The following is a 61,408-nucleotide window of genomic DNA, read 5'->3' as shown; positions in this document are numbered from 1 at the left end:
AAAAAAAAAATTGTTGGGAAGAAGACATTAGGGTTTGAAAAAAAAAAAAAGAAAAAAGATTATTGCTATCTTGCTGCTCCGTGACTTGTTGCATGTGAAGTCATGTTCGTGTGGTTTTGTTCATGTGCTTGTTGACGAAAAGAAGGACTAGGAGCAAGATGGAGAATTATATAAAGAACGGAAAGATGTTACTTCCCTAGATTTGATTTCCAGTGCGATGATGTTTGGCTGTTGTTAGTTCGATGGAGAATATGGAAACTGTTTTCTGTTGATGCTGTTAAGATGATATCATGAAAGCAAGGTTACTACTGTACGTGACTTGTGTTTCCCGCAAGGCCAAAGCCAGGCTTCGCAAGTTACCACAGGGTCTAATGAAAAGAAACCGCAGCCCAGATGGTTTGGGTTAGAGGTCAAGTCCCTGGAGTTTTGGGTCCAAGTTGGAACCCTAAAAAGAAAGAGAAAAGGTTTAGAGTTCGATTTACAAGCTGAAAAGAAAGAAGAAAAGGAAGTTTGGTTACTAGTTGATGGAGTTGCTGTGAAGAAACTTGAAGTTGCAGCAGTCACTGCGAAAAGAACTTGACTGTTGCTGCCATATTAAGGACGGAACTCGAGCAGATGGATAATGGAGCTGTATCTGTGTTGGCGACGTTGATTGATAGAACAAGCTGAGAAGCAGAAGAGATGAAGGAATTCTCGGTGAATGATGGACAGAATTGATAGAAAAGAATATGGAGCTGCAGATGATTTATATTGCAGCGATGGTGAATGGATGAAATAAAGAAGTTTTAGAATTTGTGCTTGACAAGGAAACTTCGTATTAGTTTCCTAACTCGAGTTTGAACATCACAGATGGATGCCGAAAGAAGTTGGAGTTTTTCAGCGTTAAAAAAAAAAATTGTGATTGCCGAGGAAACATGTCCAGGGAGGAAAAGGCAAATTCAGTTTACAGAAGAAAAGGTCGAAGGAGAGATTTGATCAATCAAACCCGGGAAGAAGGTTGATGGGTTTGAATCTGTTTTGTGAGAACACGGAGAAGAACCCTAATTAGATGATGGATAGTTGTTGTTTCCGAAGAATGATGTTGTTGAACTTTGATCGTATTGTGATTACATGTTCGGTTGCATGGACCATGAAGAGATTCATTGATGGAATTACTGTCGTCGTGGATGATCAGCGATTGAAGATGCAGTGAAGAAGGAGACTTATTTGAACTTCCAATGGCTGTATACTAAAAGTTTGCTTTGCTGTGGTCGAGAAAAATAATAAAGAAGGAACAGATACTCGGGTGTCTGTTGGTTTTTGGAGGCTAAGGTTGAAAAGGAAAGAAGGTTCAAGTTCGTGTGTAGTTTGGTTTGAGCTTGAGTGCGTGGAGATTTTCGGTTCGTGTTTTAAAAAAAAAAAAAAAAAAAAAAAAAAAAGAGAAGAGGTGTTATGAAAAGGTTTGTAACAGTGCAGAAGTGTGACAGTTTTTGTAAGAGGTGTTGCAGAAATCAGAATTGATGATGGTTGAGAACAAGAATTTGTGGCAGAAACATGGTGATTGAAGAGTTTGTGGCAGAAATTTGGAAATCCTACAAAGTGTGGCAGACTTTGTGTTAGTTATTGCTTGTGGCAGAAGAGTAACAAGAGAAAGATTGTGAGAGAATCTTTAAGAACAAAGAAGTGTGAAGGTTTCGCAACAATAGCGTGACTGGAAGAACAGAAGAAGAAACAATATTCATGTTGTGAAGAAAAAAAAACAATTACCAAGAGGTGATGAGAAAAAGAACAACAATATTAGGTTAAAATCCTATGAGTTGTCGAGAGAGTACAAAAAGTATTCTATCGAAGAAACCAAGAAACCAAGAGTACAAGAAGTATTCTATGAAGATGGAACCGAAATGTTCTAAAACTACGAAGATGGGACCGCAATGTCCTTAAACTACGAAGAGAGGACCGAAACGTCCTTAAACTACGAAGATGGAACCGAAATGTTCTAAAACTACGAAGATGGGACCGAAATGTCCTAAAACTACAAAGATGGGACCGTAATGTCCTAAAACTTCCGAAGAGGGGACCGAAATGTCCTTAAAAGAGGACCGAAATATCCTTAAACTACGAAGATGGGACCGAAATGTCCTTAAACTTCCAAAGAGGACCGAAATGTCCCTAAACTACGAAGAGGACCGAAACGTCCTTAAACTATGAAGGGGACCGAAACGTCCTTAAACTACGGTCTGAAGATTTTTTTTTCGCAAAAGCGTTGAAAAAAGAAGAAGAAAGAAGAAAACCGAAGTTAAATTTCTTTGGTCCAAGATGTGCATTCGTTATCTACATGCTCCATCTTGAGGGAGGGTATTAGGAAATAATATAGGAGACTATAATTAGAAGATATAATTTAGGTTAGTTTGAGTTATATTAGGAATTATCTTGAGAGCCAAGTCTTGTGCCTTGAGAGCCAAGTCTTGTGATTGTATAAATAGCTAGAGAATTAATGAGAAAGACATACCAAGAATTATTATCAATGTAGACGTTCAATGCTTCCGCGTTTATGCTCTCCTCTCTCTTGCTCGATCCTTAACAGCCACGCCTAAATAAAAGGACATCACGATGAAAGCAAATTCAGGAGATGGGGTCATTGCTATGCACATGATACCATACATTGTGTTATAATAAATGGCTCAAGCTAGCACAATTAATCAAGAATTGAAAATGGAAATGAAATCAAAAGATAAACAAGCACACACAACACAAGAATTTATAACGATTCGATCATAATGATCTACATCCACCTGCAAAGACGACAAATTGATTCCACTATGTTTCAAGCATATTACAACGCATACTCTCAAGATCCCTTTTTCTTGATTTTTCCTCCACTCACCATAACAGGAGGTTTCTCATACTCTCTTTACATAAAGCAAAATCTATTTTCTTATGCATCTCCTGTTGACCTAGAAACATAACAAAGTTAATGGATTTTTGGACCAGGATCTTGGGAAGCCCAACCATAATACAACAGTAGTATTCAAGGCATATATAAAATATCTCCACCTTGATCTGAATACCATCAACATTCATCATCATCGTCTTCGCTTAGCTCCTAAAGAGTTCTCAACACTTGTTGACACCGACCATATCCAAGAAATACTTGAACTTGATACTTGGAACCGGCTTCGTCAAAATGTATGCAGGGTAATCAGCTGTAGGAAACTTAAGCATATCTATGTTACCTTTTTAAAATGTATCCTTGAGAAAATGATACATTACATGGATGTGTTTCTTTATCTCATGACACATCTGGTTCTTGGACAGGTGAATGGCACTTTGACTGCCACAATGCAGAACTTCACTATCTTGCTTGAACCCTAGATCATCAACCAAACCCATCAACCATATACCCTCCTTTACTACTTTTGTGGCTGCCATGTACTCTTCCTCAGTTGTAGACAATTAATGTAACCATGCTTTGCAAAATCGACATCCAATTGATAGTACTACCACACAATCTAAAAGTATAAACCTGTCAATGACTTTCTTCTATCAAGATCACCTGCATAATCAGAATCAACATAACCCATAATATTTGCTGAATCACCAATGTGTTTGTCAAACACCAAACCAACATTTGTCTGCCCCTTAGATATCTCAAAATCCACCTTACATCTTGCCAATGAGCTTTCTCGGGACTTCCCATATATTTACTTACCACACACACATCTTGTGCGATATTCGTCCTTGTACAAACCATAACATACATGATTCTACCAACTGCACTTGATATGGAACCCCAGACATGTAGTCTTCCTCATATGGATTTTGAGGTGATTGCATCATTTTAGAAAGTTTAAAGTGATCTTCCAAAGGATTACTTACTGGTTTTTCATATTTCATACCAAATTGCTCCAACACCTTCTCAATGTAAGTTTTTTGAGACAACTACAACTTTCCTTCAGCTCGGTTTCTATGAATCTCCATGCCCAATATCTTATCTAATGCTCCTAGGTCTTTCATCTCAAACTTACTACTAAATTGTGCCTTCAACTTTTGTATTTCTGGCATGTCTTTGCAAGAAATCAATATATCATCAACATACAAGAGTAAATAGACAAATGAAACATCTTGGAGTTTCTTGTGATATACACAACTATCATACTTACTCCTATCATATCCAATGGCGAATCCATAAAAAACTTTCATGGGGGCACAATCTATTTTTTGCGAGACATGATTAATATGTAACTGAAACTGGAAATCCGTCTGTTTAAGATCATTTCCTAATTCTGAACTAATAATAATAATTTTAATTATTTAATTTTAGGATTTTTGTTAATAATCTAAATAGGTTCATATCCTCATTATTTGTCAATGGCATACTATAGAGTTTTTCCAGATGACCGGAAGCATTACATTTGTTACGCGAAATATTTCTATAATAGTTTTTTTAGAGCATAGCTCGGTTGAACCCATCAAGCGTTGGTATGTCAAGTTTGGTTGTCATATTTTAGTGAATCAAAACTCATGTTAAGAGTCGCTTGATTATGTACTAGAGTCAACTTCGTATAGGTTAGCTTGAAAATATTAGGATATGAGACATTACAAATATTGCGAAGTATTGAAAATGTGAAGAAGCAAGAAGCTACAACGACAATAATCATCCTTCCACTTGAGGTTAGTGATATTTGACTTGAACTGTTTCATTTCCTAACGTATCTTTCAAGTCGTGCATATTGAAAACATAACTGCGAAGCATATATGAACTCTAGATAGACATAGTATTAAGGAATACAATACGAGGTTTATTGCTTAACCATTAAACTTTGTAGATAAGACATCGCCATAATCATTTGAATTCTATTGTGATTATGTATGGGTATGAGGTGAAGATTTCATCCGAGGGAACAATGTTTTACATGTGTTCTGAGGAATTAAGTTCATAAACTTGTTTGTGAACCGAAAAGGAAATTGCCAGGTGTTATTGGTTCTGTTATTCATGGCATATCTTATGAACAAACAATATGTGTGATTGAGTATAACCGTTCACGACTTGTTTATGTTCTTGGTATAACTATTCACAAAGACCTGACTTATGTATTGGTATGACTTTTATTAATGAAATCGATCTTAAGTAATCACCTGAGATGGTATGATCCGGTTGTGATTTTTTGTCTGACCAAATATGGGAAAGGGTAACCGATCCTAGTAAGAGGTGCAGTACATTACAAAGGGGAACCAATCCTTGTATGAGGTGCAGCAAGGTTTATAGCAGAAAGGGGAACCGATCCTATAAACATGTGCAACACGTTTTTAGGCAAAGGGGAACCGATCATATGGACATGTGCAACACATATAAGTTAGATACCATATATATGTGGGGAACCGATCCTAGTACCTAGTCAACCGAATTTTGGAAATCTAGTGTGACTATGCACATTACTCACATGGAAGGTAGAACCGAAACTTGTTTTGGTAGAACCGTTAAACCCATGATTGTGATTGAATGTTATTTGATCAATCGCATAGTTATTGAAAGTCAGACGAACCAATTCTAAACTTGTTTGGAAGTGCGGCAAATCGGTTTCAAGGTTGTAAGTGTGAAAGAGAACTTACAACGTAAGGATGTCGACATATTTTGAACACGTGCTATGGATGTTTATTTCTTTAATTGTTCAAAGTTATTCTTTAATAGCTAAGGGAAGAGAATCCCAGGATCGAAACATAAATAAGTTAAGAATCTTTTAATTAAGGTTATTAATTTCATTTTGTAAGGAAATAAGAATTAGTAATGTGCATTTACTAATTAGAAATTTTTTCGAGAGATTTCGATCATTATTTTTGGACATAGCATTCCCAAGAATTATGAAAACCGAATTTGTGCTTTAATGAATATCTTGAGAATATTTTCGATTTTGGAAATTCCTTGGTGTCCAAACTTCCTTGTCTATAAATACTTGAAGTTTGTCTTTCTAGCAAACTAATCCTTTGTAACAACAAACTTTCTCTTTGTTGTGTTATTACTGGTGTAGCCGCCTATTCGGAGAGGAGAGTAACCTAATTAGGCGAAATATCTTACGGCCTCTCAGTTTAAAGTCTTCTTTGGGATTGAGAAGCTCTAGCGTTTATCGTTGGTGGGAAACTAGATAATTGCGATTTATCTTTTGTTTTCATTGATTTGAGGACTAATGGTGGTTGAACTTTGATTGCACCTAGTTTGTTTATGCTTGAGAATATTCTCTTCTGATATAAGATTCACTCAAACTAGTTCAGAGTTTCGACAGGGATCTTTAAACTGTTGTTAGTTCTAAAGACGATCTTGTGATAATCCATTGTTAACAGACTCCGTTCTGTGCGTGATTGATCACAAGAGATTCAAGTGATTGTGTGCAGGTTATTATTGAATATCTAAGAAGATTTGAAGATGAAGAAGATATTGAAGATTTCTGATTTGTGAGTTCGTAATCTTTGGTGTGCACAATACTTGTTTCGGTAAAAGAGGATCTAATTAATAATCGGTTTATCCTTGTGATAGATTAGATTGATTAATTGTGTAGATCGGCATCAACACAATTCTTTGGATTAATAGTGTTGTTGGCTTAATCTTAAACGATTACTTCGGTAATTGAACATAAGATAGATCTAAGGACCTGACGAAGGAGTTTATGCTAAGATAAACAGAAGAGCCTTTGTCCGACTCATATCACTTGGTTGAAGAGAGTTGACACCAAACAGATTTGTTTTTCCTTTACTGTTTGGAATACGAACCAAAGTAATTGTTCCAAGTACGTGACTTATTTATAAGTTGGAGGCGTGGGAATACAGACGAAACTAGGTAAACTATAGGTTCAGTTGCTTGGTCTCAACTATACGAAGTTAGGTGTAATTTTGTGTAGCGGCTTAATCCTGAGAGTATTCAATTCTGGACAAGGTCCCGGGGTTTTTTTGCATTTGCGGTTTCCTCGTTAAAAAAATCTTGCTGTGTCATTTACTTTACATTTCCGCATTATAATTTTTTTATTATAATTAAAGTAAATCACACAAACGTTAATTCCTATTTACTTGATAAGTGAATCCTATTGTGTTTGGTTAAGTCTGAACCTTTTATCAAGTAACATACTTTGTTGTTTTATTGCCTCGGTCTCGTATCCATAGACGATCACACGAAGTGTGAAATGATTAGTTGTATTGTCTCGACTTAGTCCATAAACAATCACTTTTGGAGAAAGGACTTATAGGTAGGAAAAGTTTTAACTTGAGGTATATTTTTGTACCCTCGCCTTTTCAAGTTTATCTTAGAAAAAAAACGTCACAATTCCATTACCGACAGAAACAGTAAATCAAAATCTTCCAAAAATTTTTTTTTTTCATTTTTGAAGCATGAATCCTCCGATTAGTTGGTGATATAAGCATTGGAAACAAAGGCATCATCATTCATCACTCATCAAACAGTTCATACAAATATATAAGTATAAATCAAATGATCCCTATCGAATCTAATTGACAAAACAATAAACCATATAGATGGTATTAAGAAATTACAGTAAAAAATAATTAAAGAAACTCAATTTTGACTAGAAGGAATTTATCTTTGTTTTCGGCATCCAGGATTCAGTTGCAGAATAAATCCTTACTTTTAGGTAGTTTTGATTTCAGTTCGTGTGTGGATAGATTGACTAAGTATCAGGGAGGGAGTTGGTTACGGATTTTATCTAGTTATGCTGGCAAATAATGTAATATTGAGGGGGCCTAGGATATAGGAGAAACATACTGATAAAAAAAATTCTTACATAAATTCTATGGGGCAGGAAACCTCAAGTACACCCCTATGGATCCTCCCCTGATCATATCCATTTTCCAACATAAACGTATAAAAACGTTTATATCGCTACCTTGGATATTGCTTCAAACCATATAAAGATTTCTTCAACAAACATACATGGTCTTCTTTATTAGGAACTTCAAACCCTTTTAGTTGTTGCATATAAATATGCTCTTCCAAATCAGCATGAAGGAAAGCTGTCTTAACATCTAGTTGTTCCAATTCTGGATCATTCAAAGCAACTATAGAAATCAATGTTCTAATAGAACTATGTTTAACAACAAGAGAAAATACATTATTGTAGTCAATATATGCCTTCTCTTTGTATAAACTCCTTTGCAACAAGCCTTGCATTGAACCTTGTTCCTTCACCATCTGAAGTACCTTGTTTTTTATTGAAGACCCATTTGTTTCCCATGATATTCTGCCCCTTAGGTCTACAACTATCTCTCAAGTCTGATTCTTTTCAAGAGACTCAATTTCTTCAATCGTAGAAGCTCCCCATTCTGATGATTCTTCACGTACCACTCATTGCTTCTTCATTGTGCACGAATCACTCCAATTTATGCTCTCACCCACCGCAAGTGCATGCGCGACCAAGTCAGCATGGCCATATCTCTGAGGTGGTCTAACTTGCACCATATCTCTATCTCTTGCAAGATTGTAATGATGATCTTGTGCTTCTTCTTCCTGGGCAGGCTCTTGCACAATATCTTGATCATCCTCGTCGGGAACAACAATCTAATTGTTCCCATGAACTTGCATCTCAGGTTCCAGATGGTCAACTATCTCCACCTTATCATCAACACTCTCCTCAACTTTTTCATTTAGTTCTCCATTCTTTGACTTCAACATCGATTGCTCGTTATATTTCACATCTCTACATAATAAGAAACTTGTTTGATCTTTCTTGTGGATACCATAACTTGTAGACTTTCACATCCTTTGCATACCCAAGAAATATACACTTTTTTCCTCTAGGCTCTAGCTTCCCCTCGTTCACATGAACATATGATGGACATCCAAAAACCTTCAAGTCTTCATAGTTAGCGTGTGAACGAACCTGTGCAAACTTCATTTTGAGTCTAACACTCAATAGCAGTCGATGGAAATCTGTTTACTAAATAAGCGGATGTGTTTGCTACTTCTGCCCAAAACTGCTTGGGTAATCCGGCATTGGACATCATACATCTTACCTTCTATATAATGGTTTTGTTCATACTTTCTACAACTCCAAGCAGATTCTGCAAGTCTTGTTGTTTAGACCTGTAACATAAAATGAATTCCATAAACAAAAAACTTAGACTCTTAGCTAATCTCCAAGTCCGCTGAAGGAGATGAAATTCTTGCGTTTTGTCTCCTTTGTCCCAAAAGATAATACCGAATAAAACACCGACGACTGTAGTTGAAAACAATCGCCTTGCATTATATTTTTGGTTCCTCCAGTATGACCAATGTTGTTCCCAGAAACACGGTCTGCATTGATTAATGAAGTCTTGAGAATACTCCATAGGAAAGTGAAGTCTTGGGAATCTTGCGTGGGCGTGCTCAGTTCTTTGATAAGCTCTTGATTTCTCCTGGAGGCATAAATAGAAAATTTGAACTTCTGCTAACGTCAAGATTTATTATGACGCAAAACTATGCTACTCCACTTACTCATAGGGTGGAGTTGGCATAAAGAACTAAGATCAAGCATCCATGTAGCAGCAATGCAGGATTGTATCCATTCCTAAAGTGATCGAGTAGTTTGGTTTGGCGACCAATGTGATTGAATTGGTCTATAAACTTGGACATCGAGTTGTATTATTTAGCTGTGAATGGTTCAACACAAATCCTAATGAAAATCTTATTATAAAGGAAAATAATTTAGTAAACATATGTGTGAGATCCAAATTAATGGTACGATAACGATCCTTTTGTTCTTGTGAATGAAGCAGTGCAAGTGATCGACGTAGATGACCAAAAGTGCAGACTGGTTCAGGGAATGCAGGATACAGATTTACCGAACCCCAAACCCATTAATAATAGCAAAAGGTACTCCCACTTTTACATTTTAAGCTTTTTTTAATTCCCTTGGGTGGCTGTTGTTGTAGAATGAATCTAACAGGAACTCTACAGCACTAGCACAAAGTCTAGAGAAAGTCTTTGATGGCAACGAGAGTATTGTCTTTAGGAAACTTTGGTATACTCAATAGTTATTTACAACATCTGATACAATTTATTTTGATAAACCAGAGAGTAAGAACTGCACAGCAGCATAGTACATCTGTTTCATGTATTGTACAACATCATCACAGAGAGAGACGAGGAAGGAGCAGCCGGATGAATTTTTTGGGCCTCTATAAACAGAGCTTGAAAGTGAACGTGCTTTGTTGTTAAGTCAGAAGGTTGTGTGTTGTGCTGAAAATCCTTTAAATAAACGAACTAGCTGTTGGGTGCAATAATCAAAAACAAAGAAAAATCAAATAAGCAAAAGTTATTGATACTTAGCTCCTTTATAATGGAAGTGATCTATTTGATGAAACGAATGAGCTCCCCATATCTCCGCTACAACAACAAGGAAAAACTTTGGAAAAATAAAGTGAGTCACGTGTTCAACACGTTGCCCTTAAGACATTAGCGCCCGGCTACACTCAAGAGTGATGATATAACCCTCACAGGACGGATATCTCCAGGATAAAACACTCGAATACACCTACTACTAGCATATGTAGTAGATGCTCAACTTGAGCTTGCCAACTCCGAAAAAACCATAAAGAAAAATCTCGAACGCTTGAGAAAACAATATAAAATATTTTTTTCCCTTGGGGGTCCTTCTAAATATAGAGTAACCCATTTCCCATAGATTTTACAAAAGTAGTGAATTTGTTAATATAATTGACAAATACAACTTAAGAAGAAAAACTCCCCGATGTGGGGCTAAAAAGTTTATATAGTTTCTTAAAACTACTAAAAATTGGAAACTCCACAATGTGGGACTAAAAAGTTTCATTCACAAAAGAAAACAATAAATTATAATTTTTTATTAAAACTTTAAAAAATTATTTTTTTATTAATCGTTTTCCAACAATCCCCCACATGAATGAAAACTCAATAAAACATGAAAACACAGATAGATCTTGGTAAATCAACATCCCAACCTCACGATCCAAACAGACTGATCGTGCAAGTATTGAAATCATACTAGTCATTTCTACGTCCTCTCCCTCACACAAAAGTGTGTTGTCCCCAGGGTCATACTATGGATTCCATAAATCATAATAGTATTGAGAGCTTTCATCTTTAGTTCTCACATGGTGAGACTGTGGGTATCTTTCACCAAAGTGAAAAATCATGAACTAGTGAACCCTTAGTGACCTTTAGGTCCTAAGTTCCAGTAATACCAAAACCATCAAAACGAAAATCACATAAAAAGCGCAGGAAATACCATTTTAGGCAGAGGTGTCCATGAGGTCTTGAACCTTTGCTTAGTGGTTATATGACCGGAATTACTTGCTAAGACAGTGAACTATATCTTGAACTGCTAGCATTTGATGTGATTCGCGATAACAACTACGGGCGATATCTCCAAGATTGCTGCCAAGCTCGTGCCGTTTTGTCCAATTTGGCCCTGGACATATCTTGTTCCTCAGAATGCTCTAGAGAATCAAAGCTCATATTCTCATAGGAAGCGGCCCACTTCCTCATTCAGATAGGTGAGTTTCCATAAAGATTGTTACTGCTACACCCCACTTCAATCTTAAATTGAAACTATAAAACTCATTAAGACTTCTTAAAAGTTATCCTTCACATGCAGTCACACTATCACGTCTACACCATAGGGAAGGGACAGAGAATAAAATTCTCTGATAATGTTTACCTTTATCCACCACAAATTAGTTGTCTCATTCGAAACCTTGATCTTGGGATCTCCAGTCAGCAAGGTTGAGTATCCTTCATGGAAAGTTTAATTTATGAGCTTAAGCCCCTTCCCCTTTGATGCATTTCTAACTATCTCTTGGGATAAACCTTTCGTCAAAGATTGCACGATATTCTCCTTGTACTTTATCCAATCAATGGAAATAACGCCGATTGAGATTAGTTATTTTCAGCTTTAGCTATTATAGATTGGCTAACACAATGTATAGATATAGCTGTCACATGCCTATGCCAGAGAGGAATGTCTTCTAAAAAGCATCTTAGGCACTCGGCCCCCTCTCGTGCTTTATCTAACTCAATACTCTCAGATTCCATAATGAATTGAGCAGTATATATGTTTGTTTGTAAATCTTCCAAAAACAAACCCTGATGCTAGAATGAAACATATCCACTCGTAGACTTAGACTCCTCTGAGTCAACTATCCAGTTTACATCACAAAGTCCCTCAAGGACAACAAGATATCTTTGATAAATCAAATAAAAGGTAATAGAGTATTTTAGGTACCATAATACTCTACTCAGTGCATCTGAATGCTATTGCTCTGGACTACAATTATATCTACTTAACTTACTCACAATATAGGCAATGTCTGGACTCTTTCAGTTCATTAAATTCATCAGACATCCTATGACTCTTGAGTATTCAAGTTAAGATACTCCATTACCCTTTTTTCTTGAGTCTACAAGAATAATCGTACGAAGTACAAGCAGGCTTACAATCACACTGATTGTATCTCTTAAGCACAAATTCAAAATAATGAGAATGACTATGACTACATATGTTAGATTATTTTCTAATCCTCATCCCTAAGATTACATCAACAGGGCCTAAGTCTTTCAAGTCAACGTTCTCATTCAGCGCATGTTTTTAGTGGAATTAATCACATCTATGTTTGTATCAAGTATAAGCATATCATCAGCATACAAGCATACAATCACACAGGCATCCTTAACAAGTTACTTGTAAATATACTTGTCAGATTCATTAACTTAAATCCACTACACATTATCACATGATCAAATTTTCCACGTCACTGTTTACATGCTTATTTTATAAACCATACAAAATTTTGTTCAACTTACAAACTTTGTCATCATAACCTTTCACTACAAAGTCCACAGGTTGGTACAAATTTCTTTATCTAATTCACGATTTTAGAAAAGCTGTCTTAATATCCATCTGATGTATCTCTAATTTGTTTATGACAGCAATAACAATTAGCATCTCAACGGAAGTAAATCTCGTCTCATGTGAATAAAAATCAAGGAAATATATACCTTCTTTTAGTTTATAGCCTTTAGCTACCAACTTAGCCTAATATTTTTCTACAGTTCCATATACCTAATGTTTCCTATTAAAGACTCATTTACATCTCATGGTCTTACTCTCTGGAGGTAAACTATAAACCTCCCAAGTCAGGTTCCGACGGACTTAGTCCATTTCACTAAATGAAGCTTCTTACCAGAATGGGGTTTCAGTAGATATCAAGGCTTCTTTACAAGTCTAGGGCTTAGACTAAGCTAGGCATGTTATGAAGTCGGCTTCATAAGAAGTCTCAAGTCTAATTGTTTTACTTATCTTAGGCTCAACCTTAACTTCATCTTCCTTTAAGATAAGTTCCGACTATTTGAAAATAAATCTAGGGGATCAACAACACATCACTAATGAGGTACACGTTTAAGATTAAACATGTTCAAAGAACTCATCATCCCTAGATTATGTAATAGTATTCACAACAAAGTCAGAAAAATCACACCAAAGTATGAAAAATCATAACGCACAACCAAAAATCAATATGTATAAGTATACTAAGCATACCTTATATGAAGACACAATCAATATTTTTGGTTTCTATCTAGTTCTTTTAGGAAGAGGAATGAAAATCTTAGTCAAACACCCCCACACTTTGACATATTCATAAGAAGTTCATCTACCTTTCCATAAATCATATGGAGTTTCATCTGATCCTTAAGGGTACTATATTCAGGATATACTAGTTAAGAGGACTGCCTCCTTCCACAAGACCGCAGGTAATCCTGAACTAATCAACATGGCAATTATTATCTCCTTAAGGATACAATTATTATGTTCAAGGCTTCTAATTGGTTTTCAACTTCAAGTTTATACATCTTAAGGCTTCTAAGGAATCATCCTTATCCCTAAGCAAGTATACAAGATGGTACCTCGTACAATCATCTACGGAAGTTATAAACCATCTTTTACCATAGTGGTTTTGGGTTGAACTCATGTAAACTAGGCCTAACTGAATTAATTCTAAGGGATTAGAATTACTATGAACATTTGTGCTAAAATATTTTATAGCATATTCATTTCACTTTTGTGTTCAAGATCCAAACTAAATTTGGGTATGAAGCCTATGCTAGGAAGTTTATGCACTGACTTATAATTTTACGGTTCCAAGTCTACCATGCAAAACATTCAAAGACACACAAAAGAAAGCACAAGAATCAACTATGTTCACTTCATCAGATTTTCCTTTAAATTTATATAGACCCTAAGTCCTATAACTGTTGCCTAAAAACTCAATACCCTTAGTTATAACAAGTTTTCCACATTTAATTAAGATCTTCAATCTTTTACCATCTTCAAGAGAACAAGATACAAGATTCTTTCATATGCTCGGAACATGAAAACTTCATTCAGTGTGAGAATATTACAGATATGAGCTTATGCTCGACCTTTCCCTTTTATGCAACCTCTGTCGCAGATGAGTTACTCATATAGAGTTTCTCGACATCCCTTATCCTCTGATAAGAGGTGGACAGGTCTCTGTTTCAACAAACATGGTTAGTGGCTCCAGAGTCCACCCACCAGTCTCTCACATTGGTTATTAAAATAACTTCCGACATCATGTCAATGAACTCGTTCTAATTTGTTTCAACTAAATTAGCATTAACTTTCTACTTATTAAGGTTTTATGTTGTTTACACTTTACTGCCGTATGGTCAGGAATTTTACAAACATAACAATCACCCTTAATTAAAGTAATGCCGGATTCAGTTTTACGAAACATACCTTTCTTATGAAGACTATGGTTAGAGTTGTGTTTGATGTTCTCTCCTTTGTCAGCTTTGGAAGACTTGTGTTCATCCACATGCGCCTGGTAGCCATGTTCCTTTTCAATTTCATGTCACAAACTTCGTTTATACTCTGACCACAGACACGGTAATTTCCCAATCACCTAATACACCATATCTTACAAACCTTAGTTCAGATAAAATATGAGTTTTGAAGATAATATCTAGATTTATAAACTTCGTTTGAACCACCATATCAAAAAACTCATGGTTACCCCATAAAAACTACTTTAGTTAACAACAAAATTCTCCCGCCAGAATTTTTCAGGAACGTTTCTCAGTTTTATAAAATATTAAAAAAATACTTTTACAACTCCAAAAATTCTGAAATTTTACGTTGGTAAATATCAGGATGCCTACTACGTTGTATCAGAAGGGTTCATCGAAATTACTTTTAGGTTAAGAGATAAACTCGAAACTCTACAGCTGACCAAAAATTCGTTTTTGTTTTTCACTCCACAATTAACATCCATGTTTCACAAACCAACCAACCATTTTTGATTATTACAAATAAGTAATGTCTTAAGATTGTTGGGTGCAATAATCAAAAATAAAGAAAAATCAAATAAGCACAAGTTATTGATACTTAGCTCCTTTATAATGGAAGTGATCGATTTGATGAAACGAATGAGCTCCCCATATCTCCGCAACAACAACAAGGCAAAACTTTGGAAAATTAGAGTGAGTCACGTGTTCAACACGTTTCCCTTAAGACATTAACGCCCGGCTACACTCAAGAGTGATGATATAGCCCTCACAAGACGGATATCTCCAAGATAAAACACTCTAATACACCTACTACTAGCATATGTAGTAGATGCTCAACTTGAGCTTGGCAACTCCGAAAAAAACCATAAAGGAAAATCTCGAACGCTTGAGAAATAATATAAAATATTTTTTTCCCTTGTGGGTCCCTCTAAATATAGAGAAACCCCTTTCCCATAGATTTTACAAAAGTAGTGAATTTGTTTATATAATTGACAAACACAACTTAAGAAGAAAAACTCCCCGATGTGGGACTAAAAAGTTTATATAGTTTCTTAAAACTACTAAAAATTGGAAACTCCATAATGTGGGACTAAAAAGTTTCATCACAAAAAAACAATAAATTATAATTTTTTATAAAAATTTTAAAAAATTATTTTTTTTATTAATCGTTTTCCAACATTAGCTATCTAAGATAATTTTATGACCGTATTAGTTAGTTTTTGTCATTCATTTATGGCAAAACAAAAAGATCACAATAAGTATGATTAGTTAATTAGTTCAATTAAACACTTATGCACTTGCTAAGTTCTACCCACCCACCCACTATATACTACTGTACCATTCTTTGTATGATTACTTGATACTAGTACGTCGTTTTGAAGATATTCGTCGAAAACTAGACAAGAGAAAATTGAGATGATGGAGTATACTAACATAGGGAGAATTTGAGGAAAAGTGAAATAGAAAAACCAAACAGTTACGTATCAGAAGACGTTTTCAGAAAACTCTTGTCTTATAGTAGGCCGAGCCACACAACCCAGCCAATTAGCTTGGGTAAAATGCGATTGCATAAATCTTTAGAAGCAAAATTAAATAATATGTATTTTACTTAAATCAAACATTACATTTTGGTTGCAAGGTGCAACCACTCTTTGCGACTTCACTGCTTCATCAAACCAACTCACTCTTAGATCCATAACGGCTCCTGGTCCAGTATTCAAATACCGGCCATAGAAATCGTGCTAGGTGGTTCAACGTTGGATACCCATGGAAGCTAACCTAGTGGTTCTCAAGCAGGTTCAGAATCTCATTAACTTTGGTCATTTATAAGGAGGTAAGGAATCCCAAATTTGGGGTCTCTCCTGGCAATACAGCAAGTTAAGCATCGGTAATCTAAAAAAAAAAATGGAACCAAAAACGAAATACATTAACGTTAAAAGCTTTCTTCATTTTACTCAAATAAGTTTTTAATAAGTAATATGAAATTATGAAGAAATCATTGGACTCAGATCTTCTGAAATTGAATAAAATAGTGAAAATCACTTTAACGCTCCTTTGCTTATTAAATGTCATCTTTATCTTTTAAGCAAATAAAGGATATGGTGTTCATGATCAACCGTATTCTTCAATCAAATGTCATGTGTGGTTCCCAAGCTATTGGACTCGGAATTGGTGCAGCTGATAAGGAAATTAACTCCTTCCCTGCCTCCTCAATTTCTCTAAAGTGGATCATTTGACACGGAAAAATAGAAGTAAAAGTTGCAAACTGTTTCAATATTGAAAATAAAATAAAAAAATTATGATAAATCGGATTATATATTACTCATCTCCCTGATATTGTGAAAAGCTAAACAAGATCAAAGTCATCGTTGCTCTTTCTGGATAAGTATTAGTCATAGGTACAGTATTTATACAACAAACCATTGGCAAATTTAAAATCAAACCCCCAGTTAACAATCAAAAATACCATCAGCAGAATCAAAAAAAAAGGATGATAATCAAAATCAAAATCAAAATATAGCTCGTGATAATCAAACCCAAGTGATAATAATCAAAATCAAAATGTAACCCAAGTTAATTATCAAAATCAAAATCCAAATGTTGCTGTGATAATATCAAAATATTGCTCTTAACATCAGGAACAAAAACAACATTACTGTTTGACCCTAATTTTCCTTCTTCTCAGTTAATTAACCATATTCCATATGTACAGTACAAAGGTGATGATGATCCAGATCGGTGGTATTTAATTTGATGAGAGTCTTAGGAGGCAAAATTGATAATTCCTATTTTTTTCTTATTTGGCCGATTAAAATACCAGAAAGAATACGCACAGAGAGAAGAAGGAAAGAAGATGGCGTTAATGGCGAGAGAGAGAGAAATGAAAGAGAGTTTCTCAGTATTTAACGCAAATTTAACAAAAAGAAAAAAAAAACAAAAACAATCCGGAAACCACATTAGAATTTTTGCACAATACATGTAGCCTCAATGTGCACCCCGGTTTTGAGTGGTGGACAAAGTTGGACTCTTTATTAACTTTTTCTATGTAAACACTTTATTAACCGTGACCGAAAAGTTATGAGTGTTACGAGTGTTTAGTATGAGAGGCTTACAAATCACACTGTTAGTGTTATGAGTGTTTTGTGTTTTCTATGTATATAGGCTTATAACCCACCTCAATATCCCATCTTGTAAGGGTTTAATAGTCCTATTTGGACGTATTTTATTTGCTGATTTTTCTTTTCTACATTTATAAATTTCTTTTAGCTCCATCCATGAATGGATCCTAGATCAACCATGGGTATGCTTCAGCAAGTGATTAGTAGCTTAATTTCCTCCAACATATCAACTTGATTTTAGTTTGAGTTGATGGTAAAATGTCAAATGGAATACTAGCATCAAAGTAGCTTGGCCAGAATATGGATTGTTTTCCCCTATATAACACTGTACATACTATTAGTACTATAACATATCATGCAACCTGTAAAATGTCCCTTAATGTATAAGAGCTAACTAAGATATATTTCGCGACTGTAATTAGCTAGTTAGTTTTACTCATCCATTTATTGCGACACAAAAATCACAATGAAAGTATGAGAGGCTTAAAAATGATGCACTCGATAAGTTCCATCCACCAGTATATATACTACTCTACCGTTCATTGTATGATTACTTGATACTAATGCGTTTTTTCGTTCTACCGAGTGGTCGTCATTGGTTAAAAATTGAGACGTTGGACTATACTAAACTTTAGGTAAACAGTATCTAGTATCTCTATGATTACTTAATAGCCGTTACACTCACCCACTGCAAATACAGATAATTTAAGTGGTAAACAAGGAGAACACATTCGGATTGCTTCACCAGATAGTATATGCCAATTTAATTTATATTAGTTCTGTTATTTTGGTTTCATGTTGAAAGTTATGCCCTTTGTAGTTTAGAGATACTAATATTTCATTAATTGGTAACGGTTATATACGCGACTTTCCTAGGTATATGAAGATATTCAAAGAATATGTGAAGAATTATGCACAACCTGAAGCTTGTGTGGCCGAGTGTTATCTTGGAATGGAGTGTGTTAGGTATTTTGATATTCATAAGGCCCAAGCAGCTGAAACAGGAGTAAAGCAAAGGCGTAACGAAAACATTCAAAATGGTTCCACATCGGCAGCACGTCCTCTTTCTAAAGGTGTCCAAGTGCGTATGGATAGTGAGAAGTTAAAGATAGCTCACAGATATGTGCTTTTTAACACACCGGAAATTGATCCATATATGACGTAAGTATGACATTCATGTTCATTAAAAATGGTATGTTAGTTAATACTTCATTTTTTAATTTTACTTTTGTCTTAGAATGTATATGGACGAGTTAAAATCTTCTGCTGGGAGGGAAATTACCAGTGAAGACCAACTCAACTCCATACAGTCTGACACATTCGCAGATTGGTTTCAACAAAAGGTACGTTTAGTCCACTCTTAGTCAGATTATGCAGCTTAGTATAGTTTAAACACTTGGACATTTTGCTGCTACAGAAAATGCAAATACGTGTGATACTGTTTCATTTTGTCACTTGGAACAATCCATGTTAGGCACAACGTCACTATAAATCTAACTTCTCATGCTTAGATAGCAAATTTAGTTATATTCTTATGTCATGAGATTATATATTTGTAGGTTAAGATGCAAATTGAACAAGGCATGTCAGTATCAAACGCGGTAGAATGGTTGTTATATGGGCCGTTAGAAAACTGCGTATCATATAAAGGCTTGCTAATCAATGGGTCTAGGTTTATTACGAAGGATGTTAAGAGAGTCACAAAAAACAGTGGAGTTTCAATTGAATCAACAACCTTAGTTGCGGGACGGTCAAAAACTAGTGGGTTATACGGTGTTTTAGAAGAAATTCTATTGTTGGACTACAATCATATGTTTCAAATTCCAATATTCAAATGTGATTGGGCTCACACCAGTTTTGGTGTGAAGGTATAAGATGGCTTTACATTAGTCAATTTAAAGCAGCATAAGAACCAATACTGTAACGATCTGTTCATTTTAGCAACACAAGTACGACAAGTTTTCTATTCTCGAGAGTTAAATACATCTAACTGGTATGTGATGGTGAAACCACCACCTAGGGGTTTCCATGAATTAGAGGAATACAATGAAAAGCATGACACAAATTTTCAACCAGTGGATACTTCAACTCTTGGTTTCCAAATGGATGACGAGAGCGAGAGCTACTTAAGAGAAGATGGTGAATATACCATAGTGGTTCCGACAAAGAAGAAGAAAAAAAAGAAGAAGAAAAGGAAGTTCACAAGTTAAGTGAGTATAGTGTATTGTTTTTACTGTATTGAATTTTTACTGTCATTGTCGCTCTTATTGTATTTCCTTTACTAACACTAGTATTGTTCTTGCAAAACAGACAGTTAACAGCTCCATTTGGGTGCTTAATTTATAAAATGCTAGCTCTGTTACCTTTATAATATTTGTTCCGAGTAAACACCCATTTTTAACTCCACCAATGTAAATGATATATCATTTCATTGCCGGTCTCAAGCCCGGATAAAGGAGGAGAGAAAAAGGAACATGTCAGTTGTTATGATTGTTATATTGGCCCACTTAAAATCTTCCTTGGTCTCACCTTGTGCGTATTTGCTCTATATCTGCTTATATTCGTATATATATGCTCCCTCCCTTCAAACTTATAAGCTGACGGTATACTTTCCATAATTCCCCAAACTTATTCACGTAGTTCATTGCAGGAATTGCTTTGCTTAAAGTTTGTGGTCTTATATGAGCAATTACGTTCTTAGAAATGAACAATTTTTCCAGTATATGATTGACAAATTCCTAAATGGCATTATTCTTTGTTTCAATTCATGAATTATGTATCTTTTCTTGTGTAACATTCATGATACTTCAGCTCTTGGCATAATCTGATTGTATCTATAGCCATACATACATGGATTGAGAGTTTTTCCTGTGTATCTGCTGGGGTCATTGAAAGGGCAGTTACAATTTGAGTTATATGGTTTTGGAAGGGCAGTTACATTTTTGAACTTAACCCTCTTTTGTGAGAAGAATGTATGTGATTGTTTACAGAGAATGCATGTATGTGATAATTACAGAGAAGGCTTCGCGTTGTTTGCGGCTCAGTCACCTGAGCATTATTTTTTGAGCATTACATTTTGTTTTACAACACTTATGAAGGGTTGTCATAAAGTTAGTGTATTAAAGAACCACAAACTTGACAGAACCTGTGATAGTGTAGGATGGTTAGTGGTGTAGACTTCCATACCTGAAACATTATATATTTTTACTATTTTTACTTCACTTATAAGTGTTGTTATAGATTGATATTAAAAAAAAAGAAAAAAACCAATACTTGTGAATTGAAAGGATGGTTGATGAGCTAGACTTTCATGCAGTAGGTTCATGTTCGAATCTCCTCTCTAACATAAGGGTTGGCAGTGATGATATACGACAACTCTTCCTTTGAAACCAGTTGTAAAACATAGGACTTTGTACGATGAATTGTAAATCTCTAGTTGTACATGTATATTTTTCCTGTAGTGACAGTAGATTGAGCCACACAACCTGGCGAATTGGTTATGTAATCTAGGTCTTTCCTGCTAATCCGGTGCTGTCATTTGTCAAAATCATAGAAGTTGTCTCAAAATAGCTTTATCAAAGTAACTCAAATGCAAGTGAATATATAGTTACATCTAAAATTAGAATTACTGAATATACCGATTTTATTTTCTCTAACCAACTGAATTGTCATAATCTCCATATAAACTGTTAGATCTACTTGATTATAGTGATGAATCAAGCATTACATTTGCTTGTTTCAGCCACTCCTAAAAAGATGGCCATCATGATGGAAGCAAATGCTACTTGGATTTCACTAGCGGATCACCGTCCTAAAAGAGAATGGAATAGCAGTGTTTCACCTGTGCAAATGGCGTAGGGAAGTGCCGAGTACATTCCCGCTGCCCTTTCAGGATAGATTGAACAGAAGATGCATTACCCTGTCCGAGGAAAAGAATAGCAGCTTACATAGCTCCAAGCAGATTCTGCAAGTCTTGTTGTTTAAACCTGCAACATAAAATGAATTCCGTAAGATACAAAACCTAGACTCTTAGCTAATCTCAAAGTCCACTGAAGGAGATGAAATTCTTACGTTTCGTCTCCTTTGTCCCAAAAGATAATACCGAACAAAACACCGACGACTGTAGTTGTAAACAATCGGCTTGCATTATATTTTGGGTTCCTCCAGAATAACCAGTGCTGTTCCCAGAGACACTACGCTCTGCATTAATTAATAAAGTTTTGAGAATACTCGGTAGGAAAGTGAAGTCTTGGGAATCTTGCGTGGGTGTGTTCAGTTCTTTGATAAGCTCTGATTTCTCCTGGAGGCATAAATAGAAAACTTAAACTTCTGCTAGGGTCCGTCAAGATTTATTAAGACACAAAACTATGCTACTCCACTTACTCATAGAGTGGAGTTGGCATAAACGTCTGCGAAATCCACGTCAAGCTGACTAGCTGAGCCTCCATTGAAGCAGAACTAACATCAAGCATTCATGTAGCAGCAATGCCGGATTGTATCCATTCCTAATCTTTGGGACCCCAGAATTTGCCTACAAACATTCACTACAAGAATAGTGATTAAAACTTTTGCACATAGACTCTGTGATTCCTGCAACCTTGTGAGAACGAGCGCCAAAGTAATCCAGCGTAGGTGACTCGCCCTCTTCGTTTCAGCAATAATAGCTGCAACCAAAACCGTGTCTAGTTAGATGAGACATCAAAATAACATGATGACAGAAATTACAAAGGTAACTTATAATCTTGATATAGACCTCATCAAATGCTTCAAAAATGTCAATACAAGGTTGATGGATTGTACAAACAACGGTTCTCCCTGTATCTACAGTGGTTCTCACTGTTCGCATGACAATGGCAGCAGCCCTAGCATCAAGACCTGGCGTTGGCTCATCCATGAAAACGATTGATGAATTTGCAATCAGCTGTAGCCTCTTTCTCTGTTCAGTTTGAATACCATTACTTCAGGCATACCAACTAGAGAATTGCTCAATGGATGTAGCTCATGACTAGACTTTGGAAGGATCTTTCCGATGGGATCAACACCGGGAAGAGACTGGTATGAGTGGAAATATATATGGTTATATAATGTATTCAACCAGAATAGCCAAAAGGTTCGAGTCTTAAGCAAATGAGCATACCTGTGTTTATCTAACATTTGGGTAGCATCATCCTCCAGTTTAACGAGGACTGATATGTCTACTCCATCCTTAACTACTTAATCAATCGTATAATATTGTTAAATCAACACTTCTAAAACTTTGTAAATAAGATTTATATATTTATATTTTTTCGTCCAGGTGTATTGAAAAAAAAACCTAAGCATAATATTATTTGTGTAAGATAGTATGTCTTAGTTAGTGGTTGTTTTATTTTCCACAACGTTTCTAAATGTATGTTCAGCAGCAAGGTTTGAAATTCATTTTATAGATTTTTACAACACTATACTTCATATTGAATGCAATAGTACAAATGTGTCATTTCATTATACTTACCCCGATATTGCCTAGTCGAATCAGCTATGAACATTGTCATTATTCTGTTCCCCTTCATACATGTGACTCAGTGGTAAGACTATTGGATATTGGTATTCAAAGTCTAAATTCAAAACCTCTCTCACTATCTGATATGAAAATATTTTCTATATCACCTTCCAATGTTACTGGCTAAACTCCGTTAGTCGTTAAAGCTGAAGAGAAAAAAAAAGGAAGTCTACGCCAAAGAAGAGAAGTATCTAGTCTGAATCAATCAATTAAGTAATTAACCAATCCTCTTTTTATGAAGGACAAACTTTCAATCCCGTGAAAAGAAAGACTTATGTTTCATATTTTTTTAAATGTTATCTTTCGAGGTGACTGATAATCAGGTGGGGAAGTTTGATACAATTACTAGGGAGACACTTGACCAGCACCAACTGATTCCGAACCTAGCTATCGGGAATGTTCGAGTATTTTTAAGGTAGCATGGTTGGGCTTACAAGTTTGATACAATTAAAGGGATTAAAATCTCTTTCTTATTTTATCTGTTCACAAACTTCCAAGTTGGATAACAATGTTACGTACAAATCCTTTTTACTGATGAACAAGTTATCACTTCTGTTGCAAGAATGAGTTAATTGAATATAAAATATACGAGTATATACGAAAATTAGTTCCTTAGTATGTCCGTGGTTTTTGTTCTTTATTTTATAACAGTGTCAGTTTGGATATTGGTAAATTGTTGTAGTGAGCATATGCTGAAAGTTATGGCTACGGTGTGGCGTACTTTGTTGGGCACGGTGTAGGAACTTTATTTCACTCTGGACCAGTAACTTACCACTCGTAAGTAACAATTTCATTCTAAATCTTAAATTAAACTTGGTAGACTTGATCAAAAAACTATAAAGGGTTCTGATAATGTCAAGTTAAAATTATACTCCAACAGCAGAGTGATGATACCAATGATCTGAGTTCGAAACTCGCCAGCATCAAATTCTTTACCGAACAAAAAAAATTTATACTCCAACATTGAAACATTTCTAGGCTTTCTATGCATGACAAGTGTACAGACAGAAATACCATAGGTGCACGACAACCCTTTTTCTAAATCTTAAACCGGTAAACCCTTATTAGAATCTGAAACTCCATTTTATGTATATACGGTGGCAACTTTAGAGTAGCTAGTGATGAAATGCCAAAACCATTATAAAAATTTAATCATGGAAACGTTGCGTTTTAGAAAACACTCAAGTTATATCAAACGTCAGCTGTTAGTTATATATTTCAAATCAAAAGATGATGAAACAAGAAACGTCCACGATTTTACCTGACTACATTCTTACGCGAACCTTCATGATTTTTGCTGACTTAATTTCTCTGACTATTATATTATTACACACATTCTTTCCCTCACGCAACTATCACTAGGCCCATTCTATACCCCCATACCATAACTGAACATACGAGATTTGATGACCAAAGTTGCCCATGCTTTTATGAAAACGTAAATACTTATCATATGCAACACCAGGGGTAGTTTGGGTTTTAAAAACGTCTATATATACTCCCAAGTAAACTTCATCTTGAAATATACTGACAAACTGGAATTAATCTACATTTGTTTTGAGATAAGTAAGATTATCATGGGTCGTGGTTGTTTAGTCTTTGGATTTCTTGTAGTTTGTTTATTTTTGCTAAGTCGGATTGGGTTAGCTGCGGAGGATGAGGCGTCATCCTCATCGGTAGCGCTCATCAATTACCGAGATGCACTAGGAAAAACTATCTTATTCTTCGAAGGGCAACGGTCAGGCAAGTTGCCTCCTAACCAGCGAGTTAAATGGAGAGGCGACTCTGCGCTTTCAGACGGCAAATCAGAAACTGTATGTGTTATAACCCTGAGATTGTATGTGCATCATGCATGGGTGTATGTGCTTCATGCACAGTATGCATTTTCAAGTGCATGCATGCATGCAGTAAAAACTATGACGTCCAATTAGTAGAATTCGAACTGTTATTTGCTAGGGAAATGAATATAGAAATTTTGAAAACCTTTTTAGCAAATGATTTTTTTGTAGTAGCATTTGGTTATCAGTATTCGTCTATTGTCCGTTTAGCTGACCACCTCTTAATGCGCTTTTAAAAAAAAATTGCCTTAAAAAAAATATTGGCAGGTGAATTTAATCGGTGGATACTATGACGCTGGGGACAACGTGAAGTTCGTGTGGCCAATGGCTTTTAGTGTCAGCTTGCTGAGTTGGGCTGCAGTTGAGTACAATTCCAGTTTATCATCAGCTAAACAACTCGGCAACCTCAGATCAGCCATCCGATGGGGAACCGATTTCATACTGAAAGCGCATACCTCGCGCACAACATTTTATACCCAGGTAATTCACAATCAAGGAAATCAGTTGAGTACAATTCCAGTTTTTCTACCTTTGCTTTATCCCGTTTGCTAATTGATATGTTTTAATTTCTAGGTTGGGGATGCCAATATTGATCATCAATGTTGGGAACGTCCCGAAGACATGGACACACCTCGAGATCTCAAAAAGATAACTCCAAGTTCACCTGGAACGGAGGTAGCGGCTGATGCTGCTGCCGCTCTTGCTGCTGCATCCATTGTATTTAAAAGTGCTTCGCCAAAATATTCTTCAAAAATCTTGAGTCATTCAAAATTGGTAATGCGTGGCCCACTTTAGTTAATTGGAAACACAGTTCCCTGGAAAAAATTAACTTCATATTCTTTTTTTAATCAGCTTTTTGAGTTCGCAAATGCTAATAGAGGATCCTACGGTGGTTCTTGCCCTTTTTATTGCTCGTATTCAGGATATCAGGTAACTACTACCTACGGGCTAAGGTTATTACAGCTACGACTGTTACTTTCTCAAATATCTATACTAAAAAGTGATATTTTTTTTATTATTGCCCAAAAAGATGAAAATATCATTTTTCTTGAAACAAGAGTAGTATTTTATTTTTTATTCTTTTTTCATTTTTAATTACTTGATCCTCCTGTCGAACTTTTGCCAACTTAAAAAATAGAGAACAATTATTATGTGGTACGGTATAGCTAATCAAATATTTTACATAAGCAGGATGAGCTTTTGTGGGCAGCTGCTTGGTTGTACAAAGCAAGTGGAGACCGCAAGTACTTGAGTTTTGTGTCCGACAACCAAGGATGGAGTCAATCTGTATCAGAGTTCAGTTGGGATAACAAACTTGCTGGTGCTCAAGTATTACTAGCCAAGGTATATAATGTGTATTTATAGGTCCCGGTGAACGGTGATGATTATTTTCTTAAAAATAAGTGCAAAATGTAATAGTATATATGCGTTACTGAACTACAAATGAGCTGGTTTTGGGCTCTATATTAAAGCTGTTGTTACAATGTTAGAGAATGGAGATGTTACAGATGTATTACGAGTATTAGATATGGAAATTTTGATGTAAGAAACTAATTAATTCGTTTATTCTCGGGTATCTAATCAGGAAAATCTAAAAGGGAAAACGAATTTAGCTAAATTCAAGAACGATGCAGACTCGTTCGTTTGCAAGTTGATGCCCGGAAGTAGCTCAGTACAAATTCAAACAACGCCAGGTACAACTATTTAATGAAGTTACCTAAATCGGTTAGAAATGCAATTGTTATTTAGCCATGTGATCGGTATAATTATAGGAAAATTTTGTTGCAGGAGGGCTTTTGTACACAAGAGATAGCAGTAATCTGCAATATGTGACAACTGCTACGATGTTTTTGTTTGCTTACTCAAAAACACTAAAAGAAGCAAGAATTGATGGAGTCCAATGTGGGTCGATCAAGTTCTCAACCTCGAAAATCAGATCATTTGCAAAATCACAGGTAGATTACATAATGGACTATACATAAATCAACATGCATGCAGGATTATGTTAATTTACGTAACATGCATGTGAATCAACAGACAGAAAATAACTACGTTTGAGTAAATTCGAAACATTCAACTTTTGCCTACAAGGCACTAATGAAAATAATATGTTGTTTGCAGGTGGATTACATACTTGGAAACAACCCAAAAAAGATGTCATATATGGTGGGGTTTGGCACCAAGTACCCATTACGACTGCACCATAGAGGTGCATCCATTGTCCCCGTCCATGCTCATCCTGCCAAGATTGGTTGCAACGAGGGTATGTCAAATTGGTTCTCAACGAATAATCCAAACCCAAACAATCACATTGGTGCAATTGTTGGAGGACCTGATTCAAACGATGAATTCAAAGATATGAGATCTGACTACTCTCACTCAGAGCCTACTACTTATATGAATGCGGCAATGGTTGGTTCAGTTGCTCCTCTACTATCATCTGGAAGAAATTACCAAGATTATGGATCTTGCTTCCATCTTTTGGAAACTAATAACACAACTGATACATCAATTGCCCATGATAATGATGATGATGATGATGATGTCTAATCAACTTTTAAATGAAGTACTACTGTGCTTCTTGTCTATAATACTGCAACTAATATTTAGTATCTTGTAGTTTGCTGCTAGATTGAGTAATGAAAAGCAAACGTCTATCTAAAGTTGTTAAATCTGATTTCCTTATTTATGCGGCCGTATTGCACATAGTTACCATTTTACAGCCAACAGCTAAATGAACAAAGGGAGAAAACAACAAGCTTGATTCAAAAAATCATTTGGATTAAGTTGAATTTTCATATTTTGACCCTTCCATTTACAGCAATTACGAATTCGAATTAGAAAAAATCAACTTGTAAGAAAAGCGTTAAGAAACAAAAAGAAAACATGAGAAAGCTACATACTAAATATTATAGATATGCAACTTCCTCTGCCTCTTAACTTTAATATACACTTGGATACTTTTTCCTATGGGTAATAATAAATCTACTTCACAAATCTTGGAATCTAAGTAACGATGGAAAATCAGTTTTCATTCATCATCTTCTTTGGAAGTTGAAGTTCTTGATTCCATAAGCAAAGACAAAGAAGAAGGCAAGGACGAACCCGATATGGGCCAAGACAACCCACTTAAGGAAGCCATATTCCCAACCGCACTGTTGGATTGATTGACAACCCTGGAATCTGCAGCTCGTTCGTCCTGTCGCCAACCTGAGATGTCACTAGACCGTACAGAGTCCAAGCAACAGGTGAAGCCCAGTAGTACCATCTCCACCAAATTGGGATTTGCTGCAATTGTCAAATTTAAGCATCAGCAGGGAGAATTGTTCTACTATGTGCATCAAAGAGGAGTCAAAGATTACATACCGTCCTAGGAATGAGGAAACCAGAGAACAGATTCCATAAACCTAAAAAGAAGGCCATGGTGATGGAAGCAAATTCAGGAGCTGGGGTCATAGCTACGGCCATCATTCCATACATTGTGAAGTAGGTAAAGCACATGAACATGAAGTAGAAAAAGTAAAGGAATTTGACTGCACTCCAAGGAAATCCAATCATAAAGAAAAGGATAAGAGAGTAAACTAAGGTTTGAACAAAAACATAGATCACTTCGATGGCCACCTACAAAAAGAAGAAATTTTATCAGTTTCCTTACTGTGAAGTACCAAATGCACCTTGGGTTTCAATAGTAGTCTTTTACCTGTGCAAATGCGTAGGGCAGTGCTGAGTACATTCCTGCAGCCCTTTCACGATAGAAAACAGTCCTCTCAACTGCCACGATAGACTGAACAGATGATGCATTACCCGCTCCAAGGAAAAGAGTAGCAGCGTACATAGCTCCAAGGAGATTCAGCAAGTCTTGTTGTTTCGACCTGTAACATAAATTGAACTTTCCATAAGATATAAACACTAGACTCTTAACTAATCTCCAAGTCCCCTGAAGGAAATGAAATTCTTACGTTTTGTCCCCTTTGTCCCAAAAGATGACACCAAATAAAACACCGACAAATGTGGTTGTAAATAACCGGATTGCATTATATTTTGGGTTCCTCCAGTATGACCAATGTTGTTTCCAGAAACACGCTTTGCATTGAGTAATAAAGTCTTGACAATACTCCGTAGGAAAGTGAAGGTCTTGGGAATCTTGTGGGTACGTGCTTAATTCTTTGATGAGTTCTTGGTTTCTCCTGGAAGGCATAAATAGAACAATTTAGCACTTCTGCCAAGGTCAAGATTTATTAAGACAAGGAACTAATGCTACTCCACTTACTCATAGAGGGTGGAATTGGCATAAACTTCTGCGAAATCCACGTCGAGCTGAGCCTCCATTGAAGCAGAACTAACGTCAAGCATCCATGTAGCAGGATTGTATCCATCCCTAATTTTTGGGACCCCAGGGATTGCCTACAAAAAGTTACCGTAATAGTGATTAAAACTCTTTGCACAAGAACAAGCATGCAGGACTTCACGACTCCTAGTTATGAGTGGAACGAAAATGTAAAAAACCATACTTAAAAATACTTTATAAGCATATGAGAACGAGCGCCAAGTGATCCAGCGTAGGTGACTCGCCCTCCTCTTTTCAGCAAAATAATAGCTGAAAGCAAAAGAGTGTCTAGCTATATGAGACATCAAAATAGCATGATTGACAGAAATCACAACGGTAACTCAAAATCTTGATATAGACCTCATCAAAAGCTTCAAAAATGTCAATACTAGGTTGATGGATTGTACAAACAACGGTTCTCCCTGTATCTACAGTGTTTCTCACTGTACGCATGACAATGGCAGCAGTCCTAGCATCAAGACCTGACGTTGGCTCATCCATGAAAATGATTGATGGATTGGCAACCAACTCTACAGCTATGGTTAGTCTCTTTCTCTGTTCAGTTGAAAGACCATCTACTCCAGGCATACCAACTAGAGAATTGCTCAACGGATGAAGCTCTACCAAATCCATGACCTCATCAACAAACATCTGAAACATGACAGGTAAATTTTTATCACAGCAGTAAACATACCTTCCGGGTCTCCTTGTTAACATCAGCAGACAGACGAAGCCAGGCTGAGTACGAAAGAGACTCATAAACTGTGACATGAGGTGAATGGATATCATTTTTCTCACAGTAACCGCTAACTCGAGCAAATGTTGCTTGCTTCTTTGGATATCCTGAAATGTTAATAGTTCCTTCAATGTACCCTGTGGTTTTCCTTCCTGCTAGAACATCCATCAAGGTAGTTTTTCCAGCACCACTAACACCAACTAATGCTGTCAATACACCGGGTCTGAAAGCCCCACTAACATCTCTTCACAACTGGAGACGGGTTTTATCAATTCCTTGGTTTTTCATTTCCTAAATAGCAATAAACTCACAATCAGACATGCATATTTTTCAAACTACACATACCATATAGATTACCTTCAACAAGAGCTTGGGGTTAACAAATGACTTACAGCAGGCATATCGACATGATAATTGACATGGTTGAATACAACTGAAAGAGGCCGTAAAGGTAAAACCATTCCTCTTTTTGGTGCTGCACCATCTGAACCAGTAATCGCTTGCAGTCTGATATCCTCTGACTTCTTCTCATTGACGTCCTCATATGTATTCAAAGCCTTAGAGTCACCAACAGCTGCAAATCCATGTTTGAGAACAAGTAGTTGGCATTAAGATTATGTTTACATTACATAGAAGGAGCACAAATGAAAATTAATGATAAATGGATGGCTTACGGCTTAAATAAGTGAGTTCAACAATGAAAAGAACATTGAAGAGCACTGAAAATGCAAAAACTGCCCCAATACAAATACAAAACCAACTGTTCGTCAAAAACAAGCCTCTAGACTTTAGGAGGATCTTTCCAATTGTATTTTGACCGGTGATGGGATCAACACCGGGAAGAGGCTGGTATCAGTGGAAATATATGGTTATATAATGTATTCCATCGAATAGCCAAAAGGTTCGCTTATTAAGCAAAGGAGCACAATAATACCTTGTTCCATCGGTCATCTAGAAATTCATTCATGGCAATGGCATTCTGACCATACAATAATACCTTGTATCTGTAAGTTTCATTTTTATTATGCCAATATTGTTCTTGATCCTTCTTCGATGTTACTTCTTGCAAAAAGTCTGCAACTCCTTTCCTCTCAGGGCATTTGAATCCTATTAATTCGAAGAACTCGAGAACGTTTTCACGGGGACCATGGTAGACAATCTCACCCTCAGAAAGTAGGATAACGTCATCAAAAAGTTCAAAGGTCTCGGGAGCAGGTTGCAAGAGAGAGATGATCATAGTCATATTCACCACATGAACTATCTGTTTCATAAACTTGATAATCTGAAAGGTAGTCGAACTGTCTAGCCCGGTTGATATTTCGTCCATGAAGTAAGTTTTTTCTGGACCAACCACCATTTCTCCTGCACTAAGAATAAACAAGACAGTTGTGAGCAGTAAATCCACCAAGTGCAATTTTCTAAAATTTCTTTTAGTTTGTATTTTGCACGTACCAGTGGTCACACGCTTTTTCTGTCCACCAGAGATACCCCTTACCATGGCACCACCCACCATAGTATCAGAACAAATATCCAACCCAAGTATCTGTTTATGAAACATTATTAGATTATTAGAAGTCTGGTTTGCCAAAACTAACATCTTTAAGTATATACACAGACAAGTATACGAACCTTGATAACACAATCCGTAACCATACTGCTTTCTTGGCCTTCTATGGCAATTGCCTTCATGAATGCATCGATCTCAGGATCTGGTGTTATTCCTGCCTCCTTTTCTAATCTTGACAACTTTGCTAAGGTATCATATCTGGTTCCGACTCCTAAGCAGCGTCCAGCGAAATCCAAGGTTTCCCTGACAGTCATCTGCGCATAGTGAATTTGTGACCGCAGTAGGTGATTTTTCCAGTTACCTGTTGAATGAATTCCTTGAATTTGTGACCGCAGTAGGTGATTTTTCCAGTTACCTGTTGAATGCACAAACAACATTAGATATGCATGAACAGCACAATACACATACACAAGTGATATAAAGATAGGTATAGACCCGTAAGTTAGTATCAAGCTTCCCCGCAAGTGCTTGCAGAAACGTTGTTTTCCCTGAGGCTGGAGGTCCAAGTAGCAACGTCAATCTGAAGTCAGAATACAGAGAGCATAAAAAACACTTTCCACTCAAGCCACCAAGGCCTTATTTTCCCCTCTATCTTTCAAAGGCATATAATGTTTTTGGTGAATAGAGCACATGAAAACCACATTCTGAAACTTGAGGACACACCTTGAAGGTTTTACAATTCCACTAGCATCACGAAGTATCTTGTTAACTGATTTCTTGGATGGTGAACATCGTACGAAACCAAGAAGCATCTATAAAGAATAAGAAGACAATACGCAGAAACAGAATTAGTTGTCAATCAGCTTATAGTAAGACCTCATGTTTCATAGATGGTTTTTTAAGTTAATCATCCACAAAAGACATTCTCCGCAAGCAATACAGAAACACTATAGAACCTGTCAAAATTCCAAATGCCAGCCACCACACCAAAATTCCCAAACATTTCACTTTGACAATCATACTGAAACCTCGACTACCCGGATAAAACTCGAAATCTGTATTCTTAATCCAAACAGAATTGCAATTTTGTGGGCACATTACCTAAAGTCTTAAATAATAACTATTCTTGACAGAAAGTTGAAACATAAAAGTACCTCCATAGCATTCAATGAAGCATTGAACAAAGTCGGAAGTTCTCTACTAGCAACAAACGCATCCCCTTCCACTGGTAGATTCTCAAATCGCACTTCAGTTTTTGGAATATCAATTCCAACCCTAGTATCAACAAAACCAAAATCAATCAGTATCCCGCAAACAAATTAAACTACAGAAATCTGATAGACAGTAACGAACCTGTCGACTCGATCTTTAAGTCTACGAAGGAACTTTTCACTGTCCTCTTCAACAATTTTAAGTATACTCTCCCTCAATAATTCCTTATCTTCGAAATCCAACGTCATCCTCAGGGACAGTAACTTGAGAAAGAACTGATTGCCTAACTTTATCATAAGTTGGTAATCTTTCAATTGCTGCACATTTTAATTCCTCTTCATCATCATCTTCTTCAGGTATTTGGAATCCATCGGAATTATTTTGCTAATTCATCTCCTTCTCCTCCCCCTATACAGCTCCGCGGCAGAAAAAATAAGTTATCTTGCTTAGATCCAATTAATTGTAAACTGACAAGAAAAATCTACACAAAAACTGATCAGGAGAAGGTTTTTATGTTCTCTGATCTCATTATAAACAACTCTGAAGATCTCAGGAACTGAGGTTCAACGATTTCCCTCCATTTTTGGTACACAGGTGAGCTAAGCAAGGCATCTCTCTATCCAATTGCTGTGCCGGTGAGAAGCCCGGTTGAAAAGAAGCACGAACACTTTAACTTTTGTAATGTACTTTCAGGAGCAAATTTTCAAAATCAAAAAATCATTTTACAGAGATTTACAGCACTGTACTGCAATACTTTATATTGAATGCAATAGTAACACAAATTAGTGTAACGTTTCATTATACTTACCGGATTTTGCCATTGGCTAATGATCAACTCAGGGAGTAATATATGGTTCATCAACTAGGGACATTGTAATTATTCTTCTGTTGCCTGACCGGCAACCCTATGGTTTTACGTCGGATACTGCTCTTCTCACGAGTATTACTATTCATACATATGACTCGATGATAATAATGTGATAATCAGGATTGTTGGATACTGATATTCTAAACTTCCATCTGTTATGAAAATGTTTTCTATGTCACCTTCTGTCAAAGTTGGAAAAAGAAAAAACGATCCAAAAGAAGAAGACAAGTGTCTAGTCTCAAGTAGTGAAGTCTGAAACGATACTTATGGATATAAATGGTGGCTTTTTGAGAATTCACGTTCATAAAAAGTCTAAATAACTCTGATTGATGATTATGCCGTCCAGAGACGGCCTGGAAAGAACGACTTCTTCAAATGAATAATTTGGGTGCACCGTGCATGGTAGGATATTAAAATACGAACCACTCAATTTAATTGGCAATAACTCATAATCTATCACTACCAGCCCGTCTAGGTCAGTCCACAGGTGCACGACAACGCATTTTCTACGTGCTGCCTAACTAAATATTGAACCAGTAAACCACCATTATCAGAAAATGAAGTTGCAGGAGGGTTTTAGGTTGGCGCCGGCCTGATGGTGTTTTGCTAGCTTGTTGGTAGTGACATTTCTTGGCAGTTAGTTTATGGTTCTTGTGTTGTCGTACCTGGAAGTTGTAGCTATGGGCCTATGGAATCCATTCCGTTTCTACTCCTAGTATTATATTAAGCTGCTGAAAGCTTTATGTCACTTGAAATGCCAGTCATGTCCATTCTCCACTACAAGTACCCTATTCCTGATATAGCTTGTATTTTTGCTGCTAGATAAGGCCAATTCCTTAGGCAATCAACAAATTTATTGTTTTGTTGAGCCACGTGGATGAACAAACTGCATTCTCCACTATGGGAAACAAGGCAAAATGAATAAATCTGATATTTTAGGGTCCCACTATTGATTTTATTAACATAAATTAGTAAGAGTTGGGTCCCACTAATCATTTTATTTATATAAACTAATAAGAATTTGGTCCCACACATTATTTAACTAATAAAATAAATAATAAAAATAAACCATAATTATAATAATCAAGTTTTAGAGAGAAAATATGTGAGCGGCGACATTCATTCTAACATCGTCGACATTCATTCGAGCGCCAGCGTCAATGGCACGATCGCGCGTCTTCACAACAGACGCGCGCTGGTTGTTCCGACTCGATGTTCAAACCAACAAATCTGTTGTTTTGAACATCCATTTTCTATGTTTGTTCATTCTATAGTGGGAGCAAAATGAACAAACTCCAGGTTTGTTCATTCCATAGGAAAAAGCATTGTCTATCTAAGGTTATTACATCCGGCTTTGCAGTTTATGCCGTTATATTGCACATAGTTATCATTGTGCTGCCAACATCTGAATGAACAAGGGCATCAGAAGTTTCAGAATGCAAGATATAAGGTTATGCACCATAACAACATTCAGAACATCATTTGGATTGAATTGAATTTTCATGTTTTGAACCTTCCATTTACAGTAATTACGAATTGGTATTAAAAAAAGATCAACTTGTAAAACAAAAAACATGGAAAGCTACATATATATGCAACTTCCTCTCCCTCTTAACTTTAATTTACACTTGGATACTTTCTCCTATAGGTACTAATCAATCTACTCACAAATGTTGGAATCTATGTAACGATGGAAAATCAGAGTATTCATTTATCATCTTCTTTGGAAGTTGAAGTTCTTGATTCCATAAGCAAAGACAAAGAAAAAGGCAACAACAAACCCGATATGAGCTAAGACAACCCACTTAAGGAAGTCGTATTCAAAACCGAAAATATCCTTCAGGAAACTTTTTACTGTTGGATTGACTAACAACCCGGGAACCAGCAATTCATTGGTCTTGTCACCAACCTGAGATGCCACTAGACCGTAAAGAGTCCAAGCAACAGGTGAACCCCAGTAGTACCACCTCCACCATATGGGAATTTGCTGCAAATGCCAATTTAACCGTCAGACTTAAATATGAAGTATACTGTTTTCCGAGGATGCTTCAATTAACACTTGCTTTAAAAGCTCAAGGTAATAATAGGTGTATCATGGGAGAAGTCAAAGATCACATACCGGCCTAGGGAGGAGAAAACCAGAGAACAAATTCCATAAACTTAAGAAGAAGGACATAGCGATGGAAGCAATTTGGGGGGATGGAGTCAGCGCTACGCACATCATGCCGTACAATGTAAAGTAGATAAAGCACATGAACATGAAGTAGAAGAAGTACAAGAACTTGGCTACGCCCCAAGGGAACCCAATCATAGAGAAAAGGATAAGAGAGTACACCAAGGTCTGGACAAAGACATAAATCACCTCGATGGCCACCTGCAAAGGATGATAAGATTAATTCATTCCCTTATATTCAGTATGTCATTCAAAATAAACTCCAACCAAGAATGAAGTACACGCTTTTACCTGTGCAAATGCGTAGGGCAATGCGGAGTACATTCCCGCAGCTTTTTCACGGTAGAATACTGTTCTCTCAACCGCAACAATAGCCTGCACAGAAGCAGCGTTACCCGCTCCAAGGAAAAGAGTAGCAGAATACATAGCTCCAAGCAAATTCTGCAGGTCTTGTTGTTTAGAGCTGTAACATATAATGAAAAAAATGAGCCCCAATGAGATATATGCACAAGATGCTTTAGTAATAAGTGCAATACTCCTCATCTTTGGATAGGAAATAAAAGGCTTACGTTTTGTCTCCTTTGTCCCAAAAGATTACACCAAATAGAATTCCAATGACTGTAGTTGTGAACAATCGGATTGCATTGTATTTAGGATTCCTCCAATATGACCAATGTTGTTTCCAGAAACACGCTTTGCATTGAGTCAGAAAATCTTGGGAGTACTCGGTGGGGAAATGAAGGTCTTGGGAACCTGGTGCAGGAGTGCTTAACTCTTTGATAACTTCTTGGTTTCTCCTGAAGGGGATAAGTAGAAGATTGAGTATGTAAAGAAAGCTGCTATCGTAAGTGATTTATAAGCAACCAAACCTATGATCCAAATTTACTTACTGATAGAGGATGGAATTAGCATAAACTTCAGCAAAATCTACGTCTAGCTGAGCCTCCACAGAAGCAGAACTAACATCAAGCATCCATGTAGCAGGATTATATCCATCTCTAATCTTTGCAACACCGGGAACAGACTGCAAAAAGTTACCAACATCGTAATGATTAAAATTCTTCACACATTGGAAATTAAGAACTCTTCAACTCTTTATATGTTATCGGCGGAATTTAAATGCTGAAGTGAACGCTCACCTGAAAGTATTCTACAAGCTTGTGAGAACGAGCACCAAGTGATCCAGCATATGTGACTTGCCCTCCTCTTTTCATCAATAAAAGCTGCAAGCAAACCCTATCGAATTAGAAGCAGATCCTGAGAAGCAACAATGATGATTGCAACAGAAATTCTACAAAAACATGAATCAGACCTCATCAAAAGCTTCAAAGATATCAATACTAGGTTGATGAATAGTGCAGACAACCGTTCTCCCTGTATCTACTGTGTTTCTCACGGTTCGCATGACAATTGCGGCAGCCCTAGCATCAAGACCTGATGTTGGCTCATCCATGAAAATGATTGATGGATTAGCAACCAACTCTACGGCTATGGTAAGTCTCTTTCTCTGTTCAGTTGAAAGACCGTCTTCTCCAGGCATACCAACTAGAGAATTGCTCAGCGGATGAAGCTCAACCAAGTCCATAACCTCGTCAACGAACATCTAAAATACGACCAGAGAAAAAAAGGAAAATCAATAAGATTCTCAAAAATTCAAATCCATATTTGCTAATGAGTAATGCAAAATATAACCTCCCCAGACACTCATCTTTAATTCTAATAAACAAATGTGATTTCTCAAAGAAAGAATGTTAAAAGATGATTTATGCTGAACACATACCTTTCGCGTCTCCTTCTTAACATCAGCAGAGAGACGAAGCCAGGCTGAGTACAAAAGAGATTCGTAAACTGTGACATGAGGTGAATGAATATCATTTTGTTCACAGTAACCACTAACTCGAGCAAATGTTGCTTGGTTCTTTGGATATCCAGATATGTTAATTTCTCCTTCAATGTACCCTCCAGTTTTCCTTCCTGCTAGAACATCCATCAAGGTAGTTTTTCCAGCACCGCTAACACCAACTAATGCTGTCAATACTCCTGGTCTGAAAGCCCCGCTAACATCTCTTAACAACTGGAGACGAGTTTCTTCAATTCCTTGGGACTTCATTTCCTGATTAATAGGATAATCACAATTAGACAGGCGCACTTTGAAACTACGACAAAAAACATAACACAAAGCAAGATCTTTGTTTGGTAAGTGACTCACAGCAGGCATATCAACATAGTAATTCACATGGTTGAACGAAAGTGAAAGAGGCTGGAAAGGTAGAACCATTCCTCTTTTTGGTTCTGTTGCATTTGATCCACTAATCTCCTGTAACCGGATGTTCTTCGACTTCTTACTGTCATCCTCATCCGCAATCAAAGCTTTAGACTCACCAAAAGCTGCATTTCCAATTTCAGCACTAGTAGTTAGCAAATTGACTTAATGTCCTGACATGAGAATAGAACCTAGATTAGAAAAATAAAAGAGGGCTTACGGCTTAAATAAGTAAGTGCAAGCATGAAAAGAACGTTGAAGAGAACAGAAAACGCAAAGAGTGCCCCAACACAAATCCAAAACCAGTTGTCTGTCAAAAATAATCCTCTGGATTTCAGAAGAACCTTTCCTACCGTCGATTGACCAGTGACGGGATCAGCTCCGGGTAGAGGCTGTATAAGAGAAAAAAAAACGGTTATAGTCTAGGTAATGACTGTTTGCGAGAAAACACAGAAGGTAAATCGCTAATCAAATAGTGAAAAAATTATTGCATGTGGTAGAGAAGGAATCGTCATTTAAGAGTAATCATACCTTGTCCCATCTTTCATCAAGAAATTCGTTAATGGCAATGGCATTTTGGCCGTACATCATTGGAGAAACATAGTATCCCCAACTCATCCATGGCTGAAGATCGTCTGAAAAAGAAGTTAGCAAGCCATTTTTGCTTAGGTTCATAACAAACAAGTAGCCTTAAGTAACCAACTAATGAAGACTGCAACTACAGACACATTTTCATATGACAATCCCTCACCTTTGGAAACAATGTATCCTCCAAGCACAAAAACCAACAGCAAGGTAAAGGTACCGAGTGTATTTGCAACCACTGTGGTTCGTCCAAGTGCTGCTATGAAACGGAAAAGTGATAAAGCCATCTGATGGATACCAAAAAACGTCAAGAACTGTCGGAAGAATCTGCAAAAGTTATAAAGGAGTCAAACAAGTAAGAACGAAACCCTTTTAGAGGATCATGTAACCATTACATAGTGAGAAAGAAAATGTGCCTACCTACTGGCTGCAGGTGCAAACCCAATTGTGTAGTACGTAAGAATGATCCATATTGCAGATTCCATAAAGGAGAGAGGAATCCTGAGGATCCAGATTGGCAAAGCATAAGCCCATGCAGGATAAAACAGAAAATCTCTCTGCTTATAGAACACAGGCAGCCCGAATACAGTCATAGCAAGCTCAGCCATCCCATTAAACATCACTTGAATCAGACTGAAAAACAGGGCTCCAAGATACTTCCCTCCTCCAGCTATTGTACCAGGAGTCATCTCTGTTCTCAAGAACACAGTTAATGTGATGATTGACATAAATGTTATCTGGCAAGTTTTGAAAATGTACAGGAAAGAGCTGCGCTTCATCAACAACCATTCCCTCGAGAAGCATGCCTTAAAGAGTTCCCTGTTGGAGATACCATACTTGGTCTTTACTAATGCAGCAGGATGGGCTCTCGATTTGTCATAAGGAATTTTGAGTTCCTCTGTAAGTTGTTGACCTATGTGGAAGCTTTTGAAGGAGTGCACAAACTCAGATACTGAGATGTATCTGTAAGGCTCATTCTTATTGTACCAATATTGCTCTTGGTCCTTCTTTGAAGTTACCTCTTGCAGAAAATCTGCTACTCCTTTCCTTTCGGGGCATTTGAATCCCATGCTTTCAAAGAAGTCAAGAACATTTTCACGGGGTCCTTGGTAGATAATCTCACCCTCCGAAAGTAGGATAATGTCATCAAAGAGATCAAATGTTTCTGGAGCAGGTTGCAAGAGAGATATGATCATAGTCACATCCATCACATGTACCATTTGTTTCATAAACTTAATAATCTGAAAGGTGGTTGAACTGTCTAGCCCAGTTGATATTTCATCCATGAAGAGAGCTTTTGCTGGACCGACCAACATCTCTCCTGCATTCAAGATAAAAAAAAACAGATAGTTATAACCTCCAAGTAGTAACTACACCAAGTATCTGAACACTACTTCTGTGCTATACACGTACCAGTTGTCACACGCTTTTTTTGCCCACCGGATATACCCCTTGCCATGGCACCACCCACCATAATATCAGCACAAATATCGAGCCCAAGTATCTATTAGGAAGCAAAAGAAGGTTTTAAAGTTAGATTTTGTCAAAACTAACTTATCAATAGATGGAGGAAAATAGGCAACTGCTTGAATAGAGAGAATGAACCTTAAGAACATAATCTGTCACTAAACTGCTTTCTTGTCCTTCTATGGCTGTCGCCTTCATGAATGCGTCGATCTCAGGATCTGGCTTTATTCCTGCCTCTTTTTCTCGTCTTGACAACTCTGCCAACATGTCGAATCTGGTGCCAACTCCTAAGCAGCGTCCGGAAAAATCCAATGTTTCCCTTACTGTCATCTGTGCATTGTGAAGGTCGTGCTGACTAATATATGCGGAGGTCCTTTGAGGGATGAATTCTGAGAATTCATGTCCACAGTAGGTGACTTTTCCAGTTACCTGTAGAAGGCACAAATACACCGTTAGACATGTATGAACGACACTAATTACACATGCAAGAGAGGGGGTACATGTATAAGCAATAGAAAGAAAAGAGACCCGTAGACTTTTATCAAGCTTTCCTGCAAGTGCTTGCAAGAATGTAGTTTTTCCTGAGGTCGGAGGTCCAAGTAGCAATGTCAACCTGGAACCAAAAAATAGAGAGCATGAATAACACAATTTGCACAAGCCATCCTGGCATTGGACAACACATGTAGTATCATGTATGCTAAATTGACCCTGTGAATACCCTACAACTTGATGACACACCTGGAAGGTTTTACGACTCCATTCAATCCACGAAGTATCTTGTTCACTTGCTTCTTGGATGGCGCACATCGAATTAAACCAAAAATCGTCTATTGACATTGGAAAACAACATTAGTTATCTCCTTAATACATGAAAAACAGCAAATCTTCATCTTAATGTGATCCAACAATTCCACAGCAACAGCCGAAAATAGTTTATTTTCAATAGATGCTACAATCATCAAGTCCCAATTTCATTTGACAATACAGTACTGAAATTGCCAATTGACAATACTGAAATTGAAACCTCAGCAAAATCAAACAACATCTTTATTCATAAAGAAAATAACATGGCATTTCCCATTCTCATTATCAATTTATAAAGTAAAAAATTGAAGAAAAAAAAAAGATTACCTCAAAAGCATTCAAAGTAGCATTGAACAATGTTGGAAGTGCTCTACTAGCAAGATAAGCATCAGCCTCCACTGACAAATTCTCAAATCGCACTTCAATCTTAGGAATATCAATTCCAACCCTATCATCACAAAACCAGAAGAATCAATTAGTCCTGCACAAACAAACATGAAAATCCAAATTAAATTGACAAAAAAGAAGAAGAAACAAACCTATCGATTCGATTCCTCAATCTCTGAAGAAACTTTTCGTTATCTTCTTCCACAACTTTAAGTATACTATCCATCAACTGCTTCTTATCTTGTAACCCCAATTTAGCAACATCAATTTCAGAATGACGGATTCTACCATTATCCATAACCGATGATAAAACAGATTTTCTAACTCTATCATAAGTCGGTAATCTCTCAATAGCAGCCCATACTAATTCCTCTTCATCTTCTTCATGATGATGTCTTCTTTGACTTGGATGTTGGTGTTGTTCTCCTCCTCCGCTCCATGCTTCTCTCATACTAGTTGATGCCCAACTTCTTCTACTTCCTCCTATTGATGATCTACTCATTGATCGAGCTAAATCATCTCCTCCTCCTGCTAATAATGCTCCTAAATTCGCCATTTCTTCTTGATTTCTCTCTTTTCAGATCTACTCAATCAATCAAAAAAATATGATTCAGTATCAGAAATTCATCTGTAAAATAAAGATAGATATTCGAATATTTCCCCGCCTTTTCTCGGCTGCAAAAAGAAAAAGAAAAAAAAATCTGGAATAATTATAGGGTTTTGGTTGTGATTTTGGAGAGTGTATTAGAGATTTGTCTGTGTCTCTCTGCACAGAGAGAGATGATGATGAAGAAGGAGAAAAGAGGATCAAAGTGAGAACGAAAAAGTAAGAAATTGTTGAGAGTATTTATATTGTATATCTCGAAAACCGTTGAATAAAATATTTGCCGTGGAAAACGAAATAACACCTCGTTTTGTTTGCGGGATTTGTTTCTTTTCTTATCGGTCAAAACAGTTGTACTAACTAAGATTAGGCTGGGGTAATTTGGTCACAGTAAAATGCTTCTAAAAGAAAAAGACAGTCCGCAGATATCTAGTTTTCGTTGTGTAAATATATACAGCTACTAATATTTCAAAAAAATAGGTAAGTTTTTCTTTTTTTTTGGCATGTCAAAAAAAAAAATAAGCTTGTTTCCATATGTGAAAAGTTAAACATTGTGATTTTACTACTATACCCATAGAGGAACCACTTCTCTCTCTGGACCACTTTTCTCTCCTTTTTCTCTAATAATAAATGAGTGGGGACCAAATGATAGATTATGAATAACCAAAGAATCCTATTTTTTTAATGCGTAGGGAATACTTTTTTCGACAAAATACTTCTAGAAGATTTTTTTTATTTTTTTTCTTTTTTACCGGAAGTTATCTAGGATTGTTACCTAAAGAGTCTAAATAGTTTTTGCCGGATTAGGAATTCTGAATTTGAAAAATCTTGAATCAAGTCTTCTAGAAGATGAATCTTCAAGGTTTCTAGAAGAACACACGTATGCAAATGGAAAAAATGCAGCGATACACGGACGTGAAATGAAATTGTTGCCACCACCTTACTAAATTTGATAGAAATCCCTTAAATGGCGCCGAACTTTGTTTTCTGATCAGCTTACATGTGACACCATGAGACCTTGGGTTTAAAATGATAGCGACACTGGAAACTGGCAAACCAACGAATTCATAACAATTGACATTTTTCGTCCGAATATGCGCTCACACGGGCACTACAAACAGAATAAAAGATTTGGATGATATTTTTGACTATTATTTTTAGTACTATTTGTTGGCTTTTCTCACTAAAATATCTCTGAATTCAAGGAACACAACAAATCCTTCTTTTTTCAACCTCAACTGTTTTCAGCATTATATATATATATATAAACTAGATTTGTGCCCGTGCTATGTGTGGGGTAATTTTTTTTTAACTTGGTGTGCGCGGGGCTGTCTTCCTGTGGCGATGTATTTTTGATTTGGTGTGCACGGGGCTTCGCCCCGCCCCATGGAAATGTAATTTTGATTTGGTGTTCCGGGACAAATACATCAAATAGGTGGAAAATATGTGCATATTTTATTTAATTTTTTTCCTTTAACTGAATATGCGCGAGGTTTCGTCCCGCCCCGTGACAATACATTTTTGATTTGGTGTGTGCGGGGCAATTACATTAAATATGTGGAAAATATGTGCAGATTATATTTATTTTTTCCTTTTAACTTGGTGTACACGAGGCTTAACCCCGTCCGTGGAAATGCATTTTTGATTTGGTGTGCGCAGGGCTTCGTCCCGCCCCATGAAGATGTATATCTGATATGGTATACCGGGGCAAATACATTAAATAGGTGGAGGATGTCTGCAAATTTTATTTATTTTTTCCTTTTATTTTGCAGAAAATATGTGGATTTGTTTCCCTTTTATATATTAATTTGGAAAAAATAGTCATAATATAATAGTAATTACTCAATTTCCAAATTGAATTTAGACTTTCATAAAATTTCAAACATGGTAAGTTAGGATTTTCCTTTTAGGTTTGTAATTTTTAAACCAATCATACGTTGCCAAATGTCCACACCTAAATATTGTCACTTCATGATTATAAATTGAACTTGGTTTCCTTTTTTTAAATCTTTTTCTTATTCTTTTTAAACCAATCATACGTTGCCAAGTGTCCTCACCAAAACGCTCGTTTCACAAAACTCAAAAAAGGTATATTTCGGTCAACAGGAAGTGAGGGTTTCCTCACCGTTCAACATGGGAGCTTTATTTATCTAGGCCTCTAAGTCTTTATATATATATATATATAATGTACATAGCTATTGTAAAACCAAGCTTCATTGTCATAGATGTTTTCTTTTCTTTTGAAGTATGCTCACACATGGTCTGTTTTACCTCCTCTTACAAGTTTTTTTGGCTTCACCCCTAGCCTTAGAGGTGTAAACGTGCCGGCCCAGCACAGCACAACCCACGAAATCACGTGTTTAGCGTGATATGTGCCGTGTTGTGCTGTGCCGGAGATTATGACGTGTCGTGTTGTGTCGTGTTTAAAGGCGTGATGTGTTCGGCTATGCCAGAAGAATAAACGTGTTGTGTCGTGTCGTGCTGTGCCAGGCACATTTATTTTATATTTTTCAATATAAATGTTTTCCAAATATTTAGGTATTGCATGTGTTATTATGATAATAAGTCACCATAACGGTAGTAGAACGTCAATAATTGGATAGAATAAATATTTTTTTTTTGTGAAATATACACAAAATATGATGTATTATGCCATGTTTTGTAGTATTTTTATTAGGAAATAATATAGGAGACTATAATTAGAAGATATAATTTAGGTTAGTTTGAGTTATATTAGGAATTATCTTGAGAGCCAAGTCTTGTGATTGTATAAATAGCTAGAGAACTAAAAGGAAAGAGAAAAGGTTTAGAGTTCGATTTACAAACTGAAAAGAAAGAAGAAAAGGAAGTTTGGCTACTAGTTGATGGAATTGCTGTGAAGAAACTTGAAGTTGCAGCAGTCACTGCGAAAAGAACTTGACGGTTGCTGCCATATTAAGGACGGAACTCGAGCAGATGGATAATGGAGCTGTATCTGTGTTGGCGACGTTGATTGATATAACAAGCTGAGAAGAAGAAGAGATAAAGGAATTCTCGGTGAATGATGGACAGAATTGATAGAAAAGAATATGGAGCTGCAGATGATTTATATTGCAGCGATAGTGAAGCATGGGACACGCTGTGAAAAGCTGCCTTGAGTTAAAAAGTTGGCTGCATTTATTCGAGTTAGATACAGAGAAAGAAGTATCACGAGTCTGCTAGTATGGTTCAAATGGTCGTTGTAGACAGAGAAAGAGAAGAGAGAACTAGGAAGAAGTGAAGAAACATGTAACAACTAGCCATGGTTGTTTTTCGTTTGGATGATTTTCGTGATGAATGGCTAGGGAAGGAAAAGTTGATTGTCAGCAGAGAAGAATGGAGGAAGCTGTATCGGTTGGAAGCGACGAAACGTTGAGCTGTGAACGGAGTTAGAGACCGAGAAAGAAGGAGCAGAGCTTGGTCGAGTTTGCTTGATTGCCAGAGATGGTTTAGGAATCTGTGTGTCTGTTTCCTAATTCGGTTAAAAAGTGAAGAGAAGGTGTTTGTTTAAATGCCTACAAACAGTGTGACAATTATGTCACAGCGTTGCAAGTCTGTTGCGAAATCTGATAGCGTGGCAAATTTGTAACAGCAAATAACAAGAAGCAATATCACAGCTTGTGGCAGAAGCGTGACGAGAAGAAAGAACTGTGAAAGTCTCGACTCTAACAAAAGTGTGACTGGAACAAGAGAAGAAGAAACAACATCCATGTTGTGAAGAAAAAAAAAAAGAAAAAAAACAATCACCAAGAGATGATGAGGAAAAGAACAACAATAGTAGGTTAAAATCCTATGAGTTGTCGAGAGAGTACAAAAAGTATTCTATCGAAGAAACCAAGAGTACAAGAAGTATTCTACGAAGGGGACCGAAACGTCCTTAAACTACAAAGGGAACCGAAATGTTCTAAAACTACAAAGATGGGACCGTAATGTCCTTAAACTTCCGAAGATGGGACCGTAATGTCCTTAAACTTCCATTGGGACCGTAATGTCCTAAAACTATGACTGGGACCGTAATGTCCTTAAACTACGAAGAGGACCGAAATGTCCCTAAACTACGAAGATGGGACCGTAATGTCCTTAAACTACGAAGATGGGACCGTAATGTCCTTAAACTACGAAGAGGACCGAAATGTCCTTAAACTACGAAGATGGGACCGTAATGTCCTTAAACTACGAAGGGGACCGAAATGTACTTAAACTACGAAGAGGACCGAAACGTCCTTAAACTATGATCTGAAGATTTTTTTTTCGCAAAAGCGTTGGAAGAAAAAAAAAAGAAAAAGAAAACCGAAGTTAAATTTCTTTGGTCCAAGATGGGCATTCGTGATCTACATGCTCCATCTTGAGGGAGGGTATTAGGAAATAATATATGAGACTATAATTAGAAGATATAATTTAGGTAAGTTTGAGTTATATTAGGAATTATCTTGAGAGCCAAGTCTTGTGCCTTGAGAGCCAAGTCTTGTGATTGTATAAATAGCTAGAGAATTAATGAGAAAGAGACACCAAGATTATTATCAATGTAGTCTTTTATGCTTCCGCGTTTATGCTCTCCTCTCTCTTGCTCGATCCTTAACAATTTTATATATATTATGACATGCTTTCTTAACGTGTTGTGTTGTGATGTGCCACATGTTAATCCGTGTCGCGTGCTGGGTCACTGTGCCAATTAGTCAAACCCAGCACGTCCTATTTAACTAACGTGTTGTGCCGTGTTGTGCTCGTGCTGGCACATCCCAATTTACACCTCTACCTGGCCCTGCGCACAAAAAGATAACATTGGATTAATAATGATATTAAATTAAGAGGGGAAGTTTGAGTACTGTATGATTAAGGATTGGATTTTGATTCCTGAAGAGATCCAGATTCCAGAAACGGGTTACCCCAGCTAATAAAGTAGTAGTTAACGTGTTAGAATGATCTAATGGATTACGTCAAAAACCGCCGAACTCCATATTAAAAAAATGGCTTAACTCTATGCAGAGAATTAACTTTTGTTCAGGTGGAAAGATCGGATTGAAAGAAAATAAATTAGTACTCCGTCCGTTCTGGAAAAGTGAAAGTATTTCTTTTTCAGAAACGGAGGTAGTATTATATATTGTTCTTAAAGATTCTCCGTTGATGTATTAGCGTTTCCGGAAACTAACTAATTTCGGGTATTTTTAGAGAAGCAGTAATTTGTGGATTTATTGTTATACTTCCAGAATAAAAAGATGAAATCCAGTTTCTACAAGACTGTTAATGGGAATATCCTTTTGCTGGGGGATGTACTCATTTAAAGGCAATTGCTTTTCTGCCCTATATGTATATTGGTACACCTCCAACCAAATGGTACCCATCTTTTTTGACTTGTGAATCGCCGAAACATGTATTTGCTTTCTCAAAAGGGCTTTGCTAGACACTCCCAGCAAATACACCGAAAATGTACACCGACGGAAAAACAGTGTGCACCGTTTTTAAAGCCAAATAATGATACACCTATCGAGGATGTGCACCGTGATCAGATCTAAGGGCCATTAGGGCAGCCCTGGAAAGATTTGCAGGGTAGGGTTAATGGTGGGGTCCACCATTTTTTTTTCTCTCACACCAAACATCACCGTGCACATCTTCGGTACACCAAACATTTCTGTTTAGAGATCTGCTTTCACTTTTCTTTTCTTTTTTGTTTTTGAGTGGCTGAAGTTTTGCTTTTGCTGATCTTTCAATCTGGACAGTGGTTTCTAACCCGAACTGATAAGACTGTACCAGAAAAGCTTTTGAGGAATCATACTTAATTCAGAACATAAGATGGCATTGTAACGCATAGTTGAATCAGCTTTCTAGTTTATTCAACCAAACAGCATAAAGAGACTAGAAAAGCAGTACCTAACCAACAAAACCTTGTTATATGTATGCACATTAGGAAGCATTAGTACTCGACCCCTGATTAGGTCAGAAATCCACCATTATCTATGATGGCATTGTCGGCTAGCTAGGGCCGATGTATGATGTTGGTAGGTCAAATTTGAAAAAGGCCGTAATATGCAAGCAAGAGTTAGGCATGTATCAACCTCAATAATCACAAAATAACCCATTATACAAAGTAAGAAAATGACATCTTCTTTTCAAGACTACTATATTGACTTGGAATGCACTTAAAGAATTTTCTTATCCGAGACAAATTCAATTCAAAAATCCCATGATGGACCAAAACTTTGAAAATGGTCCCTATAAAAATACTGTTTGTCCCATAATGTTTGATACCTAACTACTACAGATGATTCATAATGATATAGACAGTAGCAATCACACGTAGGCCGTGGTGAAGACCTAAAATCATATTTCAGGGATAGCAACGCTCAAATATCAAATTACTAAAATGTTCAATACCTGAATACTAGATTACGGCTTTGATTGTAATCTCATTAAGTTTACAATTACTGATTAATGCCCGTAGAAAAGAGGGACCAATCTTCAGCACTTTTTGTTTTACATTACTTAGAAAGAGACAGAAAATAACTTACAAAAAGTAGGAGTTAGTCACCACTAGCACAACCATTGCATCCGCAATGTACACATTCAATGACCTTTTCATCCCTCAGGTGCTTGGGAACTCTACATACGCAAGTGGTGCCGAAGTTGTGGTCCCGTGGCTGGATGCATTGCAGGCAGCATAGGCGTTCATATCCCGACTGCATTCACCACAAGGAAAGTATCAGTGAAGTGTAAAAAAAAAAAAACAGCATACACATAATGGCCACAGGACCAGCTCAATTATTCAACAGCCAATGAAAAGGAGAATTCACCAACGCTTACATCAAGAATAGTTAACTTGAAAAGAAAAGAAAAGAAAAGAAAAGAAAAGAAGGCACCCGATAAATACAAAATTGTGCTACTGGGTGATATGGTGGTGAAACAAAAAATGTTGCTACAGGAAAACAGTGAACAAATATCCAGGGAAATAAAAACTAGTTGAACCAAACTGACTCCTGAGTCCAGACAAACCAGAAAACGTACATGCCACTTCAATTATCTACCAGATACAACTCAGTTCTTGTAATGGATACTGCATCAGAATTAAGTTACCTAGAGTCCTAGAGACTGTTGAGGCAGTATAAATATAGTGCTCATTTCTCCAGAAGCCTGGGCTACAAACAACCATGGTCGGGTCCTGTAGTTTTGTCCTTTCCTCCAACATGACATTACGTGACGTGATGTGGCAGGTTTTAATAAACTAGATTATTTTTCTTTTGCCTAAAAAAAGAACTGCCATAACATCACTAACAGATTGCCTTTTAGAATCCTACAATAGAACTAGACTGAGGCAGAGACCATATTTACTCTCTCTATCAGGGTTGCAAGCACCATCTATATCTCAAACAATGGATTTGAACCTTAAGCACAACCCTATACCCCTCATACTACACTAATATCAGTACAGGATTACCCTTCTGTAAGCATTCTACGACAGCGGAAATTACAACCAAAAACAAAATACAGGGATATACATAGCTAAACATGACCTATCATAATAGCAAACTGAAACGAGAATAAAGAAAAACAATAAAAAATTATGTACGCAAGTATATGACCTATCATAATAGCATAACACAATCATGAGAAACAAAAGATTAGCAATGTATCAAAAACTATCACAATCTTGCATTCATAGTTATCAGTGAAATAACTTTAAACAGATGTGATCTAAGCCCATGAACTAAATGATAGGGAGTCAGGACCATTTGTAGAAGGGTAAAGGGTTTGCTCGGCCCATTGTTTTTAAAATAGAAAAAAGTCAAAAAACTAAGAACAAAACAAACTAAAGTAGTTAATCGAGTACTAGAAAGAGAGAACAATCAGAACATACCTTCTTCCACTTGGCAATTAGGTTGCGATCAGCATACCCTTGGTCCAAACAGAACTCATACAGCTCCTTGGAAATATCCTTCCTTCTGTAGAAAAGATCATAGATATATCGACTCTTCTGATGTGCGATATTAAAAATGGGCCATAATGCTTCACACTTTCTCTTTCCATCATGTGGGTCATTTTCAGCTGTTGCAGAAACATATAAAAATCTCAATGTGTTGGTTTTATTGTGAACCAAAGTAGAATAAGATAAAAATTAGACTAGGCTACTACTGTACATAGTTAAGAAAGAAAATGAGGTACCTTCTCTCATCTTTGCTTCCAATTCACGTAGAGTGGGCTCTATCAGCTCCCAGCCCTCTGGATATCTGACACGGTTGGTCTTTATCTTAGGCATCTTTTGAGCTGAAACATCAATTCACAATTTAGGACCAAAAATTATCTCTTGAAATATTGATTGCAAAGACAAACAAATTATTAAGACCTGGTAGTTCTTACATAGGCCAGCAAGAATTGAACAAAAGATAATAAAGAAAACTCAACTCAATAGCTTCTCTGATAAACTACAAAGATGAGCTGATCTATTTATATAGATTCAGGCATTCTGATAACTACACTGATTCGATAAAGATTCAGGCTGAAACTCTTAGACCTAATCCTAAAGTTATTAGGTTTCACCTAATCCTAACTCTAGTTTTAATCGTAATAAAACTCTAAAACCTAATCCTAAAGTTATTAGGCTCTTGAGGAGGAAAAACCCCTGTGACTGATAAAACCTCTCAAAAATCTAGAAAGCATAACTTCTTAGTTGAAAAACTAATCTAGTTGAAATTTCTTAAAACTCATTGGTACCAACTAAGGCCATTACGCGACACTGTCACAACAAACTATCATCATCCCTTATCAGAAATTTTCCACTTCGATCATCATAAAAGATTTGATAACAAGACTGCAGACACACCATTAAAGTTTCTCTATTTCTCAAAGGTTTCACACCATGCTTCGTTTCAAGCATCATATTCTACCAACTGACCATAAGGAAACACATATACCCAAAGGCTTCTCTATTTCTCAAAGGTTTCACCATGCTTTGTTTCAAGCTTCATATTCTCCAACTGACCATAAGTAACATACATACCCACAGGCTAACCAAGCAAAAGTTATGCAATCCCGAAATACCACGCCACACATACTTAGATACTTGTAAAAAGATCTAGACAAAACAGCTCAAAAGGAGTTTTGGTTGGGAATACAATCACTCAACTCAACAAACAGTCGACCATATCATACAGCCTTGAAAACAAATAACACAATTTCACATGCCAAAAATAGAAGCTACAGAACAATCAACCTGAGGAAGAAATATAAATAACTTACTGCCATCAACACAATAATTCCTACCGTTACTCATCACCAAACGCAAAATCAAACCAATAAAAGAATTACCAAATCCTAATTAACAGTCTAACCCTATATTCGAGTTATACACATCCATAAACCAAAGACAGAGGGCACAAATCATCTACTTGCCTTGTTAGCAATACCGTTTTCAAGTTATTTGAACAATATAACCAACCCTAGAATCATAAATCCTAAAACCCTCATAATTTTCCATCTAATTGTCATAAAATCAAATCAAACTGAACAAAAGGTATCCAAGTAATTTAAGCAAATCTAAGGTTAACCTCACTAACTAAAATAAAAGCCCTAAGAAAATAAATCAACGCAAATTCGTTTTGGTTCTTCTTTGAAATTGAAAAATCTTGAAATTCAGTAACAAGGAAAAGTAGAATATCCATACCCTTTGGTTCTTCTTCTTCTCTCAAGGAAAACCCTAGTTTCCCGCTCAAGATTCAGCACGGCGAGAACAAATTCTGATAGAGAGAAGAGGGAAAAAAGAGGAGACGATATTTTCAGTTCACTGGATCTTTTAAAGCCCCTGGAATTGACATTACGGGCTTGGGCTGCACGAGTGGCGTTTCTTAGAAGGATTTTTTTTTTGGGACCATAGTTTTTTTTGGACCATGGTTTTATTTTTAGTAAGACATTTAGAAATAAAATGGAGTAATCTCTTATCTAAATATTTATATTAATACCAAAATTAACCTTCCTAATTAAGTTAGTGTAAGATTAAACCAATATTATTTTTCTTAAAATTAAGTTACTGAGAGGGAAGAAGAAGGAGAATATAAGAGTTGGAAAAATCAATTATTTTTTTATTTTTTGAATTCGAACCTTCAAACAACCCAAGTATATTATTTAGTTTTTTGTTGCTTGTATTGGCCAAAATTTTCTGAAAATGAGAAATTTTATAGCTTGATTTGGGCCAAGTCAAACAAGTTCGGCTACAAGATCTGAAGAGCAGGTAGCCGAACTTATCTGCTAATGTAGTTCGGTTAATGTTCATGAAAGCGCAGGTAGCCGAACTTAGTTTTACTAGAGTTTTTTTTCTTTCAGAGAAAAGTTCGGTTAGGAGAAAAAATTTGCAACGTAACCGAACTCAAAGCTCGGCTGGGACATTTTTGTGACGTAACCGATTTTTTTGCGACGTAAGCGAACTCAAAATTCGGTTGGGACATTTTTGGGACGAAACTGAATTTTTTTCCACGTAACCAAACTTTTTATAACGTAACCGAACTTTTTACGACGTAACCGAACTCAAAGTTCGGCTGGGACATTTTTTTTGCGATTTAACCGAACTTTTATCTGAAAAAAACCTTCATTAAAGTTGAGTTCGGTTAGTTCGACAAAGTTTTTCACATAATTGCAAGTTGAACTTCTCTCTGCAACTTCCATTTTCAACTCATTTTGATGATTACTTCTCATTTTTTTAACAAAAAACGAATGACAAATAATGGGTTTGTGAGAATATCTTTGTTAATGATTTAAATTAAGTTATATATATAGAGGTGGTGGTGGTAGTCGGAGGTGGTAGATGATGGTCGGTAGTGGTGGGTGGTGGGAGGAGGTGATGGTTATATATATATAGGTGGTTATTAGGTTAGTTTTAAATTAAATTAGGTTAAGGGTAGGTTAGTCATTTCCGCACTTTAGGACACCCCTTATAACTATATGGAAGCTAGCCTAATAAGTCCATGGTCCCCAAAAAATGGTTATTTTTTTAACGTCACACCAAATCAGCTGTCGGGTATCAGAAGCCGACTATATAATAGTCCTCTGGCTCATCGTAGTTCTCTTGACTCCTCCTAACGCTGTCGGCTCTGTGTAAGCGACATTAAGTCTAGTCCCGTTAGTGTTGCCAGTTCTATAATGAGATTCTGTTCCTCTTTCTCCTGACTCTTGAAAAATATCTCTAGAATTTGCAGAAGCTTGGAATTGATAATCTCTAGGTTAGGCTGCCTACTTTAACTAGATTTAGGTTTTTCTTTGGCAACTTCATACATGGGTATGGGTTTGTGTTAGGGTTCATTCGATAATTTTGTGGTGTTGTAACAACCTCCAAGCTTTACTACTAATGAAGAAACATGTTTGATGAAATACCTCAGAGAAAAAAGGTTTCTATTTGCTAATTTGATTCAGGGATATATGGGTTTATTTGGATTTCAAGAAATGTTATTGTAGTTACAAAAAAAATGATCGGGGTATTGTAATGTAGGGATATATCCAACACTTTCATTTTGTATAATGAGTATGTGATGCAAAGTGTGTAATTGTGAAGACCAAAACTAACTTGAAAATGTTAAAAATGAATTATAATTTGAAGATTGTAAGACTCTTGGCAAACCATCCACATTTTCACATTATTGTAATAAAAGCGGATAGAAAAGCTGGCCAATCAATGAGCTCTGTGTTCCCACATTTGATCAAACAAGTATGATTCTTTACATCTTTCAATTTGCAGTCATGCGTTTTTCATCATCTCATAGCTTGGATTATAGTAATTCGATAAGATTGTTATAGGTTTACCAATTGTTTATTTTGATATGAATTTGGAGGTATATCCGTAGTAAAAGTAGAGTTCTCATAGAGATAATCATGGTTATCGGTTATCATAATTCCATAATGTGGGAGTACTCAATTTACCTATTTCCGAACTAAGAAGTTACTCTAGAGTAGATTTTTGATGGAACTTTTGGTATTGTTTTGGTTGGATGTCTGATGCATTACTTCTGTTTGCAGGACTTGCCAGATATGGTTGCTGTCAAGGACACAGATTTTTCTAATGTTGATGATGTATTTTGTTGTTTGCCACATGGAACAACACAGGTCTGCGTCCTTTTTATAATTGCGGATGTAGTTCGAGAAATATACACAAAGTTATTTCATATAGATAAACTTGTCTTGTTGCGTGTTATGTGTTACAGGAAATCATAAAAGGCTTTCCAAAGAATTTGAAAATTGTCGATCTTTCTGCAGTAAGATATTGGTCCACTTTTAGTGACTTATATTTTTCAAATTTGAAGTTATTGTATGTGCATACTAAGCCCTCATTTAATTTCAAAAATGTCTAGTAGGGTACATGAGATTATTCTGCAGGATTTTAGGTTAAGGAATATTGACGAATATCAAGAATGGTATGGACAACCTCATAGTGCTCTAGATTTGCAGTTCTGTTTCACTGCAGTTATGCAGTTATTTCATCATTTAAGTTGTTTTTGAGGTTTGGTTGTTGAAATAATAACAACTTCTTCTAAAACCTCATTTAGGAGATTTTTTTCTGGGGTTTTGGTTGTTAATATATAGCCAATCTGCTTTTGGTTTAGAAGTACTTTCCGGTTTTAAGGTTCTATGGATTGTATACCATGTTCGCATTGGTACTTCTAGTGATAAATCTATTGGTGTCTCCAGAAAGAAGCTGTTTATGGTTTAATAGAGATTTACAGGAAAGAAATCCATAATGCAAGTGGTAGCTAATCCCGTTTGTTATCCCACTACCATTCAACTTCCTCTAATTCCATTAATGAAGGTTTGCATCAACCTCTTTTTCTTGGAATTATTGAATGTTCATTTTGTGAGTTAAATGGGAGATACTCACTTGTTTGTTTGAAACCAAACTTCCTGAATAATGAGTAATTTTGTAGTGTATGATGCAGTCTCTCATTTGCATGCCTTTTGTTGCGGTTGCAGTTTTTATACACATCACTCATATAAGAAGGATGAGTGTATGTTGTCAATTACCAGTACTTGTTGTACAGTCTAATCTTATAGGACTGGGAAACATTATTATTAATGCGAAATCGGGTGTGAGTGGAGCAGGTGAGTACTTCACCAACTTCTTTTGAACTTTTCAGAATACATGGAAGAGATTCTTATTCCATCATTAAAGCAATTTCTTGTATTGGATATATCTTGCAGGACGTGGAGCCAATGAAGCAAATTTATACACTGAAATAGCTGAAGAATTTTTCTCAGATGGAATCACAAGGCATCGCATCGCCATGGTATGTCTTAAGCTTATGTATACTCTATTCCAGGTATTCACATGTTGGATGATTTTACGTCATACTCTATTCCAAGTATATTGGAACATATTGATTTAAATACTCCCAAACAAAGATTGATAGTCCTGCTGGTGGCCAGTATCTATGTGATTTTCTGGACGAATCTCCGATCATTTGATATTTATGGTCTATTCTTGTAAAGAGTTTAATAGGGAGTTAGGGACCAATCACATTAGTATGTAAAAGCTTTAGAAGTTGAGTTCATGAATATGCAACATTCTGTAAGTCAAAGATGTTTAATACAGTCATTTGCTACCAGTTCCAGAAATTGAGCAAGGCCTTTCTGAAGCTTCAAAGTCGAAAGTAACAGTGAGCTTTAATCCAAGCCTAGCTCCAATGGTATCGTCACTTGGAAATTCGCAAAGTATATAAAGTCTTGTGTAATTTTATGAATAAATCAAGATAAACATTGAACGTTTTTACAGAAATGGGGAATGCAGGCAAACATATATGTGGAAATGGCTCAAGGAGTAACCATTGATGAACTGAGACAAGAATTAAGCACCTCGTATAAGGTATTGTCCTTGTTGTTAAGGCGCGTATCTTATATCTGCATAAGTTGAATTTCATTTTTTTCATTGTGTGATGGAGTGTGCGTTTACTTTGTTTTAAGGTGAAGAATATGTTAGTCTTTTAAAGGAAGGAGAGGTAACTCAACATGTTTAAGCATGTAACGTCTGCGTTATGAATGTATTTGAAGACCGAATTGCAGGCAGAGCAATTATAATATCTTTTGTACGTAACTATCATTTTCTCAATTACACTTTCCAACACGTTCTAAAATTAATGTACTAATTGTACCGAGTTTTTCCAACCTTACTGCAGATTTATAATTTAATGAAGGGTGCTTCTGGTCAAGCGGTACGAAATCTCAATTTGGTGATGGGATTTCCCGAGAACACATGGCTCCCTCGTGCACCCGTTTACCCTTAGAAAGGAATGGAAGTAATCCAATGTTGAATGTGATTAATAATCATGTCTTGTACTCTCTGATACTTCAGTAAAGAGAATAGGTTCTGATGGAAAGAGAGAGGGAAAAATTATACGATATTTTTAGTTCTCTACAAACTTACAAAGTCTCTGGACACCAATACACTTGTCGGGTACAAATAACCGAAACTGAACTAGTCATCTACTTATTTTGACTCTTTTTAACGCTTTCGGTTCTCTCTAACCGACATTGAGCAAGTCCCTAGTTCTATTTATAATCTAGTACACTTTGTATTGCAGCTGGTTCTATGATGACTTCCTCTTTCTCCCGATGAATTTGTGTGTTCTCTTGTACGAATTTCATTAAAATGTTATTTTATTATACCGTGGTTCCACCGCAGACGAAGTCGGTGATCAAATTGAACATGGCGCATTTAATCCGGGCAATCTAGTGAGTATATTGATTACCCAAGTAACCCAACAATAATGATTGAAACACTCCAACCTTTTACCACTTCATTATAGAGTATAAATCACAAGGTGGGATAAGAATGTTCTAAAAATATGATTACAAAGTAAATATCAAAGTAACCAACAAACGCATAATTAAAAAATAAATATATCGATTATTTGTAACCAACATTAAGTCTAGTCCGTTGGTGTTGCCATCTCTATGATGAGATTCCGTTCCTCTTTCTCTTGACTCTCTATAATCTATCTATACTCTGGTGAAAAATATCTCTAGAATTTGCAGTTTCTTGGAACTCATAATCTCAAAGGTTAAATTGTCTACTTTAGAAAAATATCGGTTTTTCTTTGGCAACTTCATGTATGGGTTCGTGGTAGGGTTAATTAAATAAATTTGTGGTGATGTAAACAAACACTAAGATTTATTAACTAATACAAATAAAATGTTTGACGAAATACCCTAAACAAAAAAGGTTTGTGTTTGCTATTTTGATTCAGGTATATATGGGTTTAGTTGGATATCAAGAAATGTTATTGTAGTTAAAAAAAAACTGATCGGGATATTGTAATGTAGTTGAATTTTTTTCATTTGTGTGCTAAATATGTTTTCGAATGTTGATATTTGAGGTCATTGAAACCTTATACGAATGAGCACAAAGTATAGTTTTTTTTTTCCTCAGTGCTCAAGGCATATTACGCTTCAGTCTAGAAAGTTTATTAAACATTTGATCCATCTATATAAAAACAAAGTTTTTGTAGTTCAGTACTCTTCATTTGAACAAGTTCTTTCTTTTCTTTTTTTAGTCGGGATGAGGCCTTAAGCTCAATTTCTTTGGATGGCCAATGTATCTGGAAGGTAAACATTTTTTTTTGTGAAGTCTAATTTTTAAGTATAATTTGGTCTTGCTTTGTTGAACAGATTCAATAATTTTTGTAGAATGAATTGAAGAGATAACAACTTAGTTGGGGATGTGGAAGGAATATGTCTGTTAGAGCTACAAAAACTAATTCTCAGAATTCAAATAACATTGGTGTTCGTGGAGATAGTAGGTATACTGGTTACGAGGTTAATAAATATTGATCTCTGTTTGGAATGAGGATAAGATACTTATATCTGATATATGAATATAAATTTAATTTTATATAATGAGTATGTGATGCACAATGTGTAAATGTGAAGATCAAAACTAACTTGGAAATAATAAAAATGTGTTCTAAATTTAAGATCGTAAGACTCTTGGAAAATCATCTTCATTTTTTGTATTACTATAATGACAGCGGATAGAAAATCTGGCGAATCAATGAGCTCTGTATTCTATTTGATCAAACAAGTACGACTCGTTACATCTTTCGATTTGTAGTCATGTGTTTTTCATTATCTCATAGCTTGGTTAGTAATTAGGTAAGATTGTTTCGTAGCTTTACTAATTGTTTATTTTGATACGAATTTGGAGATTTATCCGTAGTAAAGGTAGAGTTCCCATAGAGACAATCATGATTATCGGTTATCACAGTAACATACTGTTGGAGTACTCAATTTAGTGATTTACCTATTTTTCGAACTATAACAAGAAAAAAATAATAACAACTCAAAAAAGAGTTTTAGTTGGGCATACAATCACTCAACTCAACAAATTGTCTACCATGTAATACATCCTTTTAAACAAATAACAAAATTCCACATAACAAAAAGTCGGAAGCTACAGAACAATCAACCCGAGGAAGACATATTACTGCCATCAAAACACATAAACCATGCCACGAGCCTTTCGACTAGATAATCCCTACCATATCAATCATCACCAAACTCAAAATTAAACCAAACAAAACATTACCAAATCCTAATCAAAAGTCTAAACCCTGTATCCGAATTAAAAAGGTCTATGAACCAGAGACAGGAAGCAAAATCACCTATTTGCTTTGTTAGCAGTACAGTTTACTAAATCGCAATCAATAATTCAAGTTATCTGAACAGTGTACACCATGTCACCAACATTAGAATCATAAATCCTAAAACCCTCATAATTTTCCATGCAATTATCATAAATATCGAATCAAACATGAAAAATTTAGGTATCCAAGTAAATTAAGCAAATTTAAGGTTAACCTCACTAAAACGAAAGCCCTAAGAAAATATATAAACGCAAATTCGTTTAGATTCTTCTTTGAAATTGAAAAAAATTGAAAGACCGTAACAAGGAAAGGTAGAATACACATATCTTAGATTATTCTTTTTCTAACGTAAAAACGAAAACTCTAATTTCCTTCCCAAGATTCAGCACTGGCGATGATAAAGAGAAGAGGGAAAAAAAGAAGAGAGGCGATAGCTTTCACTTCTCTGGATCTTTTAAAGCCTCTGGAATTAACATTACGGGCCTGGGCTGAAGAGGAGCGTTTTTTCAATGCCACACCAAATAACTTGTCGGTTCTGACTAACCGACAATATGATAGTCCTTGACTCTTCATGACGCCGTCAGTTATTTGTAACCGACGTTAAGTCTAGTCCCGTTTGTGTTGGTCTGTTGCCAGTTCTATGATGAGAAGTTGTTCCTCTTTCTCTTGTATATAATCTATCTATACCTTACGTGGGTCTGGTGAAAAATATATCTAGCAGAAACTTGGAATTCATAATCTCAAGGTTTGGCTGTCTCCTTTAACTAAATTTAGGTTTTTCTTTGGCAACTTCATATATAAATTTGTTCGTGTTAGGGTAAATTCAATAATTTTGTGGTGCTGTAAAGTGTAAACAACCAAAGCTTTACTTCTAATGGTGCGTGCATGTTTGATGAAATACCCCATATAAAAAAGAAGGCTTCTATTTGCTAATTTGATTTCAAGAAATGTTATTGTTGTTATAAAAAAACCGATCGGGATATTGTAATATAGTTGAATTGTTTTCATCTTCATGCTAAATATGTTTTTGAATGCTGATATTTGAGGTCAGTGAAACCTTATAACGAAGAGCACCAAGTGGCCAAAACAGTAAAACCTATATAGTTTTAGAATGAAGCATAGGTTTTGTTTTTCAGTGCTCAAGGAATATTACATTTTACTACTTCATTATTAGAAAATGGTAGAAAGTTTATTGAGCATCTGATCACTTCATTATAAGTTTTCTCTTTTCATTTTTTAGTCGGGATGAGTTGGTGTTGAAATGGGGTTGCACACAAAACTTGCAAGTATACAAGGTCAAGCTTTATAATATAGGGATAAGAAAGGGATCAGTCCACAGGGAGCGGGAGTGCTTAAAAGTTTAACCTAAGCTGTCAATGAGGGAAGCAAACAATATGGCAGATGGGAAAGATGGGAAAACAGTTAACCAAGCAAGCAAATAACATGTAATAAAAACAGCAAGGAACCAAGGCTGTAAGCCAAGGGCAGGGGTGAGATTGTGCACTGATTTCAGTGCACAATAGGCTTCAAAATGCAAGAACTAAGCAAAACAGTAAAGGAAAGTAACTGAGCAGTGAATAAAAGCAGAGCTGGAATTGTAAGTGACTGAAGAAAGGAATTGTGGCTAAGCTAATGGCTTAGAATCCACCTTGGTGTCCTAGCCAAACAATGTAGTTCTAGGTTGAAATTAAGACCCTAAGCATACAATTGGAATGGAAAGAAAATCAGCTTTCTCAACTAATGTGCTCCTAGCATTGACTGTCTTTTGAAAGTACAATCAATCACAAGCACACAGATGAGCACTAATCTCTCCCATTGCTCAAGAAAAACAAGCATTAAGGCTCTAACCTAGCAATTCATCATCCAACAATGCACTAAGGCTTCATCTGAGCCATAGCTGCAGTAACTTAGTTCATGAAAAACATGTTAACAGCATCAACATTCATCACATATGCTAATTGAAACAACATTCTCAACATTCAAGATAAATCAAACAACATACACATTCAACTGTCAACTGTAATGAATAACTGAAATTGAAATTGTGAAATAAAACAGAACAAAATTTTTTTCTGGCTAGTCCAGAGATCATCCCCCTCTACCCCTCCTCACACATCCCCTATTTATACATATAAGAAAAATCCCCAAAAATCAGTGAAGTTAGGGTGTATCCAAAAATCCAAAATTCACTCACCTAACATACTGATTGCAACCCAATCAAACAACCCATGCTTCAATTAGACGTACAATTGATTTCCCCCCAAAAAATTCCCAAATCAGAAAAATTAGGGTTCTTATAAAAATTATTAAAATTTACCTAATCACTGTTGACACTGGTAGATGTCGACCCATGCCTCCAATTCTTCTCCTGATGCTTCTCTTGTTCTTCCCATGCCCTAATTGCTTTTCTAGCTTCACTGATTCGTCAACCACTCACCTAGGGTTTCGGCAGGGGAGAAATTGACGAATTAATGGGCTACAAAGATGGGTAATAGCTGTAGGAAGGTAGGGGTGATGATAGTGGAGGTGTGGTGGTGGTAGAGGAGTAGGTAGTGGT

The 61,408-nt window shown here is 36.3% G+C and overlaps 4 protein-coding genes and 1 pseudogene across 5 annotated transcripts; 2 read left to right on the top strand and 3 right to left on the bottom strand.

The window, feature by feature from the left end:
- The first annotated feature begins 24,999 nt into the window (after positions 1–24,999).
- LOC113323244 (endoglucanase-like) lies at positions 25,000–27,985 on the top strand. Its single transcript, XM_026571525.1, has 8 exons — positions 25,000–25,272; positions 25,564–25,776; positions 25,870–26,070; positions 26,149–26,226; positions 26,488–26,640; positions 26,882–26,990; positions 27,085–27,251; positions 27,418–27,985. The coding sequence occupies exons 1-8, from the start codon at positions 25,036–25,038 to the stop codon at positions 27,844–27,846; spliced, it is 1,587 nt and encodes a 528-aa protein (XP_026427310.1). The 5' UTR covers positions 25,000–25,035; the 3' UTR covers positions 27,847–27,985.
- A 269-nt stretch (positions 27,986–28,254) lies between these two features.
- On the bottom strand, positions 28,255–33,341 carry LOC113323524 (annotated as a pseudogene).
- A 2,083-nt stretch (positions 33,342–35,424) lies between these two features.
- Positions 35,425–42,451, bottom strand: LOC113322854 (pleiotropic drug resistance protein 2-like). 2 transcript variants are annotated; one of them, XM_026571024.1, is made up of 19 exons: positions 41,778–42,451; positions 41,566–41,686; positions 41,173–41,261; positions 40,963–41,047; positions 40,573–40,863; positions 40,381–40,471; positions 39,388–40,288; positions 39,134–39,294; positions 38,914–39,017; positions 38,603–38,774; positions 38,329–38,507; positions 37,900–38,232; positions 37,432–37,722; positions 37,259–37,342; positions 37,010–37,143; positions 36,689–36,916; positions 36,411–36,582; positions 36,066–36,320; positions 35,425–35,933 (listed from the first exon to the last, which is right to left on the bottom strand). In XM_026571024.1, the coding sequence occupies exons 1-19, from the start codon at positions 42,179–42,181 to the stop codon at positions 35,661–35,663; spliced, it is 4,368 nt and encodes a 1,455-aa protein (XP_026426809.1). In that variant the 5' UTR covers positions 42,182–42,451; the 3' UTR covers positions 35,425–35,660. The 2 variants fall into 2 exon arrangements, with proteins under 2 accessions (XP_026426809.1, XP_026426808.1); XM_026571023.1 differs by having other exon boundaries at positions 40,573–41,047.
- Positions 42,452–48,571: 6,120 nt separating this feature from the next.
- LOC113320432 (protein BUD31 homolog 2) lies at positions 48,572–52,025 on the bottom strand. Its single transcript, XM_026568340.1, has 4 exons — positions 51,900–52,025; positions 50,402–50,503; positions 50,097–50,284; positions 48,572–48,921 (listed from the first exon to the last, which is right to left on the bottom strand). Exons 2-4 carry the CDS (start codon positions 50,493–50,495, stop codon positions 48,766–48,768), a joined length of 438 nt encoding a protein of 145 aa, XP_026424125.1. The 5' UTR covers positions 50,496–50,503; positions 51,900–52,025; the 3' UTR covers positions 48,572–48,765.
- A 1,779-nt stretch (positions 52,026–53,804) lies between these two features.
- LOC113323982 (probable N-acetyl-gamma-glutamyl-phosphate reductase, chloroplastic) lies at positions 53,805–56,493 on the top strand. The gene is made up of 9 exons (XM_026572328.1): positions 53,805–53,930; positions 54,239–54,325; positions 54,424–54,474; positions 54,596–54,690; positions 54,803–54,923; positions 55,153–55,315; positions 55,415–55,500; positions 55,986–56,075; positions 56,386–56,493. Exons 1-9 carry the CDS (start codon positions 53,805–53,807, stop codon positions 56,491–56,493), a joined length of 927 nt encoding a protein of 308 aa, XP_026428113.1.
- Positions 56,494–61,408: the final 4,915 nt, after the last annotated feature.

Source organism: Papaver somniferum, chromosome 11 (genome assembly GCF_003573695.1).
Source record: "Papaver somniferum cultivar HN1 chromosome 11, ASM357369v1, whole genome shotgun sequence".
Classification (NCBI taxonomy): domain Eukaryota; kingdom Viridiplantae; phylum Streptophyta; class Magnoliopsida; order Ranunculales; family Papaveraceae; genus Papaver; species Papaver somniferum.
Note: the sequence above shows the minus strand (reverse complement) of the source record. Positions and strands in the feature narration are given on the sequence as shown.

Bases quoted from the DNA above. Each gene is read 5' to 3' on its own strand.
- LOC113320432 (XM_026568340.1), bottom strand. From the start codon at position 50,495: ATGCCTAAGATAAAGACCAACCGTGTCAGATATCCAGAGGGCTGGGAG. The intron at 50,285-50,401 runs GTACCTCATTTT...TTTCTGCAACAG, and splicing joins GGAAGCAAAGATGAGAGAAG to CTGAAAATGACCCACATGAT. The intron at 48,922-50,096 runs GTATGTTCTGAT...TGGTGAATGCAG, and splicing joins TAATTGCCAAGTGGAAGAAG to TCGGGATATGAACGCCTATG.
- LOC113323244 (XM_026571525.1), top strand. From the start codon at position 25,036: ATGGGTCGTGGTTGTTTAGTCTTTGGATTTCTTGTAGTTTGTTTATTT. The intron at 26,071-26,148 runs GTAATGCGTGGC...TTTTTTAATCAG, and splicing joins TCTTGAGTCATTCAAAATTG to CTTTTTGAGTTCGCAAATGC. The intron at 26,641-26,881 runs GTATATAATGTG...GTATCTAATCAG, and splicing joins CTCAAGTATTACTAGCCAAG to GAAAATCTAAAAGGGAAAAC.
- LOC113323982 (XM_026572328.1), top strand. From the start codon at position 53,805: ATGAATTATAATTTGAAGATTGTAAGACTCTTGGCAAACCATCCACAT. The intron at 54,924-55,152 runs GTTTAATAGAGA...TGTATGATGCAG, and splicing joins CCAGAAAGAAGCTGTTTATG to TCTCTCATTTGCATGCCTTT. The intron at 55,501-55,985 runs GTATGTCTTAAG...ACGTTTTTACAG, and splicing joins CAAGGCATCGCATCGCCATG to AAATGGGGAATGCAGGCAAA.
- LOC113322854 (XM_026571023.1), bottom strand. From the start codon at position 42,181: ATGGCGAATTTAGGAGCATTATTAGCAGGAGGAGGAGATGATTTAGCT. The intron at 38,775-38,913 runs GTATGATTACTC...TCTCTTATACAG, and splicing joins TTGATGAAAGATGGGACAAG to CCTCTACCCGGAGCTGATCC. The intron at 37,144-37,258 runs GTGAGCGTTCAC...AACTTTTTGCAG, and splicing joins AGCTTGTAGAATACTTTCAG to TCTGTTCCCGGTGTTGCAAA.